General features: G+C 42.0%; 1 protein-coding gene across 1 annotated transcript; it reads right to left on the reverse strand.

The window, feature by feature from the left end:
- Positions 1–371: 371 nt before the first annotated feature.
- emilin2a (elastin microfibril interfacer 2a) lies at positions 372–18,179 on the reverse strand. Its single transcript, XM_069157736.1, has 9 exons — positions 17,908–18,179; positions 17,191–17,316; positions 14,342–14,532; positions 12,261–14,216; positions 4,792–5,142; positions 3,084–3,137; positions 2,584–2,643; positions 2,317–2,457; positions 372–1,149 (listed from the first exon to the last, which is right to left on the reverse strand). Exons 1-9 carry the CDS (start codon positions 18,051–18,053, stop codon positions 806–808), a joined length of 3,369 nt encoding a protein of 1,122 aa, XP_069013837.1. The 5' UTR covers positions 18,054–18,179; the 3' UTR covers positions 372–805.
- Positions 18,180–72,089: the final 53,910 nt, after the last annotated feature.

Here is a 72,089-nt window from a genome sequence, read left to right on the forward strand (position 1 = left end):
CAAATCCTTCAGGAAGTTTCTGTTGGTTTTTAATGAATATCCCAAACATTTATAAAAAATAAAAAAAAAAATCAACTTTGAATAGAGTTGTTCTCTTTTTAAAGGTTCCTACAGTTTGCCTGTGGAAAAACTTATACCTCTCATGAGTGATGAGAAGGGAAATGTATTTTTCATCCACACCCACTTTATGGAACAACCCAAATGTTTTTTTTTTTTTTTTTCCTTCTAACCTCGTCTTTGTCTGTGCAGTCTCTGAAGCCGTCCAAGTTTGTACCATTATTATTAAAACCTTGTTTTCCGCATCGATCTCTTAACGAAAGATTATTAATCGTCAATGTGAGAGTAGCTGTACACAGTAACAGGAAGTGAGCTCATGTTTAAAGGTGATTTATTGGTTTATTGCTTAACAAACAATATATTCCTCTGATAGCTGGTCATACTGTATATAATAAGTCTTTGAAATGGTGTTCCTAAAATACAAAAATGACATTTTATGAGTTTTAATGTTAATTTACAAATACTTCTACACGAGACATTCACAATAGATACAAAACTTCCAACTTGATAATCAAATATATTAGATACAAATCCTGCTACTCGCGTTCAGGGATCTTTGGCAAATGGCTTACAAATAGCATTATAACAACTTCTTAACTGAATTTATATTCTTCGCACAGCGGCGCTGCATGTTCAATAGCTGTATCACAGCAAATCGGTGAAAAACGTGGTTTCTTCAACATTTCCTCCAGTCCAACTCTCTGGGAACAAATTAGTCCTCGCTGCTTCCGGCCAGCTGAGCGCCGTCTTATGTTTTGGCCTGCGGCGCGTACAGGAAGACGGCGCTGTAGGAGGAGAGGATCTCCCTGGCCTCGGTGGTGGCCAGCTGGCCTCCGGTCCTCACCAGACCCACGCGGTCCCCTTTCCTCAGAGGCAGGATCAGGCCGAAGGACACCGTGCCCCCGCAGCCGCACTCGCGCCGACCGGCCGCCGCGGCCCCGCGCCGACCCGCCGCCGCGGGCCCCGCCGAGCTCTGCAGCCGCTGCACGCTGCGGTTGGACACCGACAGGACGGCCTCGATCCGGTCGCCCGGCTTTGCAACCAACAGACCCGAGACCAGGTAGCGGCCGTCCTGTGGTACGGTGAAGACCCCTGCGGGTGAGAAAGGAGACGCTTCAGTCTGGGTTTGAGCAGATTCATTCAATTCAATTCAACTTTATTTATGCAGCGCCGAATCGTAACGTGGGTTATTTTCATGGCACTTAACACATTGAAGTCCTTAACAGCAAGACGTTACAATATTATACAGCGAAACCCAACCATTCAACGATTAGTATTAGTGGCTGTATAGAGTCACGAGTCTACTTCTGTTTGTTTGTAAAGCCAACAATGAATTCATCCTACTGACAGGTTTTTGACTGCAGCCGAAGTCTGATGTATCTTATTTCTCTGTGCTACAGAACTCCACTGCTGCCCAAATAAGCACTAACGCACACAAGTTGAACGAACCGTTGCACTGGGTGAACATGGGCACTGTAAATTATTTAGTTGTCTGACTTGACATCTGACACGATCCTGCCTCAATTACTCACTAGAGCGCACATTATGTATTAATCCACAAGCGAGTTTCTCTTTGTACAAAGTGCAGCACATTGCCCAGCCTTTTAATAATATACTGTGTATATATTATATATGAGTTAATGAGACCGAGATTTTAAACTCTGTATTTGTTCATATTTAAAACTTTAAACTTGCAATAACTGACTTTTTTTTTTTGTTGGTTTTTTTGGCCTCTTGGTGGCAAGTAAAAACAGACTGAACACAAAACTGACATCTCACCGCCGTCTATGTCAAGACCGGAAAATTGCCTAATTCCAGCACGCACGCAACAGACACAGTGCAATATTAGCTTTAATTTGAGACCAATATTCTCTGGCTTTTTTAGCTCCGTTTTGGTCTCTACCAGCTCCGAATGAAAAGTTCTCAGGGCTTTGAGTTAATCGATTGTCTGCTGAGGTCAGCAGCTCGTAGCTGACTGTGCGTGTAACGTCTGTTGTTGGGCCTTGTTGCCGGAAGAGCTTCCTGTTCCCGGTGTAGCGTAAATTCAAAACGATGTGCTAAAAGAAACAGAAACGCTTCAGAGTCCTGAGGAGTTTAAAAAAAAAAAAAAAAAAAAAAAAAAAGGTATTGACTAGTGAAGCTTTAAATCCCATTTGCACGATACAGTAGAAACACAACATCGCACCCGTGTATTTTCCACGTACCGCAGTGCCCACAACGAGTATTTAACTCCCGTTTTGGTTGCGTGTGAAGGTATACCTGTGTGGGGGTTGTAGTGTCCCCCGTCGTTGACCAGGACTCTGTTAAAACGGATGGTGCCGAAATCCCCAGAGAAAGACTGCTGCGTGAGGCCGGCGGAGAAGGAGAAGGGATCTGCGAAGACGCCGTTGTCCACTGAAACTGGACCGAGAAGCACACGCGTCACTCATTCGGCAGTTCGAGTCCTCATATTGGAGCGAATTACAATTTTGTCCTTGCGAAATGCTGAGAGAGACTTGAGGGGTTGTTTTCCAGGAGGGTGTTTACCTGGCGAGTCCGCGGGAGCTTGGTGCATCAGGTCCCAGGGCACCTTCGCTACTGCGGGAGCTACAAGGTACAATTAGTACAAACCACGTCAATTCGTCATGTAATGTTACTGTTGCGGCTGTAAGCCGACAGGGTAATATCTTTATATTCATTAATGTCTCATTGAGCGGGGTTTTTTTTATTTTTATTTCAGTGACTATAGCTGTGATCTGCTTAAGTAATGCCTTTTTTATTCATCACGTCCAATTGTAAAATTAGCCCGACGACCCGGGATAAAACTTTCCAGAGAACGCCCGCAGACCAGCTTAAAATCCCTTCCACAACCCGCCCACGCTTCCTTAAGCCAAACACATCCAGTTCCCACTCCCTCACACTCCCGGGCTACAAATTATTCACAGCTTTTCCAATTATTATTTTTTTTTTTTTTTAACACTGCTGTAGTAGAATAGCAAAGCCTGCAGATGCACGCAAGGTAACTTGATAATGAGGTGCTCCAGTACCTCTGCGGCTGGCTGATTGAGGCTTGAAGGATGCCGGCTGCAGCGGAGGATAGCCTGCAAAAGGAGAAACACAAACACATGATGTTTCATCATCATCTGAAGAGAAGTGCCGGAGACGACAGTTTGGTTTTCCATCTGCGCGCTTTGGCCAAACACTTGAGAGTCTCCCAGAAGAGGTGTAAATTAAAAGCATTTTTAAATCCAGAGTCCATCGTTTTGGTTTTTGCATGTGGCTTTTTTTTTTTTGGAATCAGGTTGAATTTAATTGAGCTGCTTCAGTTTAGTAGAATCGGGCGCGCACGGCCTCATCCGAGCCTTGTAAGAGCCCGTTTTATTACAAAATTGTATCCAACTGCCGTAAAATTACAATAAAAACCAAACAATTGTTAGAATTCCTGTATAAAAAAAAAAAAAAAGATGCAAGAAAGAATATTAACTGAAACCAAAGCCGGAAAATATGGATAAATTAAGAGAACAGCAGATCGTTGATCACAGAGTTGATCGTTTTTAATATAGTTTTGATTCTTGGGTCAAGATTTTCGATTATTCTCCCACACTGTCAGTGAGCAGCAACAGAATAACCGACGTAGGCCGTTCTCTCTTCCTTTGCTGCCAAAAAAAACCCCGTGGCGGTTAGAACAAAGCCTTCGTGTAGTTATTGATATCTCATTTAATCTCCCTTTGTGCCCTCCAGTTAATTCAATCCACAACTATCTAAATCTGTTTTCGGTTGTCTCTCCCGTCAAATTGGATTTGGCCTCCACTGAAAGCCTTTTGTTCTAGAAATCGTAAACGTGCATCACGAAACAAAACAAAAAAAAGACTGAAACGGGCGGACACTCGCTTCTGAAATTTTGTCGACGTCTGACGTGACCGTGGACTGGCAGCTCTGTTAAAATGAAGATACTTGCAGTGCATATGTTACGTCACACGTGTGGTGAATGCCGGCTCGTCACCGCAGCGACGACAGGTTCCAGTTTCAGCAGACTCAGTGGTAACAACTTTATGTTTAAAAAAAAAAAAAAAAAGGCACTTCAGCCAGTAACGCAGTTCCTCTTCTCTCGTACATACCGCAAGGTAACTACAGTGTGTAGTTCAGTGGCACCAAGTATTCATACTGTAATTTTCATTTAATGGCTTCCTGAATCTGCTTCGGGGCTGGAAATCCATGTGGGGGTTTTTTTTTGGGGGGGGGGGGGTTAAAACTAAAAAGAGACTTAATGCAGATATTTGGTGTTCGTACCTATTTAGAGAACCACTTGCAGCCATGACTGTAGACAAATGCTGCAAACACGGATGTTGCTGCAAAGAAGCTCCAATTTCAGACCCGTCTTCAACCTGACAGCTCAGAAGATTTATACAAACGCTACAGTTTCACGGTGGCCGCCCGAGATTAACGCCACCAATTCGGTACCTGACAAAATATGAAATATGGTCACAATCCCCCCCCCCCTTCTGTTCCTGAGTTATTGCATCGCGTTGGCAAAAATGGGACGATGTGAGGCAACTGTGACCTTTGACCTGCAAAATCTAATCACGTCATCCTTGGGACCAAGTGACCTTTTGTGCCAAATTTGAATGAATTCCCTGAAGGTGTTCCTGAGATATCATGCTCACGAGCCGGAGCCCGACGGACAGATGGACAGATTGATTGACCATCATCATCATCATCATCACCATCATCACCATCGCCATCGGCATCACTCACCTGGTGCTCCAGCAAACCCTTTGACAGGCCTGCTTCTCAGTGAGTCCTCAGAGTCTCTTCGTACAGTCACCCTGCGGATGTACCCCGGAGGTCCGGCCTCTCCGGTCTCCACCACGGGCCTGGTAGGGATCCGAGGCAGAGGGGGCGGGGCCGGCTGATGGGGGCTGGAGGGCTGGCTCGGCGGACTGATCTTGATCGTGTGCGTGTTGGGCTGTGCCGACTGCCTGGGGTTGTACGGCTGCCTGGGGCTGGACGGCGGCGGAGGGATAATGAGAGGGATGTGGATTTGTTGGATTCTGGTTCTGCGTGTATCTGGCAAAGAAGCTGGCCTCTCTGGTTGCAAGGTCATTCCTGGGAAAGTGAAAGAAAAGGAAAGACGAGACCGTAAATGCCCAATTTACTTTCTAACTGGGCATCATCATCAAACATAAAACATTTCTGGTCACAACAATTCTTTACAATCAACTTCAAAGTTTTGGAAAATGCAAGCATACATTACTTCTTTTTTTTTATTACTTTTTGCTTGTAAATGCCACTCTAGCGCATTCAGACCAAACCTCCTTCTTCTCTTTACAAGTTTTCATTTAACAACTTGTTTTCTGATGACGGGCCAAATTAGACTTGGTTTGTACTACGCGTCCCAGCTTTTTTTGTTGGTTTTTTTTTGTATTTATTTCTTTTTTTAAACCATTATTGCCCTTCGGAAAAGCAAAGTGGACCCTCGGAGTGAGTTTTAGGCAACGAGAACCATCCGAACGGAAACCACTTGGCCGCTAGCCAGACACCCTGAGAGCACAGACGTTACCTGGCCCTCTGAGGGGGGCGCGTACAGACGCTGCGAGAGTGTCCCGGGGACAAATAACAAAAGTAATTACAGTACCTGCTTTGTGTCAGCCCCGTCTCACAACCAGGTGTCGCACAGATTTAGGTCACACCGCATTTAAGATTGGGTGGAGGGCTTTGTTCAGTAAATGGCTTGTTTGATGCTTTATGTATCTGTAGTGTGGTTTAAAGCTTGTGTGTGTGTGTGTGGGGGGGGGGGGGGGGGATACCAACTTATTCCAAATGAATGGATGGTTTAGAATGGGTACGGGCAGAAAAAGCTCTGCTATTTCAAGAAGTTTTCAAATAATACAGACAACAAAGATTCTGCAGGGAGATCAAAGACACGAACTATAATACACTGAATTTCGAAAAAGATTTCTCTAAACACATGTGAATGTTAAATCTCAGCAAAGCAAATAATACCAAAAGCTTCAACACGTGGTAGATATGAAGGTCTGATCAGGGTAACGGTGAGAGATGTTGCTTATAAAGGCTGCTTTGTGCCTCTGTATGACTCATCATTGCATTTCACTGGTCAGCTGTCATAATCGGCCGTGGATGCTGATGCAAGAAGAAAACAGCTGATAGCAGAGGAGCTCATTTAAGCGCTCCACGTGAAGCAACAATGCTCTATTGAAAACCAGGCTAACAGTACCCAGCATGCTCGCTGCTTCGTGAGGCCGAGCTGAAGCAAAAACTGACGGTTTGAGCTCGATGCTAATGTCAGCATGCCAACATGCGCCCGTGCACATATCAACATGCCGCCGTTTAGCTGATCATGTTTACCTTCTTCATTGTCTGAGTTTTTAGCGCATTACCATCCTTCTTTCTGCTAATTAGATCCAATTACAACTTCAAATGAATGTTAACCTGAAAGTCATTTGGAACGCAGTCGTTAGCGCAGACGTGTCTGTCCCCCCAGGGCCATAAAAACATGATTAGTTTGCACTTTACAAGAAAAAGTCATGGATACTTTAAAGTTCCCTCCAGACAGGTTCAATGACAAACAAGTACTCTACTTTGACTAATGATTTGTATCTGATATTATTTTTTCCATAAATAAAAGCTCAATTACCTGTTGATAGATTCTTATGTCACCCACGCCTCATCTGTCGTTTAAAAATCAGGAACCTATGCATATGTAAATATTTCTAAGTTTGAAAGTTTAACCGATGGTTACTTACCCACTGACACAGACGGCACCCGTGTTGTGTCATGTTTTGTTGTAATATTTTGTCAAAGTAAGATTCCCAACCAGCATTCACACTTAAATCCACAGGCCTTTGAAATAAGCTTTAGTTTTGTGCAACCAAAATAATAATTTATAATGACTGTAAATAATGATTCATGAAAGCTGTCGGTTCTGCCAGAGCCAGAAAAAAAAATGTATTCAGTTAAATTATAACTGTTAATTCAACTGTACATTCAGTCAGTGATCGGAAGTACCTGAAAGCAACTGTGTTACATTAGTCTGCCTGTTGCTCTAGATTATGAAAGTAATTAGCCACTCTGTTCTCATCGAATAAAACATCATCAACCGTCAACAAAATTCTTCCTTCTGCCTGCAAGTGATACCACAAGCTACTCAGAAGCCACATGTATAATCAAAAACAAATTAAACCCAGCAATCATTGAGATAATCAGAAATCTCTTCTTCATTTCCTCCCAATGCCTCCTTCAGGACGCCGGTTGGCTGAGTGCATATTTCCCATGAGCTCTCAGTCTGCGTCTCACCAAGGGGGGCAACCGCAAAGTCGAAGAAAAAAAAAAAAAAACACACAGAATGGCGCAGATGTTTCACACGCGTGCCGCTGCAACCGAGAGCATCACCAGAACCAGATGTTAATGCTCACGGGCAGATCGAGACGCTGCAGAAGAGAGGGCGACTTTAGTCACTCACGCTTCCACAGAATTAGGTGACAGCGTGAGTGCTCAGAAAGTGTGGAGGAATATCGCAGCAGACGGGCTCGATCGCGCGAAGGAAAATGGTGTCGGGGGGGTGGGGGGGGCAGCGAGCAGGGTGTGGCGGTTACATACAATAATGCACCGCTCACAGTCTGACATACATTTTTTTTTTTTTCTTTTACTCTTTTCTCGAGGTGCACATGGACACAATTTCATCCTCCACCCCATTTTCCTCCAGTGATCTTAATAATGGGGAGGCTCAAACTGTGCAATGCATGGCAGACCTCTGGGACTCCCATTGTGCGTATGGGTCTCCGCTGAAGACTTCCAGATGGGTTCCCGGGTCAGCGATGGAAACACCTCACCTCGCAGCTTCAGATATCTCACCAGGGAAACAGTCAAAGCGCCCCTCAAAATTCTGGTGGTGACTGAATATACACAGTGTGTGTGTGTGTGTGTGTGTGTGTGTGTGTGTGTGTGTGTGTGTGTGTGTGTGCGTGTGTGTGTGTGTGTGGTGGTGTCTAATACAATTTTCCATTCTTCTACGACAGACACCCTTTGACTTCAAAAAGCCTTTCATGTCTTGTTTTTTCTTGGATTTCCTCATCACAGTGGACATTTAATCTTACTCACTGTCTCCAATATAAAGTCAGAATGATCAATTGCAACGCATTGATCCATGAAATCAAAGCCTTTATTCTATCCCTGCATTAAAACCACTTCTCCTTTTTCTGAAGGTCTCGCATGTCGATAGACACTTACAGGACAGGGTGGAGGGAGAGGAGAAAGAAAAGCCCTCCGGCGTTCTTGGAAGGACAAGCAGAAAGAAGAAAAAAAAAAAGTGGACAGAAGGAGGAGAGCGATAAGGGAGTAAAGCGAGAGCAATTCGGAGATAAGAGTGAGATAAAGAAATGACAGGGATGTGATTGGATCTGGACTGGGATCGTCTCCAAAAAAAAAAAATAAGGGAGTAGGAAAAAAAAAAAGATTGAGAATCGGTTGAGAAAATTCAGCACGAGAAGGTTCGATTAGTCACCATATGAATGAGGAACAGCATGCTCTTTGAAAACAGGAACATTTTTCCATATCTCTACATTTCCTCTGTTAAACTAATTCGCAACCATTAAGATATTAAAATCTCTGGCGTAATTTCAAAATAACTTTGGCAGATCCGTGTAAGATTTCTAAATGATGCAACAGAGCCATTTGAGCTCAACCCCGACTCCCCGCCGGAGAGGAAAAAAACGGCAAAGGAACAAACACAAGTCGGAGCTCTGCAGCAGCTGTGGGCGAAGCAGTGCCAACACTTTGCAACTAAAGTCACACGCTTCCACTCAGCAGTCACACTGAGTAAGGGCGAAGCTATTGCAGTTCATCTTCCAGTTATGTTTTTACAACACCTCATCTGTTCACAGCCTCCTCAGGGTCCTCGCATGACTGCGTGGGGAATATGAGCTCCAACACAGTGAGGAAACATTTCAGTAGGGCTCTCAACCACCGCCACACCCACCGAGCTGGAATTTTTTTTCGGTGGATATTTTATCTCTATTTAGACTATTTCTCCCTTTTCCAAATGTGAAGAAAGCACTAAAATGTTGAGCCACACAGCCCGACTCCCTCTCTTGTGGGATTTAGGAAATGGACATGAAGTAAGAGAAAAGGAGATTTACCCTTAAAGGAAACGTTTAAAACTTTATTGAATTCACTTTTTTTTTATGCTGAGATTTAAATGGGATGATTGACAACGCTCTCGTGTCAACGATAAATAGGAAGCTACCGCCAGCATTTTGCCAAGTTAACTCAGAACAAAGACCAGAAACAGCTTCAGACGAAGTCGGCCGAGCAGCACCTCCAAAGGTCACCGCTTGACACGTTGTATGTTGTTTGTTAAGTCAGTGTAAAAATGACTGTTCGGTGACAATTCAGCCTTTTTACAGAGGGGGTTATGTGCCAAATTATTTCTTGGCCAGAGCCAGTTACCAGGCAACAAGTGGAGCAACCAGGAAGTAGCTGTTGATTTGTCTTACAGCTTTAAAGACGGGTTTTGTTACAGACGACGAGCTGCTCCCCCATCTTCGCAGCCTTTGAGCTGATTTAAATTAGCGGAGTGTAGTTTCGCATTTGCATTTGAGTATAATATTTTTTTTCCCGGTCCTGCAGCTGTACGTGCAGCTCTGTTTGAGTCAACGCTGGGCAGCAGTGCAGGATGAACCAGGTGGTCAGAGTGAGTGTTTGTTGTCGTTCCCAACAGCCCCACTGGAAGGTGGAGTACGAAGCTGGCCATCGGATGGGGGAGAACCGATATCATTTTATCAGTCTTTCCAGAGAGACACTGATTGAGTTGCACTGGCTGACATGAGTTCCACACGTGAAAATTGACCCGCGTAGTTGAGCAACTAATGAAAAGTTTGAGCTAACAAGAGTCGTAGTTTGCAGTGCCCCTTCTCCTCTCTAACCCCCGTTAACGACGTGCAGCGATGGTGAACTTTGGATCGTCTGTCCCCAGATATAGTTACAGAGAATAGTTGACACCGACACCCCCTATCTGATGTTGGAAAGGTGTGGGCGGAGGGAGGGCCTCTGACGCTATCCGACCTTACAACATAAAGTTGGGCGGGGGCGTAAATCCTGCTTAATGTTCCGTGTAAGGTCACGAAATCAAATATCGCTGTTTGGAAATAACAGCCCATATTTGGCAAACAAAATGCCTCCTAGTTTTCCATCACTCCACACCGCAACCATTCATCCATCTGCCCTTCTTCTTCTACTCAGCTCCCTATCACACCATTGTTTTGGACCGTGGTGCAAGAAAGGGCGGCACCGGCGATGGGGCCCCAGTCATGACATCACAGCTGAGGGTAGTTGAGGCATCTGGTCCTGGGTGTGGAGCCCTGCGTCTCCCCTCTCCATCAAAACCGGCTTCCAGCAGTGAGTCAGGGCCCGTAATGAGGACCAGACTCCACACATCAGGCTGAGGTCACCCTATGGGAATCTCTGGTGGCCGGTGTGTGTACATGTGTAAGGAGAAAGGCAGGAGGGAGGGAGGTGTGTTGTGTGTTGTGTGTGTGTGTGTGTGTGTGTGTGTGTGTGTGTGTGTGTGTGTGCGTACTGAGACACTGGGAACTGTGGTTGAGGTCTGCAGTTCTGTGGTAATGAGTCCAAAAAAAAAAAGCTTTGTCATGGTGACAGACCTCACCACTCAGCGTGTTCATAAAGTGACTGGGGGGAAGATGGAAGCAGGCTTGGGTGTTCTGACATTTACATAAGGCAGCAGCGTAGCACAAAACAGTGCGTGTGGATCACCGCAGCAGTTGGGTAGGGCTGTAAAAAATTGAAGATTCTCTTTACCTGTCTCGTTCTCTGCATAAAAAACTGGGGAGTTCGTGGGACAACACGGATCTAAGTCACAGGAAGTGTCCAGTGCGGGCCTCCGCCTCTCGGTGCCGGGACATATTGAATGACATACTCGAGGCGAGCACGGGAGGCCCTGTGAACTCGTGTCCTCCCTCTCCGGGAAATACCCTGTGGCCATTCATGGGATATGATCCTTCCTTCCCAGCCTCCGTTTAAACCAAGCAAGCAGATTGCATTCTATTGAGGATTATCTTCAGGAAAAGTTTGTGTTTGCACAGATGTTAATCACACTCCATAAACTCATATGTTGGAAGTTAAGGAGGAAGCCACAAAAAGATTATCTGTGTTTAGTCAGGATTTTTTTTAATTTTTTTTACCCGACTTCTTTTGGCTAATTCCGGGGCTTGACTGCACCAATGTGGGATTCCACCAGACATTGTGTAACAAATAGGCGTTAAAGCTGCAAAATTGTGCCGCAATCTGAATCTAACTACTGCCGCCCTGTCACGATGAAGCAAAGCCTGCGAACCGCTTCAGGCAGTCAACTTGTAACTGCTAGCATCGTTTTTTTTCACCACAAGACACTGTACATCAAGCACACCGTTTTCATCGTGGTGTTGCATTTATGCAATCAGTCTCACTCTTTTGCTGCCATACGACAGCCGCTTGCTGCTGTTATTAATTTAATAAGCACTTCCTCCGAGCCAGAATTCACCTTCAGGTTCTGAAGGCGCCAATCAAAGAGAGTTTCAGATGGTCAAACGGCGTCCGTGTGACCCTTTTGGGGGACCGTGTCTATCTTTAATCTGACATTTAGGAGTAACTCAACTGGTGTGCAGAGACTAGAAAGTTGTTAAAGTTTGTACTTTTTCATTCTTTACACAGCTACTTCTGTCATATTTTGTAAAACGAGTACAACACTGAGTGCCTTCCAGGAAAGACTTTCCAAAAGTAGTGTAGTGGGCACTGATATTCCCATCTGAGTGACTATTTGCTTCTTGCCACTCTATGATGCCAAACGTTTCAGCCCACCTTGGTTTGTTTCCATTCTGAAAAGCTATAAAAGCTTTTTCCACGTCATGTCTTCATGTGACACAATCTACGAGCACACACGTATGTTACGCAGCCGTTATTGTCGCTTCCCATTTCATGCCGTGTTGAGCTTCCTTTTGAGGAGTGACCATGTTCGAGTGTGATACCCCAAATTTCAAAGCTCTACATACTATCCATTCCTAATCCATCCCGCCCATGTTTACTGGCGAAATATAAAGCTTTTGATGTTGATTCCAAAGTGATGTCCTCTGGTTGCCTTCGTTAATATCAGTGGGAGCCTAAAAGGTCAGTCAATGATATCATCGAACTATCACCAAAAAACGCCAACTCACCTGGTTCTTTAGCAACGACGTCTTTCAAAACGTGTTTGGCCATCGCCGACAGCTGTGCCTGGAATCTCTGCAAGGAGTTCTGCAGCGCGATGATGTCCGCGCTGTGATTCCCACAGGTGACATTCATTCTGTCGACGCAGTTCCGCAGGCCACCGACATGCCTCTCCAGCCCGTCCTTCAGGTCTCTGATGTTGGCAGAAACCCCATCTAACCTCCCACACACCTTTTCAAGTCTGGACACACGTCCGTCCACAGCGGAGATTCCGTCAGAAACACCTTGTGTGTTGTGTTTGCATTGACTCAGTTCAGACGACACCTGGTGACTAAGCGCATCAAGCCTGTTCCTCAGCTCCTCCACCTGACGGTCGGTGGCGTCGGGTGAAGCCCCGCTGTTCCGCGCTGGACTTCCAGCTCCGCTCTGCTCTGCATGGCAGCATGTTGAGTTTATTCTTTGCACATCCTGGTTGTATTTGCTCAGGGAGTCACTGAGGCCATTAACAGCACCAGCCAGGCCGAGCACATTATCTTGAAGATTAATGAGTCCCTTCTGGAAATCCTCCATCGTCTTCACACGTCTCTCGTTTCCGGATGTCTGCCTATTAACAAGGTCCTCCAGTTGGCTGAGCTTGTCCGTGTTGGAGCTGACATCCGTGTGAAGAACATCCAAGTCGTTCCTGTACCGCTTCAGGTCCTTGAAAAAGTTCTCCAGACCATTCGGTCCAGGCGCAGAACTTTCGGCACCTTCAGAAATCCCAGAGCCTGAACATCCTGCCGAGCACAACTCTCCAATGGCATTAACCTTATCATCCAAACCCCGGAGGAGGAACTTGTTGTTGTTGACTTGTGCCTTGATGGCATCAACAGAGTTACGAAACATCCCTGGGAAGGAGTTGTTGCTCATTTCGACCAGCATGTTTGTAAACTGGTCCTCCATGGTGTTCAAACGTTCATCGAAAAGCTGTCGAAGTGCTACCACTTCGTCTGTGATTGTACGGGTAAGCTTCTCTTCGATGTAGAAACAGTGAGCCTCTGCATTTTGTTCCGTGATATTTACACGCGCCTCCAGCTCCTCAATCAATAGGCCAAAATCATTGACTTCTGGAGGTGCAGAAAGGTGTGCCAGCTCATTGTCAATACGGACATTCAGGATGCGGTGAGCCTCTGCAATACGGTCAATCTCCCGCCACAGGTCTTTGTGGTCACCGTGGTCCTTTTCCTCTTTGGTTGGGTCTGTCTCCCTTTGAGTTTGGACAGGTCCGTCTGCGGCTGCCATGTCTAGACGCAGTGCCCGGATCTCCTTTCTCAGATTAGCCTCCTTGGCATCCACCAGCTTGGTCAACTGGACCAAACCTTGGTCATAGCTGTCTTCACAGGTCTTCTGCACCGTCTGGATCTTCTCATTGCATGAGCTCTGTAGTTTGGCCGTCTGTTCCTCCACATTCTGGTCCAGATCCTTCTTCAGCTTCTCATACTTTCCATCAATGTAAGTTTGAATAACATCAAACTCCGCTATGGGTGGAGTCTGAGACTGGGAAGCATCCATCAGGACACGTATCTGCCCCTCATGACTTGTTGAGATCCCTCTTAAGTCTTCCAGAGCTTCGTCTTTGTTCTTCAGTGCATTGCTGATATCATCCAGACGAGCTTCTATTTTTTCTAGTGCCTCCCCAGCAATCCCACCTCTGGTCGCCTGGTGGCCATCCAGCACAGCCGGGTTCTCCTCTGTACCTCCGGCCGTGTCGCTGTCTGGCGGGCGCATGTTGTTCAGAAGTGTCACCAGCATCTTCTTTGTGTCATCCTGCAGGTCTGTGCGGAGGTTGGCAGTTAACCCTGCCAAAGCAGACTGGAGATCCAGGACTGTCTGTGACAGGCGCTGAACTTCACCTTCCAGAAGAAGCACCTTATCTGTCCCGCCATGCCTCGTCTCATGGTGCGCTGTCTCTCTGCGTTCTGGCCCTGTGATTATGGAACAAGTTATTAATTCTTATAAAACAACACAAACAAATAGTTTTGGCTTTCTTGTCTAATTTAGTATAAACTGATAAAAACCCTAAAGGTGGAAGAGAAAATGGTTTTCTTACTTTGCGTGTGTCTGGTTGTATGTCCTGGACTCGGTGGGAGGTAAGGCTGTGTTTCCTGCACTGTTTGTCGATCCGGGGCCGGTTTTAAATCTTTACAGTTTGGACCTTGGTAACCAGGACAGCATCTCCACTCTAACTCTGTGACTGTCTTGTAGGCAATCTTGTATGTGGGTCGAAACCGAGCTCGGTATCTGTAACAGAGAGCAGAATAATCAATAAGATTTGTGTCTGAAAATCTCCAACAAACATAAATATGAAGAGGGAACATCAGACTTTATCTCAGATTAAACCCAGGCTATTTGTGAAGTGTTGTCAGTGTTATGGTAGAACTACACTGCTATTCCAAAAACAAGAAACAGTTAAAGTAATATACATTTTTCTTATGAGGTGTTGACCCCTGTAATCACCAAAATGTCTTTTGTTTTTTGGACATGGCCATTTTCGAGCTCCTTCACCATTCCCCAGCACACGCAAATGCCTAAGTTCTAGCCAAAGGAAACATTTCCCAAAGAAACAATGGATGACATCACTTCCCCGAAGGCAGGGGTCATGTCATCTGGAACATCTGGAAAGTTGGTGTCTGAAACAATCATCTTTGTCCATTTCCCAACTATCACTGATAACACTGAAGCTCGACGAGCAGAAAAAAAGACAAGTAAAAACCAGTGGGAGAGCAACACTTTCCATCTGTAATCAACAATGTGTACTTCCATCTCAACCTAACATAAGCTAATACGAGATCAACGCTTTATTTCATAATTTGAGGAGTCTGTTGTCACTGGCAGCTCAGCTTTACACAGAAACTTGGAAATGTGCTCGGATGACCTAAGAACGATCAGCTTCCAGGAATCGTTTCCACAGCACAGGGGCTCTTGTGCGTCTGTTGGTGTAAACAGATCACAAAGCTAAACCACAGACAGCATGTGTTTAGATCTAACAATGATTCACAAAGCAAAATATATTAAATTGCAACACATCTTCCAGTGCAGAATTATAACTGTTACTCACCAATTACTGGTACAGATGCCCCTATACAACATAATGCTTTGTTTCAAAGATTTTGGGTTTGGATACGGGCTCTAATCAAATTGTTTCTTTGACATGATTTATTACTACGTAAGAATTAGAAAGAGGGAAATGAAATAGTTGTGGTAAGAAGTGTCCATACTGTAAAAAATACATTAATATTTTGCTTACAAGCTTGCATTTTTAACGATGACAATGAATCCCATGCTCTATCTCAAATGTTTATCTGCATTAATTTAGCATAGAAATGAATGCAGCTCCCGAAGACGGCTTGAACAAGATTCCGAATGATGTGATTTCCAACTGAATTAATGGCAAAGTCTATAATTTTTCCATGATAATTATGAACGCTGCAACAGGACATTGAGTTAGTGAAGGCTAAATACTTGCTAATGACCAATAATCAACCATGAATTATCTGTTTACGTATGATAACACATCTGAACACTAGAGAAAACTACATGAACAAATATGCACATGTAGAAAGATCTGTTGAGGAGGTGTCATTTTGAAATGAAAGTCAACCCTTGATTCTGGAGTACATGTTAGAAAAGTGTGAAATCACAAAATCAAAATGAAACTGGTCTAAATGTCAGTAAACATTCAGAGTACATGAGTCATAAACGTTTTCATTGATTCCCATTGTGCCATTCCTAATCTTGGACGGTTGGCAGTCCAATTAAGCTAATTTACAGTATAAACTCATACTTCTGATCAATTCTGGGCCCAATTCTAAGAGTTCAGTCTGGTATCACACCAAAGCATGTAATACACCCATCAGTCCACAGGATATCGTGTTAGTGTCACAATTTGCCTCACCTGGGTGTAGAAAGTAAGGTGCCTTAGGTTTAGGTCCCAAAAAGCCCATAGTTAGGTTTAATAGATCAGGGTTTATGTTAAGTGAGACTGTCGCATTTTGGTAAGGGTTAGGCACAAAAAGTACTTGATTAGGTTCAGGAAAAAAAAAATCTGTGTTTGGGTTCAAAGAATTTTGCCGAAGGAATGTTCCGTAAGTCATGTAAGTTAAATACGTTAACGTCAAGTAAAAAGAAATCCACATCATTTTTTGCTTTCTCGTGGACTTGGAACATTGGTCTCCTACATGAAAGTCCTGTTTTTGTTCCGCTGGTTATACACATCTGTACTTTTTACGCCGAGGAGAAGCAAAACGTGACACTGACATGTTACCCTCTAGTGGACAGACTGGTGAATTACAAGCTTTGGCGCGATACCAGGCTGGAGAGTTATACTGGCGACCTGACCAGGATGTACGCTAACTCACCTTTCAAAGCCCTGATGGTCGGCTTCAGTAAAACGTAATTCAATGACTATGCGTTCTGGATTTGGCCAAAAATCTTTCACACATTCGGAAAACACACATTTGTTTTGCTTCTTAACATGCTTATGAAAATGGCAGTATGAAATATTTTTATACATTCAACATGTTGCCTTCTGTTGGAAGCAGTGCAGATACTTGACAGACAGTTCATGTGTGTAAAGGGGAGTTTAGTATTGGCGTTTGCTGGTAACAGATGATTTGATCATCATTTTGTGTAACTACCATATGAACTAGTAAGTTAGTAAATTCTAGTCTTCATTAGTTTTAGGCTACAGTTCCTGTTTAACCCTTTGCCTTTTTCAGTGGGTTTTTAAACTTCCTGGATAAAGCTGTGCTTTTTGGTGCTGCCAACAGATTTTCACAGCCACTGTGGATATTTCTGCCTCCAGCTCTCTCTGTCATAAAAAAACATTTTGTATCCAGTCTGTCTCATACATCTAAACATGCACTCTCAACCCCTTCTCCCTGCTCCCCGGATGCTCACGTCACTTGTTGCTGGCAGTCGGGCTGGTATGCTGGGCAGGGGGCCACCACGGGCTCCTGGAAGCTCTCCACACTCCCCTGCACGGGGCAGCTCACGGTCTTGTGCACCACATAGGCGCACCAGTTCCTGAGGAGGGAAGCAGAAATAAACAAGAGCCTCGAGATATGTACCAAGAATACAAATTACTTTATAGGAGCGTTGTGCGAATAGGTGGAGTTGGTAGTTTGGCAATACAAATATCATAATTAGTTCCACATGCTTTCCCGAACTTTCCTGAAAGGCTGCGTCATTTCATTGAGATTTTTCCTCATTTTTTCCACAAGTCTGTTTTAATTTATCAGGAAACTTTTGGAAAACGCTCTCATGGTTTCTTGTTGATGAGAGATTGGAGTAATCAGTGACATTCCGGCGTTTATCTGGATCTTATCACCTTTTGGCAACACTGGCAAACTCGAGCCAAATTTAGCCACATGCTGATAAAGGTAAAGTGAACGTTAACGTCCTACAAATGACCATAAGAGGCTAAATCCTCACCGATCCGAGGTCCGTCTGGTCAATGAGAAGTTTGGAACTCATCGGATTTTTATTGCCAGCTGCGCAACGAAATCGCACAGCTTTCCAGCTTTTGGAAAAGTGTAAAACCTGCTTTTCAAGACTATCTCAAAGGCTGCAAAGTTTAAATAGTTCGCCTTAGAAGTATAAAAGCCCGTTACGTACCTGTTTCTGTCTCTGTGTACCACTCCAGTGTGTGCAGACCCATGGAATAAGCCATAAGAGGAGGGAGACCCGTAAGTGAATTGAAAGTTTAAAATCAGTGTGAGAACTGTCCACCGCCAGTCCATCTCTCCATGCCTGTAGTTCATACTTCACAAACACCTTAAAATAAATACTTCTAGCACAAAAAAGGAGGACTTGTTATTATCATGCGCGGCTTTCCCAAACACTAAAGTTACATTGCTCCTGTGACTGACCCAACTCCAGTAAATGAAGTTTGGGGAAGTCCACATTCACTGCAACTCCCTTGGAATGACGTTTAGGGCCCACACCCTCCTCCAAAAAAAAAAAGGGGGGGGGGGGAGAGAAACACTCCAACCTTAAAAAACATGTTTATAGCAAAACAGCTTGTGGTAAAGTTTGTCTTTCATTAAATTATTCTTTTAAGCCCTTGAAAATATTGAGTGATTAATTAATGTGAGAGACTCAGGGGATGCTGCCATAATGAAGTCAGTCACCAGCCAATAGTTCACACCTCACTGATGAATAACAGGGTAATGTCCTTTGATTTCAGCAGCTAGAGTTTAAAGAGGTGTGTATAGTGGAGGCGTTGACGATATTCATGGCCAGGGATAACAGTAGTCATTTACATTTCGTCTGCCCCTTCGGCAAACAGGGATATGGGGAAATATCTTTTATATTTTTTTTCAGCCAAACTGAGCAATTTGCTGATTTCTTAATGTGGATGGAGACAGAAAGTGGAACATTAGTCACACAAACAGTTTCAGTTCACAGCACTTGAGGCAAGAATTCACTGTCAGTGCTTTAGCACTGTGTGAAAGTGTGAGAGCAGGAGAGTTTCCATGCACACAGGGATGCTGTGAAAATTATTTTTGTGAAATGACCTTAAGTAGTTATCCCCTTGTTTCCCAGGGTGATGTCGCTGGGTAAAAAAAAAAAAAAAAAAAAAAAAAAAAATATATATATATATATATATATACATATATAGTGTTGTATATCTTTTTTTTTTCCTGATCAGACAGATGCTGTCAGTTAACACAAAACTGATAATGGCAGGGGGAAAAGAAAAATAGAAGGGGCTGGAGGAGGGGTGAAAATGACCAGGGAGGATTGAGAGTTAAATGAAGACAGAGTGAGAATGCAAAGCACCAGATGTGCTGTAATGATTTAGATGGATGCTGTGCAGCATTGTGGGAGGAAGACATGTTGAACACAAATGGATACGCACACGCACGCGAGTAACATGGCTTTCTCATCTCAAAGAAGCTTTTATCACTGAACAAGCTTTTTTCATGTGAACTGCTGTCAGGCCAGAGATAGCCCTTCCCAAAATAAGACTGCACTGTTTCATCAGGCAGCCTGCAGATCGACCAAAGGAAACATGCTGGAATATGTTATGTAAGTGGATGATGTCTGCAGGGATTTGATCTTCAAATGTTTTATCAATCAAGATGAACTAGCATCATAATATGCCACATAACAATCCTTTAATGCGGTTATTTAATTTTGTTATCCATTTCCTTTCTTATATTTATACATAATCTAACATTCATCAAACTTCCACACCCAGGCTATTCATAGATGAAAAATTATGTTGATAATGGGCTTTATGCGAGTCAGATTTGTGACAGTTTATGGTTGTTTCTGTCCTCTCCAGAAGAGGGCAGCACAGCAGCAGTAAAAACAGCAAGAACTCCTTGTAGTCATGGAGATTCCTTTCTAAAAGTGTTGGAGTGAGGACTAGACATTTCATTACTGAGGCAGTTTGAGTGCTGCATTTCCAGTCCCCATCACCTTCCTGTGCTATTCTCATGTCAGTAACCTGTGTCATGGACTCTGTCTTGCACCATCCTTTATTTATTCCTGTGCTGGGATCATTTGATCTCTCAGATCACTCCCTTTCTGTCTGACAACCATTGACATTATACATCTCGTTGTCAACAGGTGATAATTCAGTTTCACAACTTCAGACTCTGTTTTCACTGCTCTAATTGGAGGTGGATTACAGTACCTACTCTTTATTGTAATTTTGGCATGATGGCATTATGCAGCCTGACACCTGTGTGATCTACTCAAGTTAAAAATAGTCAGTTACTTCATATATGGCCTGGCATTCCTGTGGAGCAGGTTGTAGGTTATGATGAGTCATGACTGAAGGAAAATACCAAGCCATATCTTTCATTAAAGAAAAAAAACAACAACAACAACATGATTTTACCCATGCAGGGGACATTTCGGCGTTCCACCTCACTCGGATCGATTCCTTCTTTTTCGACTTTGCAGAAGTTGTAAGGCTGGTTGAAATTGGGACAGCCTGTGTTGAACCCCTCCTTTGCGGCATACAATGTATTTGTCATTGAGACATGCATTTTGCAAAGCCACCCCTCACCACAACTCCTTCTGAATCCTTTAAATTCGCCGTGCTCCTACTGAAGCTGTGACCTTGATCTTTCCCTTAACTTAAAATAAATGTGTTGGTGCACCTGGGGGTGGGGTGGGGTGGGCAGCAACTGAGGCAACACAAAGCAGGTTTTTTTTTTCTTCTCTTTGAAAGGAGCAGATCTGTGGTGTATAGAAGAGCCATTACACCACATATGTCCTGAAACACATTCATTGGCTCAAATTAAATCCAGAACTGACCGTCTGGAGGTGAGCGGTGGATTTTGTGAGCGTTGTGGCTTTTTAACACTAAACATTGCCTTGTAAAAAAAGAAAAGAAACAATGCCGGCTTTTTGTATCACCTTGGGGAGAGTGAGCCGAGCTGCAGAGATCACTTTTATTTGGCAATCAACAGCCTTGCACCACGCACATTACACCAAGATACTGCTCCACGTCCACCGGGTGACTCAGTGGGAGAGCCGAGGCCTGCACACACTGCCTACACATAGGTGCTTTTCAAAGTGGGGGTCGAGGGGCGACCAAAAGGGTGCCGTGATTTATCTATTGCCTCAATTTCTCTCCTTTAGCTGCACACAGTCAACAGAGAATATGAGACACAGTGTTTTGACCACATATTTTACTTTATTCACTCACGTCAGGGCAGTTTGGAGCTGAAAAATTGTCTTAATCTGAAGCCCTAGATGTGGAGAGGCTTGGAGTATTTGTTCATGTGAGAAAGCAAACCATTGTATATGAACACACATGCAAACCATTGCATATGAACACATAAACACATTTTATAGCACAGTGAAGCAGTCGAGGGCTCCTTGTCTCATTGCTGGCTCTTACACCCACTCTCAGAGGCTTTTTCAAATATGTGTTGAGTTTGACGGAAGCAGGAATTATGATACCTCGGAGGATCGACTCTACCTGGTGGCCTTCTGCCATTATTTCAGATTTATCCCTCCTGTCTCCTCATCTCTCACCTCTCCTACATGTTGCTTCACAGAGAAAAAGACTCCACGAACTGACTGGTATCGCTGTCACTTTGTAATTCAACCTTTCCATTATATGTGACATTAGGGTTTGTGGGGGCTTAGCCCGATTTATCTTCTCAGGTTATTGACTGGCATAACACTGTGAACGGCCTCCTCCGGATCAGGTTGTAGGTTGTATTTTGCTTGTTTTGCTGAGGTAAAAAAAAAAGAATAATGAGTATGATTCACTGCTGTGCCATGATCAGAGCACAAGATTTAGAGAAAGTTCAAACAAATGTTATGGCCAAAGACAGATGTGGAAATGGATTTGGAGACAAAGGAAGAGACATAGCTGATTATTGTGGATGTAGACAAATAACACACACACACACACACACACACACACACACACACACACACACACACACACACAAAGTGCCCCCCCCCCCCCCTCTTCAGTGTCACACACATGCGCATAGACATGGATCTGTGCATGCAGACACACAAAGCAGATTAGGAAAGCTGATTGATTGGTTGTAAAATGTTAATATAGCTATAAGCCGCCCTCATGAATTGTTAATTCAGGCCTTGACATACTCCTCACCTAAAATGTTAATGAGGTGAAATTGCACCATGGCTGAGAGGCCTCTGTGAGCCACTGAGCAAATACAACAGATGAGCTGAATCCACAAGACCCCCATGTTCTATAATAAGAAACGCTGAAGGCACCTGAGATGGGTCGTACCCATTCGGTCATAGAGTAATTAAATTAATGAATGGCAGCGGGTGAATTAACCGCTGTGATAGTGAAAGTGAGTGATGAATATGAAGTATTTTTACCCCTCACCCAGCCTATATCTGTACACTCCTGTCCAAACTGACTCATCAGAGATCGGAGGAGTATTTAGCATGAATTTAGTATTTAGAAAATAGAGATAAGAAGTTTTATTTGGATTATGGATTACAATAAGAGTCTGAAATGATGGCTACAGAGAGGAAGGACCTCCCGGTGTTCAGTGGTGAACCTTCAAGGCTATTTCTGAAGCTACTGACTGCGTTTGGTGATCATGTTCATCACATAAAGTTAACAACTATTTCCATGCATTTGTTAATAAAGCTTTTGACAATTTTGATTATGAAATTTAATGGCAAATAAACAGCTCAGGTGTAGCTGATAACATTAACGATGACTGTGTTGGTGTGGCAGTGAGCCATACAGATACAGCACTCAGTTAATTGTTAATTAGATACACCTGTGTTTGATTTGTCATTTAATGATATTGTATCTAAAATTCTCTCCTATAAAAATAATAAGTTCTGAATATAAAAGGAGTGAAGTAGCCTAACTATTCCCTTCAAATTTCATTAGTGAACTAAAAAGTACAGCCTGGAGCCTCAATTTAATGCAATTTTTGAGTAAATTTACTTTATTATTTTTCATCGCTGCTCAATAAAGTAATATCTATTTGAACAAGTAAACCTGCAACCTTGTTCAAACAAATGGAGACATATCCTGTGTCCCTATTCCAGAAATACTAAATGTATACTGAATTACTGATCTGGTCAACCAGACCTAAGGTCCCTGGGTGCCCCGTAGCCACGGCCCCCATTCACAGTACAGTGACTGCATATTTGGTTGTAAAAGTAAATCTAACAACTACGAGAAGACTCCAAATGACCAAAAAAAAAAGATGCAACCCACCCACACAGAGACACAAAACAAAATCTGTCTTTGTGTATGAGATTAGGGAGTTTGGGGATGCCTGTCTGTGCCCAGGGGTCTGTTGTCTCATAATACTGATGTGTATAGACCTACAATATATTCATGTTCACAGTAAGCTGTTTTTTTTTTGCAGATACGTTTGCAAGAAATAAAAAAGGCCTGCTGTTTTCGGAGTAATTTACCAAATAAAAGTAAAGTAGTAAAATATTTAACGTTGTATTCATTCGTGTGCAAGTACTACGAGTGCATATTTACAAAACCCCGGTGCATTTTCACAAAGTCCAGCATCCTCTAGCACGGGTACTGACTTCAGTGTGCACTAGTCGCACTATTTATTGCGACTACTACTCGCTGACATACTTAAATTTGCACGAGATTGAAGCCTGAAATTGGGATCGAGAAGCACCCCAAGCAGGTTGTAACAGACCGACTGCGCCTCTGCATGAAACACTCGGGAGCTTTTCATTTTCAAAGGAGGGCTTTTTAAAGTTAAACCGCACAGGAAGTCGCGGCGTTCACTGTCCACCTATCTGACTTCGGGTCGGTGCCAGGCTTTCCTGTTCAGAGGCCCGCAGCGGTCCGCCCCCCCCCCCCCCCCCCCAAAACCACCGAAAAGGCGGACTGTTTTAAAATGTCCGACCCCCCCTCCCCCCCCTTGCTGTGCACCCCGCCGCCCCGGCAGCTTACCCTGCTGTAAACTTTTGCAGCTGACAAACGCTTTTACCGTTCATAGCTTTTTTTTTTTTTTTCGTAAATTCAACCTCGCTGCTTCAGGGCGTCTTTGTGGAGGAACAACCGTGTGGACGAACATGAACCCGGAGGAAACGGGCGTACATCGACCAAGTCTTTCCGAAGGACCCGCTGGGATTTCCTGCCTCGCTTCACCTGGCTGAGGTAAGGTGTTTGCTTGTTTATGGCAAACGTGCCCGTTGTGAGTGGATGCGATGAGGGTTTCCGGGCTTTGCCGGTTTTACAGGAACGTGTTTCTGCCTTTTTTGTTGTTGTTGTTGTTGTTGTTGTTGTAGTTTCGGGGTGAAAGTTTTGGTGTCTGCGAGTTTCTAATTTCACGCTTATCTGGCGCTGCTATCCGGATATACTGCATTAGCATCAGCTAATTGTGAACTCCTATTTCGGACTGGCTGACCTTATATTTCTGTTGTTTGTCCCCTGGCATGTAGATCTTTATGCTTTTTAAAAAAAATTTTTTTAATTTTTTTATACATTTTATTCGCATGGTGTTGAAACACACACACTCAGTTGCCAATTTATTAGGTACACCTAGTTTGAATTACAGCAGTCTGATACAGCGGTCAAGCGATGAATGTTGTCCTCATCGAGGTAATAGTTGTTCTGCAGAGATTTTGATTGAACTGAGACATTTCTGCTCTTAAATTTACCCTCATTTATAGAAATTAGGTGGGCCAAATAATGGAAACAGCTGTCAGTACAATGCATACACCGCACAGTATAATCCAGTTCAAAACAGCCCCACAAACTTGATCATACAATTGATTTAAAAACCCTCACCGGGAACTGAAGGAGGATTTGAATCTTGTTTTTGGTAAATACATTTGCGTACAGTTTTAGTAGAAGACAAGTATTTTGGCTTTACGAAATATAAACGTGATTGTTTTCAATGATTTTTTTTTTTTTTTTACATAATATTGACTTCATTCCAAACTGTGATGGCTTTTTTCACTTTCCAGATAAAATCACGACAATCCCTCCAGGCGCTTGACATTCAGCTCGGAAATACAGGGATATTTTCAGTCAAAGAAATGGGATTATGTGACCGCTTTGTGCTACAATTACAGCTTCAACTGCTGAGCTCTCGCTCACTCTGCTTCACTGGCAAACATTAAGCCCACATCATGTACTGATGGTCAACTGCTGCTTATCAGTTCGGCATATCAAGAGCGTGTGGGCCACCGGCCATGAATTTGCGATCTTGTGACGTGTAAGTGAATAATCGTCTGCGCACTGGCTGAAATGTCTTTGCCTGCTGACCACGTGGATTTCTGGGTTTCGATTCATCCACTTTTTCCTCTGCAGTAGCTTAAGGTGCTTTGTCGGGGATTGGCCATGTGATGGCAGCTGAAGGCAGCAGACAAGACAGACAGAAGGTCGGCACACTGTGATGGCTCCCTGTAAATTGAACCGAAGCATCGTTTCATTTTAACACAGCCTGCTTCATCGGGTATTGTCAAGTAAACGCCACAGAGCAGAACAAATAATACAGGAAACATAAATACACCCACGACGCACATAGTATGTCAACGCTTACGCGGTCAAATGACAGATTTTGGCTCCCGGGAGAGACGTGGGATATCCAAAAAGGAAAACGGTTGCTATCAAAATTAGTTTTTGTTTTTTTTAATCTAGTACATGTAAAAGTTTTTGGAATATTTATGCTCTTCAGCTCGTTTGGCACAGTGGCTGCTGCCCACTCAAAGAAAGTGTTCCTTGGATAATAGTCCCACTGTGCTCTGAGATGGAGAGGAGTGGCCACAGACGCTGATGTGCACCAATGACATGGTGGATTTCACATATTGGTTGGCACGGGGCCTCGATTGTGATGTGGTTTTGGGTTTACTCCTCTATCTGGGCTGTGCTCATGCTGGTGATGGCTCGTGGAGAGTGACGAGGTCAGAGCGTGGAAATAAAAACTTTGTGGATGTTTCAAGGTTCGTGGATAGAACTGGATTTAGAAATCTCTCCTTTTTTTTTTTTTTTTGCCTTCCAAGACTGGAAGTGCTGTAATTTAATTCTGAAAACATTGAAAAATGATTTTATTTGTCAGTAATTTTTGTACAAAGTGTTTTTTAAATTTTTTTTTTTTTAGATACATTTGCATACAGGTTTTCTAGGTCCTCTATCGGGAAGTTGTGTAACTGCAGATAGGGTCGTCAGTCATAAAATCTTAGTTGACGAATAATTGTCATACAAACGATTGCGATTACTAATTTATTAGTTGTTTTCTGTTCTTTGTATGCGACTGTTATAGTATAATAGTTCAGTTTAATGATACACCTTTTGAAGAGGAAGAGGCATTTACTCGCTGTGGTCTTTGGCTTTGCAAAAATCCAAGATGTTTATGTCAATAGATGCTCATCGAAATGCTGCCGGTTGAATATCGGACGTCAACGCCTCGAGATAAACAGTTGGTGGCGCTAATTCTTTATTCGTGCTTTTAACATAGCAGAAGAAGGGGAGTAAATGAAATGATGTCTTTTAAGAGTGGACCAGTAAAACCTCAAATGGTGTAAAATGAAGTGGGTATTTTATGCAGGTGAATGGAAACGATTCCTACAATTATGCAAAAACGATGACAATTATGCTTTCATAATTGCGATCAGGCGATTACTGTATGTAATAATCGTGACGGGTCTAATTTCCGATTTGACGCGAAGATGTTGAGATTGGGGCTCTGTGGGCGCCACACTACCTCTTACAGGACTCTTTGTTCTACTTGTCGCTGAAGTTGGTTCTTAATGACGGCGTGTTTTGTGGTTGTTGTCAGGTGCTGCTGAATGAAATTGGGAAACTGATCCATCGCTATCCCATATTACGTGGTTGATATGATATTCTGTGGGACTCACCCGGGGCCCCACGATACAATATAACAGTTTTAAACATTTTGCAATATGTCGAGTATTGCAATAACATAGTTGCGATCGTGCAATTTTAGCTCAGTTTTTAGTCTGACCATGTGATAGTCAAGCACATGTCTGTCCAACACCATCATAAAAACCTTCCCTAAATGTTCCACGCACCTGAAAAATGTATCTGTCTATTTTTATGATGAAATATTGATACTTGGGGTTCGTTTATCGATACAATATTGCCACGCAAAATCTCACGATACTATCATTCTCTTTTGATTTTTTATTTCCCCCCTCCGCCTCTACTAAGGAGGGATCCCAGGCCCATCATTGACAGAAGTAATAACCGCAGCAGTCGATAACTATATTATACGCCCCAGGAGATTACTGTAGTAAGACACCTATCATAACCCCCTTTTTTTAATTTATTTATTTATTTTTTATTGGAAACAACCTTGCTATAGATTGAAACTTGCCATAAGAAGAGTAAACATAGCAGGGTATTGCTCAACCACGCCAAGCGGAGCAATGATGATGTTTGCTTCGGCTCAGTTGAGCAGGTTCATCTTTTCACAAAGACCTTTTCGAGGCTCTCTCCTCGTGTACCGCCTCTCAGACATCCCTTGAACATCTCAAGGAGTTTTTGGCCTTTCATATTTTATCCTATTTGCTCTCTACCTTTTGATCCCCTTTCATTTTCAATATTTCTTTCTCTTTCTTTTTACTCCTTTGTCAGGCTGTCACCGCGCTTGCGCTTTAACGTAATTTAGTCAAGGACTAGTCAGATTCAGACGTAAGTGATGTAACCGTCTTTCAGATTTTGTCCCTTTGTCCTGCGGAGGGAACAAACACTTCTCCATCTGTGCTTTGTATAAAAGTGTGAATAAAGAGGTAACCCTGAGCCTCGGCTTGAATGCCACAGCATTTCCAAATATCTGACGCACTCTCTCTCTCTCTCTCTCTCAAGTTTGGTTTCGCCTCGAACTTCGGCAGAGTGTGAATTTGTTCCGCGCAGACGTTGCCATTTAGGACGGAGTTTTAATGTAAAGTAAAAAAAAATGGTTGATTTAATTTATAAAAACAAGTTTGTCGTCCTCTGTGATGAGTCAGTAGAGTGTTGATCTGGAACTTTTAATGCTGCAGTATGACTCAGAGTGATGTAAATGTTTTGTGCCGAGCGTATAAGCGGGTGGGGCTGGAAGCGATGACGTCGGCGTGACATCAGAAGCGCCCTACGCAGTTAAAATGACCCGCTTTGTCTGTCCCCCACTCCTTTTTTTTTTTTTTTACTGTACATATTCCCTCAGTGTCCCCTCTCTTCCTCCCACATGCAAACCCCCCCCTCTCCCCTCCCTTACCCCCATCCCACCACCACTGCGTGCGGTATGTCACTCTTCGCCAAAGCACCCAGCAGAGATTCAAACAAAAGTAGTCATCACTTTCAAAAAGCCCAAGACTCCTTTGTTCTCCAGCGAGACACGGAGCGATGAGAAGAAGAGGACAGAAAATGCAGATCACCGGTGGGCTCTGATCCGTATTGGTGTGAATGTAATTGATTTCCCGCTGTGTGGAATCTGTCTTTCAGAATCACGGAGCAAACGCTGACTGAACAGTTGAAAGGGCAGAGACGATCTGGGCTTTATTTCCCAGTTTTGTCTGCAGATCCTCTTGAATCGCGCAGGCAAAGTATATCACACGCAGGGCCTTCATACGGCGAACACGGCTTCATCACTGCCGTTTCTTTGGTAAAACTATATGCAAATTAGCTTTATTTAATGTCAAGCGGGACAGATGGCACTTCATAATTAAATAAGGAACTCGGGGGGGGGGGGGAAACAACAGAATTGATAAAATACAAAACAACAATAGAAAACGACGTTAAAATGGAAATACAGAATAACTAAAAACATGGGAGACTTTCCGAGTGCGTTACGTATTCTGTGCTGGTTCTTATTGTTTTCATGAAATCGTGACAACCTCACACTCTTGAGTCTGACTTTGACAACAGCGCTTGCAGTCTCCCACCTACTTGGCTTTTATTTATTACAAAGTTACTGCCAGGGAAATGGAAGCACAGCATTTTGAAACAGTAGTACGAGCTCGCTCAGCACTGTGTTGCAAAATTTGGCCTGCATAAGGACGTGTTGTTTTTCCGTCAGGGTTTCCTGCAGGTTAATGTGTTCGATACAAAATCGTGTTCTCATTTGAATCTGTCTCGACTCAGCTGCTGGTAATACAGTCTCTCATCCTCCTAAATCCTTTTGGAAAGATAACGAAGCATAAATTGCTTTGCTCCAACTCAAATACTGGCACGTTTGTTACCGTGGTCTGCGCTCTTGTATGGCCTAAAAGAAAAACAATGCCCAATACCCGAAAAACTCCAAAGGTTATATACGACTATAAATGTCCAATTGGGTATATCCCGAACCAATTTATCACCTCGAGCTCAGTGGTACGCAACGCTAACATGCTTGAAATAAGGCTTGTTTTATTCATGACTTCACAACTGAGATGTATTTTGAAGACTTTTTCTATTTGATGAGTTTTTAGACGAGTCCTCTGAACAAACTTAAGTTCTCCGTCCAAAGGAAGTTTCAGAAACTTATCCGACACATTAACTGTTCAATCAAATTTGACTTCTAATCAAAAGCGTCGGCTGTTTTTGTTTTCAAAGAAAAATCACCGGTTGGCCAGTGAGCTCCCCCTTGAAAGTAGATCCCTGTGCATTGAGCTAGAATATAATTTTCTACCTCAGAGTGGAAAATGAGCATTACTCATTAATCGAAACCAGCAAATCACAAGTTATGAGAGTACGATCCAGGTAGAAAATGCTGCAAGTTCGCTTTATTGCTAAGACACGAGTTCAGCACACCTCACCTGTTGTTGGTGTCGGTGCTCTGCGGTGTCTCCGAGTTGCGCCTCCGCCAGGACTCTGGCTGCCAGAAACCCCCTCAGAGTGCAGCCGCCGCTGGCAGTAAAGGCTCATCTGCAACACTGGAGACAGTGATTAGAGAGAGGGAATCAATAATACATGGTAAGGGACGGCTAATGTACCGCAGGGACGGTCAGACAGACAGTGACGTCTCTGATACCCGGCCCCCCCCCCCCGTCTCATATCCGCCGGTTTTCGACACAGCCAGAGCGAGCGCACGAAGTATGAAAAGCAACAGGGGAAATAAAAGCTGGGAAAGAGAAAGGTTAGACAAATAGAGGTAAAAGAGCTTAAAAGTAGAGCGAAAGAACACACCGGGGCGCCCCTCGGAGTAAAGCAGAAAGCAACTCCAGAGTAAACGGGGCTGAAGTGTAAAAAGCGCCCGTCTGATTGCGCTAATAACCTCCTCAAATCCTCAACTGTCATCATCATCATCATCGCGAAGGAGCATCTTTTATTTACTGCAGAGGGAGAAAACCGAACGGCAGCGGGCGTCGCGAAGCCCCCCCCCCCCCCGTGTTCGAGAGAGGGCCCTTTATCCCCGTGCTGACATGATGTTTCAAAAATCGATACGGGGCTGTGAAACGGGCCGAAATGAAATAAGTGTGCAAGCTATCCGGGAAATAAGATTGGGCGGGCGGGCAGGCAGAAGCATGCCACCGGTCCCCGGGGACAGATGCTCGCCGAGCGCTCTCTCATCCAGAGGGATTGGGGGTTAATGTCTCCTTTGCATTAGCACACTACCGTCACATCAGCCAGCTGACCTCCACTCCAGAAATACTAGATATACACACACACGCACGCGCACACAGACCGGGAAGATGAACAATAGAAGTACGAGAGAATGGTGATCTAATTAATGAGTGATTGGAACAACTGCATGCAGTATCCCCCCCCCTCCCCCCCCCCCACCCCCACCACCTCTCCACCTCATTCCCAGCACTGCTCATCATTACGTAGAAATGCACAAACATAGTTTACAGACTCGGACACAAGGACACCGGTCCGCTGGCGAGGGGCCGACGTTCCCGACGCAGCTTCCGTCTGAGTAAAAACCTCATTACCGAAGTGACACTCTCCGGGAGCGCGCCTCGTGCGCCGCCACGCCACAGGTGGCTCGTTACTGCTGGCTTAAACCTTCGACATCGGGGGACCAGCCTCCGTTCGCCCCCCTCCCCCCCCCCAATTCGGTGACGCTGCCTGTGACCTCCTGCTCATCACGACAAGAGTCGCCGCACAGCGACGACTGTTCAAGAAAAACACGTGTTGATTTCTGATATTGCGCGCCTCCGGAAGCAGCATTCGTATCTGCATTGTGTTGCAGACGATACAGACACGGCATCGAGCGGCACGCCGAGGTCGGAGCTGTCTTTGTCGAGATGATAGCAAAAGCGTTGCCAGGGAGACACGGGTGAAGTCACTGAATTCTTTTTGACTCTTAGCCTCGACTCAGTTACCGCTAATGTGAAGCTCATGAGACACGAAAAGATGATTTTTTTTTTGTTTTTTTTGTTTTTTTTGTTCAGGGGTCTATTGAGTAAGCGTGAGTCAAGATCAGAGCATTTGTCTTTTATTATTTAGTGAGTTCAGCCTGTCAATGCCACCGGGACCAGTGGGAGTATTTGAGAGCGGTGTCCGACTGTATGGAGAAGCAGCGCCTCAACAAGTTGTTTTAATATTGAAGCAGCATCTATAAATGAATTTCATTAACATTATTGAATAATCATTAGATCTATAACATGTAATATAATAGTGTCTTCAAACATTCATAACGACAATTAAAAAGGAGTAAATCTTCATCCTTTAGAAGGTGGAATCAGTAAATGTTTCACATTTTTTGTTTCATACTGGTAAATGTTTTCCTCCTTAAGCTTCAATTTTCCCTCCTCTTCCCTTTTAAGGAAGTTTAATCATGGAAAGAGTCACCCTGGCTTATTTAGTGCGGATTTACAGGTTGCGTTTTCCAGTTGAAACGGTTTAGATTCTGGACGAACGAAAGATTTCTTTTTTTTTTTTTTAATAGAATCTTTACGCGTGGCGCCTCTTTCCTTTTCTCCAGGAACTGTCACACAGCAGCTGAATGCCAGTCGTTTCCGGGAGAGCGCCCGTTTGAAATTCGACAGGTTTCCATGTTGGAAATTTGTCCCAGAAAACTACTTGTGAGTTGATAAGCGTGGGGTCGAGGCCGCTGAGCATTGTTAAAGACAAATAGTTTGTGGAATGCCAGAGTCGAGTGCTTAACAGGGTTGTCACAATCATTTACATTTTAAGTGATGATAAATTGTCATACAAATGAGATGAGTTGGACATCCAACGGGGGAAAACAATGTGGTAGCTGTGATGGAAATATTAAAAGTTTCTGTTCTTGTCAGTCAGCTGTTTCTATACAGATGAATGCAAATGATTCTACAAATTATGCCCGATAATTGGGATCAGCGATTTAAAAAAGAAAAAAAAAAATTGTAATAGGCCTTCGGCTTGATTGACAAAAATGAATGAATTACGCAGGATGTTATATTGTTCAGAGTCGCTAATGACACCCAGAGATTTGGAAATATTGTCTCCATTACAGAGTTTGTCCACCAGAGAGCACTAACAAGTTTTGGGACGATTACAATATTAACTAAATGGATGAATTTTCTGTTGGGTCAGTTAAATAACTGACTAATTATTTTAACACCATGTAAAACGGTTTTGAAGGTTGTGGGGAAGTAGGTGCGACAGGCCTGAACATAACACTCTTACTTAAAGTGATTATGGCTTGTGAGTAACACTGTAGGAATCATGTGAGGTTGTCACAAGCTGGCTGACTGGCACCTTGTCAAACTGTCGTTCGCCCTCTTCCTCACCATGTGCCCTCTTTGCTGACTGTCATGATTCATCTCCCAGGAGGAGGCGGCTAAACTGTAAAGAGACATTTGTCTATGGTGTAGAGGACTCCCTCTGAACAGCCTCTGCTGAGCCTGTGATGACATTTTCATTTGACCCATAGCCAACATAGCCCCGTTATGAGAATCCATCAAAAAAAAAAAAGCAATCTCCTAAAATAGAAAGGGATTTCAATTTGAGGACACCTATATTGATATGCAAAATATGTGCCCCCCCCCCCAAAAAAAAAAGGCCTTTCAGTGAGACGAGTCCAATACAGTGGGAGTCATGTGATGATGCATGGGATTGGTTTGTTCAGCATGTACCAGAATAAAATTATGCTAATGGTATGGACTGAGAAGGGAAATGTTGAAAAGAAGAAAAAAAAATATGAATCCGATATTCAGTTTTATTGAAGATGTGCATGAAATTGATTTTTTTCCTCAGGGTGTTTCAAAAGTAAATCAATTGGATATTTACCATAATGGCTCCATAAGAAACCACAGTGCAGCTTCAGGTCCATAAAGCTGTGAAGAAGTAGGTATCGGTAGAAATAAGTGCTACTCAGCCTGTGATCTGAATGAGATGCATTTTTTTTCCCATAATCTTTAGCTGCTAGTTTTCATATCAACAAATATAAGAAGAAGTTATTTCTATTGGCTTGTCGATCTTAAGTTCGAAAAGGCTGACTTGGAAGCAGTACTTTTGGTTCATTCTCAAATGTTGTGACAGGGATGTCTTTAGGAGAATATGTCAGGAAATATTATTACTCAAGTCTCGTATTGCTCTGACGTCTTTAGAGTTTGACCCGATCCGTTTTCCTTCTCTGGTCTGATCTCTGAAGCTGGTGAGGTCCATGTACTTTAGTTGGACTTTTCTGTGCCGTTGTAAAATTCAATTCAGTTTTCTATAATTAAATTTTTTCATTTGTGAGATGAAATATAATTCATATAACATATATATTATTTCCTGAATTATATTTCATCTCACAAATGAAATATATATATATATATATATATAGGGGATCCAAGCGCCCGGCCTAAACTCAGCTCGCCCCTCGACTTGCCTGATTTCAAGGATATAAACGTACTTTGAGCATCATCACCTTTTAATGGGAAGGTCTTTGTGCTCATGTGCACAGACATGTACAGATTGTTGAAAGAGATTGCTAGCTACTGTCCATACGCTGCATCTTGGCCTGGAGCCTTTGCGTTGGCTAGCCTCTTTTTTGGCGTTGAGGGATTCGCCTGCGGAATACCTGATGAGCACTTGCCGGTATAGCTGCTGGCATCAGAATAGATTACAAACAACCTCCAGATTGGTGTTCAGTACGCGCTGCGCATAACGCTCGCTGCCTATTAAACAAGGAGTTCTTCAAATGAAATGTTTAATGAAATGTTTTTGCTTAAATGTTTTACCAGCTAATGTATAACCTGAACTGTTCAAATATGTCCTTCCCCTTATTTGCGGTTCCTTGGAAAAGTATATGGTTCCTCCTTATTCCCTTTACAATACATTTTTTTAGGACTTTCTGATCATTTCAGATTTTTCCTTCTTGGATATAAAATAACTTGAAGGTTTGACTGGACAAACTGATTTAATTTCAGACAATTTATTTGTGAATGAATAAACAATAAAGACAGGAAAGTCTCTCTTCTGGAGCTGATTAAACCCCCAAAACTCATCTCTTTGCATCAAAATTACATATTTAGAAGTTTTTTTTTTTTTTTTTAGTAGTTTCTTTAGTTTAAGTTTATTTCTTGTAGGGACCATGTACAGAATATATAAATCTCAAAATGAGAGGAAATGCTCTCTACCAGATTTAACTACTGCCTAATTTCCATCTGCAGTCGCTAATAAGGTGAGAGAAAACAATATTACATTCCACAACAATACAACATTCTACTTCACATTGACTAACAGCCCACCAACACTCCCCCCCGCAGGCGTGCACAGTCACATACCCACACAACAACCTTCATTGTGTGAGCTCAGGTCTATGAATATGCAAATAAGCCCCGCCTCTATCTCCACCCACCCCTCTGCTGCTTGCCTGCAACTCAAGCCTGCAGCTCCATGATATGGTTGACAGGATTGGTTCCTTTGTTATGTGATGTACGTAACTCGGGCTGTCTGAATCTGTATTTAAGGCGGTGTCAGTGAAACACTAGTCCTGAAACTGAAATGCTCAGCCTTGGCGTTGACTCGTTATTTTACCCATGATATGTCTTTTAATGCATAAAAAAAAAAACACCACATGGACACGTTGGCAAAGTTTAAAAACTTGATTTTATTCAATTTTTGAAAATGTCCACACAATCTTTAGAAATCACTCATATCTGCATTACCTACTCATTTAAATGTGTCATCTGAACCTCACAGTTACTGCTGTGAGCATCAGAACTAATTAAGACTATTCTCACATGTCCAACACAAAGGCAGCAGTTTGCGTAGTTCAGAGCACAACAGGTGGTTGTACAGCTATTATAAAATAATATCAAGACAGATTATAACTATTCATTTGAACCATTGGAAAGGAAACAATCAGTTACAGAGTAAGTAAAAGGAAAAAAAAAGAACGCAAGGTAATTTTCGTTTAATTTTCCTCCACGAGTGGAACCAGATGAAAACATGACACGCTCTACTGTCATCGGAAAGGTTTCATTTCATTTTCTCTTGAGCCTCGGATGAAATCTACCTTATTGCTGCTTCTCTCCTCCCCCACACCCGGCGTAATGAGAGAATATTTCCCCAGAGTGTGAAAGCAGATCCAGGCTGTACTTTTAGAAACTTTATTAAACCAACCTCACTAATTATTTCCGTGTTTGCCGTCTTTCTGATGAGCTATGATCCGTTCAATAAGGCTGGTATTTGTTAATGTAAAATACATTTTCTGCCGAGTTCTGTTTGTGATCACTGATGTGTTTTTGGGTTTCGCACCGCTGCCAAACAATAGTTTCATATTTTCCAACAGGCTTGATTATAGGTCGTAGAGGAGTGAGCAGTGAGTTAGGTATTTGGCACAACAATACCTCTGACTGAGAGGGATTATATTTTCATCCAAAAGTCTGACAAGACTCCAGCAATCTTTTATTGAATTGCATAGTTAGCTTGTGATCAAACATGTGGGTGGGAGATTGCATTCCCGAGGTGACATTTATCTATTTGTTTTTACAACAAAGTTATCACTTGCTTTTACCAAGAACTTCAACCCTCAGCCTGAAGAGATGCCTCCGATTCCCTCACAAGTAGATTAGCTGCTGTGCAACACTTGAAGAATGGAGAAGCAGGTGATAGGAAGACTGTCAGTTTTGTTTTTTTGAGTTATTGGTGACATTATTCAACTATTTCATCTCTTCCTTGTGACTTCTTTTTTTTGTCAGGTACCTAGATGCATTGTACACAATATGACACTCTGAGTTTGTGGCACTGACCCCTTTAATTTAGTGAGGCAATATATGAAAGCAGTTGTTCCTTATGCAAAATAGGGCTTTTTTTTTTTTAAATTATTTTTTTTATTTATTTATTTTTTTACTGGGCAATGTCTCAGCCTTAGTGAAAGGTTAAGGAGCTCGGACATCAGGAGGGAACTCCCTCGCGCCGAAAGAAGTCAGCTGAGGTTGTTCAGGCATCTGATCAGGGCACCTCCCTCTGGAGGTTTTCCGGGCACGCCCAATTGGAAGGAGACCCGCTGGAGGGATTATAGATCCCAGCTGGCCTGGGAACGCATCGGGATACCCCAGGATGAGCTTGAAAATGTTGAAGGGGAGAGGGAAGTCTGGGCCAACTTGCTTGGCCTGCTGCCACAACGACCCGATCCCGGATAAGAGAAAGAAAATGGATGGATGGATGGACTGGGCAATGCAAGTGCTTGAAATTGTCACGATTCACACTTGGAAGAGACTTGAAAGAGTCTCCATGTTGCAGTGGCAGTCGAAGGGAACGATTCATGTGAAGTTTTTCACGACTGTAAAAGTTTGCTTTTTATACATTTAAATGGGCAGTGTATCCTCCTGAGATCTAAACCACGGGAGAGATGCTGCGGAGGCAGTAAATCTGCCTTTGAAAATAGTTTAAAAACAAGAAAAAAAAGTTCATTAAAAATGTCCATGCGAAGCAGCAGTGGTCCTCTCAGACCAAAGCAAAGATCCAGGATAAACCAACACTTAATGTTGGTGTAAATGACTTGATCTGTCATGATGACCCAGCTCCTGGCCTGGGTTTCACACCAATTCCTTGGGAAAGTAAGGGTGAGGTGGTCGAAGCTACCATCGTCCTTTCCTTTTCGGCAGAGCGCTCACTGCCACTAGATGTACATTTATGGCCTTTTCAGAGAGTTTCTCTGCGTACATACATGTAAACTAGACCTCGAGTCTCGCCTATTGTTTCAGAGTTCAAAGGGGGCCAGGATAATTGGCTTTTACAGAACCTAAATTTGAGCGGTTCAGAGCCCCAAAGGTGAAAGACGTGATGTGAAATCGCTTACGCAGCCATAATTAGTTAATCATCCTTATTTCTTGTTCACAGTAGAGAAGCTGGATAAGCTAGGCCAACGTTCTTTGCTTGAACCTCAACTTTGCATTTTGTTCCACTCACGAAAACACGGCACACAGACCGCAAAGCAAATCCCATTCAGTCATAAAACAACATCCATCAAGCTGTCACTCCAGGGATGGTTGAGGAGCTGCAGCAGATCCACAAAACAACACTGAGCTGATCCAACAAAACACAGCGACACTCCAAAAAAAAAAACCCCACCGAGGTTGCTGTTACCTGAGAAAACGGAGACAACTTTTACGTGTCTGCGTTATTATGTGACCTGAATCAAGAGTTTGTTTCTTGATCAGAATTTTGAATTAAGTCCAGGATTATTTATATTTTACCGTGACCAATAACAAGATTCAACTTTCATAAAATTTTGAATTCAAGTAGTTAGACCAGAAATATCACCTGACGTGCTCGTTGTCAGAAGATTGAAGAAGTGCTTGTCATCATACTTCTGTCCTGGATATTTGGGATAAGAGGGTCCTTATCATAGGTACTTTTATCAGCTGTTTATTTCATTGATCTAATTTTCCGACTGAGCAAACAACTAGTAGGCCAGTAGGTTACATTTATAGTGACCTCTAGTAGATGTAGAAATTCTGATGGGAGCAAAGGGAAAAAGTCAGGTGACGGAGTATAAAGAGAGACAAAGTCTACGTAGGGAGGCGGTTGGGGGGGGGGGGATTCAAACATAAAACTTTCAGTTTGCAGAACGCTGTTCATGTCCCGTCTGTTAACTTGCGTAATTGCGTATTTAACTTAGCCTCTACAAGTAAGTTACTTGCGTAACGCACTTATTTTAACCCAAACCTTGATCGTTTCCTAAACCTAACCAAACCTGCAATCATATCGCAACCTTAACCATGTGTTTGTTATTGTCACCATGACAATGAAATTAACCACACCTGCATAAAAGGAAATGATTGAAATTAGCGTATGAGAATTTAATTTGAGTTTTTAGGCAGGTGAGCACGATGAACTTCATTTTAAGTGGCGTTAAATGCATCAAATATCAGCACTTCCAAGGGGCTAATTTTGACCAGAAGATAATGTAACATAAAGAAAAGAGTACTTCCTCAGCAGAACATTCTATACTATATAACCTGACTCGTAAGTAACCGAATTACATGATAAAACTTAATGTATTCATAAAGTGCCTGCCATGATGACATCTCAGGGCTCCAGAGATCTGACAAGGAAACCCATCCACCCATACTTATTTTCTCATTAGGAAATGTTGCAACGACTGCGTCAACAAACTCGATTCGCACTTACTCTGAACTCCCCCTAGCGCCAACCCGCTGTTACCAAGGTAACCCCCAGGAGCCGTCGGAGCGTAATACGCCATCAAAGGCGACAAAACTGAACAGTGTGCTGAAGGCCTTGAAGTCAATCACACGACAGACTGTAGAGTTTGAGGCTCGTAACGTCAAAAAGCTGCGCATGCGGAAAGTTCAGGCGCGACCTGTCCTGACATCGGTGTGGATATTCGGCTGCAGGAAGGCGACACAGCTGGTAAGCTCATGTGAAACGAAGGCTGGGAACGTCGGTGATGCATTAGCCGAGGGAAATGAGGCCCTGAAATAATGTATGGAGATAATTATTTCCTCCATTCTTCCGGTGTGTCCCCTTCACTGGTCCTGTGCGTCCCGGTCTGCCTGCGTGTGCGTGTGCGTGTGCGTGTGCGCGCTGCTGCTTCACTGTAAAGCTTTAGCTCACAGGGTTAGCGTTTTACTGTAGCTATATTGAATTCCAAACGTGAAAATGATCTAAATGTACGCCCTCCAGAAATAAAGAAAAGACAAGAAAACACAACAATAGATTAATTGACTGCAGCCTGTGACATGCAAGGTGTTGCTGGAAGGGATGAACCGCTGCTGCAGCTCCCTTCAGCTGCTTGAAGTCTTTGTGCACTCGTAAACCTTGTTTCCTGCCACAGCAGGCAGCTCGGAGCTAAAGAGAGCGTTTAACATTTGAACCGATGGCCAGAGAGAGACGTTACTTTTAATTAATGCTAAGGTTGCCTTCTGTCGGCTGAACGTATAAATAGACTGTTTGTCAGCGCTGGTATGGTAATAATGTATCGGAGATGTGTTTACAGCAACTTTCAGTGCTCTCATGTTACCCAAAACATCAGTGAATGTCCCTTTTAAAGAAAGACATTTCACAAACGCACTAATCAGTGAAATAACAGCATCGAATGATCAAACCATTTAAAAAATTTTTTTTTTTAATAATTAAAATTATCATCGGTTTGTTTTAAAAATGTATAACAATAAAGAATTGATAAAAAAAAACCAAAAAAAAAAACCTATATATCGTTATGATAAGTAATCACTTTTTAAGTTTGCTAACCACCACCCATTCCAGCACGATGATATCACTTTCCATTGAATGGCAGTGGCTCACAAAGCGGTTTAAAACCGCAGCAAACGTCAAAACCACCTCTCTCATTGTGTCTAAACAAATCTTGAAGTCTTGAAAGGTGACGGCCCGAGGCTGAGGAATGATGATGGGCTTTTCGCGTGACATGGCAGCACTATGAATATTTCCACCAGCGTGGGGGTTGAAGGGTCATCCATCTTTCGGTGGAGACGGAAAGACAAATAGGCTGACACTCTCCTGTGACTGGCTGTCATACATCCATCTCATCATTATTGAGCTGCTGGGGACCGGCACCCCATCAACCCATGTCACACTGACAGCATTTTCACTCAGCTGTGGCACTCAGGATAAGACGCAACGACATTAGATGAGAGGCTCTTCACGGTGTGTTCAGAATCCTAACGGGAAGGTAGAAGTTTCTCTCTCGGGTTCGGGCTAAAAGCGTTGCTGTAGGTTTTGATGATGGAATTTGGCTTTTGGGGTAGTGAGAAGAGGCCTTGTTAAATGATTACATTTCACTTTAAATTTCTCATCAATTTGTCAGATGAATCAACAATCATTTACCTGTTGCGTGAAAAAAAAAAAAAACAAATCAGTTGCCAATGAAACCCTCTAAAATATGTGAATTTGTTTCCCTTTTTCATGTCATGGTATGCGACTTGAAGTGATTAGATGATTGATCGAGTCATTCGACAAAAAGAAAATGGGAAATTAATTGATTTTCATGGCAAAAATACAAGAACAAAGATACCACTAATTTCATTTTCTCTAATGTGAAGATTACAAGCATTGTAATTACATTAACGTGGGTTCCTTTAAACTTGGATGTTTTCAGACAGACTATTTAATATACTAACAGATTAACCGAGAAAATATATGAATCAATGATAAGAAATAGCTGTTAGTTGCAGCCTTGATTGTGTACCTTTGCATTGAGCAGTTCAAATTGCTGTATTGCTGCGAGGTGCTTGTAGAAATAAATGAGACATCTGAAGGCGTCACATTGGGGTCGTGGACCCCTTTTTTTTTTTTTTTTTCCTTCAATATATTCTGATGTTTAAAGCATCAAACAATGTATTAATTGAGTCATCCGTTATATCACCCTAAACGAGAATTTTGATGATATAAGCTTGGGCCTTGGGAATTTGTGAGCCTTCCTTTTTAAGCATTTTATTACCAAAAAGAAATCAACACATTATTCAGAAAGGAAAATTAGGTTTCATTAAAGTCTTCTCTTTTTAGCCTTCTGTGTAATTGTTGTTCAGAGTGCGTATAGAAAACCCCTCAGGACTTCTGTGATACTCCCCAAACCCCTGACCCAGGAGGAGGACAAGCCCAGAATAAACCGGGGCTGTGAGGGTCGATCCAACCAATCGGCCCATCAGTGGGCATATCCTGCCGTCACGGTCTGTATTGTTTCTGGTTGGCTGCCCGGTGTAATCACCAGGTGCAAAGAAATCTCATTATCCCGGGTCCTGATCTCGGTGTACTGGGCTGAATAGCAACTATGGTCAGCCGGTGTGTTAAAGCTTTGACCCCCGGCATTAATTGGGCGTGACTTGTTGGGCGTCTGCACTGGGAGACGGTGAGGGGATTTGTTTTTCACAGAGAGGGTTTCTCTTCCCCTCCGGCAGCTGGCGGGCAGCGTGGCAGAGCACCAGGAGACGGAGGGGTCGGAGTTCACGGCTGCAGTGCACTGGCTGTATCTTCTTTAGTTTGGATACCCGATCTGCGCAGCTGTGAGCCTCCGGTATTGAAGCACAAATACTGATGGGTAGCATTTAGGGCTATAAATGAAATGCATATCTATTCTTCAGTAAGACGAACCCTGACTTTTAAAGGCCAATAAAATGCATTAAAGCCATAAAAGGCAATAACAATCCTTAGCTATTAAGCAGGGGCCTTTGGTGGGTAGAGCCAAACACTGAAATGACTGTCCTGTGGGCTTCACGTGGCTGTGTGTGTGTGCGTGTGTGTGTGTGTGTGTGTGCTGTGTGTGTGTGTGCGTGCGCGCGCGCATGTGCACATCTACAGCAAAGCCTAAAGAGCAGACGCGGTCGGCCCTCGAGATTAAAGTGTAATAAAGGAGGATGAACGCGTCCGGAAAGCTCCAGAATGTGTTCCAGACACCGCCTTACTGGAAATCAATCCGCTCAGTCAGGCCCCCTGCGTACTTAGTTTAAGTGAAGTGGGAGGGGGGGGGGGTGATGGCAGGAGAGAAGGAGCCAAGTAAAGGAACAGGCAGAAAGGAGAGAAAGGAAGAAGTCGGAGGGGCCGGAGGAAAATGAGTGGAAAGGCTAAGTGAGAGGGCCGATTTGAAAGCGTTATGGGTAGCTGGATTAGCGGGCTACCTCTCAGCACTTCGGTCTGAGTGGAAGTCCGTGTGAGCCGAAGGGACGAGAAAAGCAAGGAGGCTGCAGCTTGGTCGCGTTTTTTTTTTTTTTTTTTTTTTTAACAACACTCATTGGCTGATGCTGAGATTCATTGAACGGCCAGGTTCAAAGCACCAACATCTCAGCTAGTTTAAGAGCGCGCACACAGAGGTGAGCCCACTTGGCCAGAGCCAAACAAAAAGCGACGAGGATGGAAAAAAGATCGTATTTTTCAGTTTTCGTTTAATCTTCCAGTGAAAGTTTCTTTTACTCTCTTATGAGTGCTTGTTGCGGCGGGGTTAAGAGAACCAAAGGTCAACACTCGGATCTGTAGTGCCGAGGCGTGAAGATTGACACTGTAAAGATGTGATTGTAGAATTTACACTATATAACTACCTGAAAAGCTGTTATAAAATTGATGTGAAGTACATTGCAGTATACCTTTTATAAGGATTTGTTTTATATAAATTACAGCACATTGTATGATTTTACAGAATAACAAACATTTCTGTTTGTTGCAGGTGTTGCAACACCCTGAACTTGATCAGTTTTACAATACGTACCTTTTCGGAACCTAAGGTGACTTTTCTTTTTCTGAACATCTCCAAAAACCAAGGCCCGAAATAGAAATGGACAACGGAAAGATGACATTAATTAGAATTTTTCAGCCTAATCCTCACACCCGTCAGCCGCTGAAGGCAGAGGAACGTCGTCATCTTTTGCACATAACTTTTACCCAGAGCCATTCAAAGTCCATTCATTGCCTGAGGAGACTAGAGACCTTGAGGCAGACTGAAGTTGTTCTTCCCATGAACCCTCCTACTTCTTTGGCTGACCAGCTTCGCAATAAACCCAGCCTGTGGTAACAAAACGGCAACGAAACACCCGAAATCACAAAATCGCATGGAAAAGATACTTCATGAAAAAACTGCGCTCACAGCTGATCTACAAAAGAGTAAAATCCTGTAGTTTGTGCAAGATAAGCTATTACATTTTTTTTTAACACATCAAAAGACTAATTGGGACCGCCATCCATAAATAATGGGAGTGTGTCGTTAGTAATTATTAGACGCTGAAAATGTTGATTACCCGACAAAATACACTTTTTCATATAATACTCGGGACCTCTGCTAAATTCGGTGTCCCGTTTCACCCAGTGGAACTTAAATTTATTAAATCAGCAGTACTGAAAATGTGTGACGTCTGTTGTTTAAGGCACATGACCATTATCTGGGAACATTACATTCATTCACTTGTTATGGAGCTAAAATTGATGCCAAATTATGTTTAAGGTTCGTAAAATTTGACTGTAGAAGTTACGGCAGTTTGTCGGCGAGGAGAGTAAAATTTGCTCTGGCTTCAAATCAGAACAATGATCATTGTTCTCTTTGGAGAATTACACACTTGACAGTGGCCACACCGTCGCTGTGACGAGTAAAGTTCCCACACCGAACGCAAAGTGATGGAACACGGAGAAGAAGGTGTGGGTGCTCATCCAACACTAGAAATGTGCTGTGAAGGTGTCAACACACACACACACACACACACACACACACACACACACACACACACACACACACACACACACACACACACACAAACCGCACAGGCACGCGTTAAGAGTAAGCGGCGTCTTATTTCGGAAACTTTTATCGATGTGCGTTAATCACCAGGAAGAAATAAAGTGACAGAGTTGTCTTGGTGACATTGGTGTGCAGACATATTGACAACTTTCAGAGTTTCTCACTGCATACTGATAGCTCGAATATTTAACAAGGACAACCGCAAAGGACGAATGCTTGAAGAGCAGACACACCGCCCTGCACACAAGGGCTGGAACTTATTTTCTATTCTAAATGTTGTTGTTTTTTTAAACCACTGATCAGTTCACTTTTGGAAGAATAAGGGCATTTCAACAATGTCAACAAATCTCATGAATGTCATTGGGAATTAATTTGACTGTCTGTGGCAATCAGCCTTTAAGCCCATTGAATCCAACCTAGGATGTAAATGTAAAAAAAACAAAAAAAACCGGGTTCCAGAATATAGATTTTTATATAGTTTACTAAATCATGTCCTACCTTCCTATACGTCATAGAACATTTTATTAATGGAGGAGTAAATATTGAATGGGTTGAGACTTATTTTCACCTGTGGAGGAAAACACACTTGTTGCACTAGTGATGCTTTACGGCAGCAGGGCGACATATGTGGGACAAATTTGAAATAAACGACAGTCGCCATGATCATTGTGATAAATGAACATATGAGCAAGTGCTGAGTTAAATGTTTATTTTGGTCTGATGACTTCAAATTGCTTGTTTTGTCTGTCCAACAAGCCAAAAGCCAGAGATATTCCATTTACAATAATATAAATCAAAGCAAAACAACAACAACTTACATTTAAGAGGCTATAACCAGTAAATGACTCAAGTAATTGTTGTCAAGTCATTTCAGCTGCATGAATAGATTTAGTTTTAACCATGTTTATATATCTTGTATAGGAACCAGCATCTTTCATACACCCCAACAGAATTATTTCCACAATGCAATATGAGCAGTAATATCTTCTTTTTATGGTCTTATAAGATTCTCAATAACAAAGCAGCTCCCTTGTTTTGACTCTGTGTTCTACAAATACTGAGCCTCAACCAAATAAAGGTGTATGTGCCGTTTTTTAATTAAATTTTGTGAGGCTGCTTCCCTACAATTTTATGGTCCCTAATGGATGATGAAATGTCAATCTTGGCATTATGACAAATCACAGTAATCAGATCAATTGCCTTACAAGAACATTTCCACCCAAGACACCTCGGCCTTCATGCCATTTTGAAGTCTATTGCCATTTGGGGGCCCTCCAGAGTATACGCCTATATGAACTAAATGGTGATGGCGAAAAGTTGATATTTTGAGTGTCAGGTGTGTCATTGTTTTGTGGTAGGCAGTAAATATAGATGCACGGTGGAAATATTAATATTGATAATAATAATTAAAAAAAAAAAAAAGACGGCAAGAAAATTCAGAAGGTATAGTGGAAGGGTAATGATGTGTGTGTGCGTGTGTGCATGTGTTAGAAATACAGTGATCGAAGATTTTCACATGCACCAAACTGTTGCTTGTCATTTGGCCAGGGCCACATAGAGCGCCTGGAAAAGAAATGATCCATGTCTCCGTCTGAATAGAAGACCTCATGTTGTCAAGTCAATACTTTGCTATTGAAATGGCAGACAAAGACTTCCCTGTACGGCAAGACAGCTTGACCTTCAACAAGTCGCAACTGTCTCACCACACTGTAAACAGCTCCGTCTGTCTGCAAACATATTCTAGATGCAACAAAGGCCTTGGCTGTTCATTCAAGTGAAGTGTCCAAACTGATTTCTCTGTTGAGCCATGTTTCATTTGGGCATGCCTCCCAACACCTCATGCACACATTTTGCAGTCTCGCCATGCTTCTTTTTATTTATTGCTTCTTTGACAGGAGGAAGTGTGTCGAGAAACAACAGCAGCATTTCATAAATAATAATAATAATATGTATACATGTATGTCTGTAAGGATACATATATATATATATATATGTGTGTGTGTGTGTGTATATATAGAGATACTGATAATTATCTAGCTCTGTCTTCCTATCTGAGAATTTGCTTGTGGTTGTGGGTGGCATGTGACGGTGCATGCAGAGACTCGTGTAGTTTACACTTGTTACGTTACTATCAGTGCTAGTAAAGCGAATAACATTGATTTTAATAGACAGACATCGACCCACTTCTCGCAATAGCAGAACGAACATGTTCAGGAGGAGCCGAATGAGGTGACATTCTTCTCTTGGTAATAGACCTCTGATCGTTTGGTTCTCCTAATTGGATAAAAACACGAAACACATTTTTTAATTGCTTGCCTAATATACGTGGCCGGCTCGCCTCCATGTGTGGAGAAACGCAGAAATGTCTATCCATCGACTGATCTTTTTAGTTATAGATATATCTACGTATAGACATAAAGATTTTTATTTTTTTTCTGTTACACTTGCCAATGCACAGGATTGCAGTATGCAGCAAGAGGACGGCACATGAACTCTCACACTATCCTCCAGGAAAGACGGTTGAAAGAACACGCTCCTACCTTCAGTGATGTGGTGTCTTACAAACACTCCAGTATCTGTAGCCCATCTCTATACAGTAATCCCTTAAGTACACTGCACCACCACCACCCCCAGCTAGTTCAGTAACGCGTTCAAGTCATTTCTAAAGGAACACCAGAAAACAATAATCTCAGTGACCCGTGGCCTGTATTTTATCTGGTGGTTCAAATTTGAGGCTCCCCTTGGCCTGAGTTTAGGCACCTGAAGAAATGCGATGATTCGCTTGAGGCGAAAGCTCGGGGAGAAGCCCGTGGCAAGGCTGAGACTTCAAACACCACTATAGAGAGAAGCACAGGAGTCAGTCAGTCATCACTCCCCCAGGACACCACACTGCTGGAATCGGCGCCAACATATAGCTGTTTTCCCGTGACTCCTGATTATTATTGCATGAAGAAATCCAGGAATAAGTAATTTGCTTATCCAAGGTTTGATTTTTTTATTTATTTTTTTTCTCACAAAAATGTCCATAAAATTCCCCCTCAGCAGCTGTAGTGCTTACGTCAAATGCGACAATATTTAGCATGGCTAGAATTTGAACAGCAGCTTAAAGGATTTAAAACATTTCAAGATGAACCTGAGAACAGGGCAAATAAGAGTGTGATTGTAGGTGAGGCAGAGGATTGCTAAGGGAAAACCACTGCGATCTGACGCCCTGCCATGGCCTCTGCCAGTCCACCCTCGTGTAGATAGGTAGCCACAAATGAGCTCATTTAAAATGAGGCTGTTGCTGCGGCAAGGCCAAAAGTCAGACAGCCAGCTCTGACAGGTGTCAAGGTTCCCGATCGCATCCTCATGGAGGGCCCTGTACTGCACTCTTTTTTTTTTTTTACCTTCAAGTGCCGTTAGTTACACCGAGGGGTATGGTTTTAGTCCGGGGAATAGAAGAGTTCTTTTATCAGTTACATATACACACACTGTGGGAATGGGGATTTTATAATGCACATAATAAAGGCATGATCAGAATTCATACCACACATTTAAAGAACATTTGTTGGCATAACAGATGGCTATTTCTGCATGATAATTTCATGGGTAAAATCCACTTTGTGACTCTAACGAGACATTGATGATTGACTTGATTGTACCTGGAACTTCATAAGGTTCTGGTTAAAAAATAGACGGTCAAATAAACATTGTATTGGTCTATCTAGGTTTGTAAATATTGTAAATATCTTGAAATTTCTGTGAATAAAATGATATGAATTTGTGTTTGATGACTATTTTCCAGAGCTCCGCAGGTGTCATGGAGAAAAAAAGATTTATATTTTATGTTCTTGATTTTTGCATTATTTTTACCTTTATGCCATTAGTCTTGTTTTCTGTGATCACCGGGTTTCATAGAGATTCACTTGTGATCATGGACTGAGGTATATGGATGTACAACCAAGTTTTGTTATTTTTTAAAAAATATTTCCTTAAAACATTTTACAGAATAACTGTATTGATGAAAAAAAACAAAACTACAAAAGGTCATACTTTTGGCCATTCAGTACATTTAAAAATCAGCTACAGGGTTTTGTACGGCATAAATTATTGTCGTGTTCTTCAGACCTTCTGCTGACTGAATGTGAAACTCTGTATGGAGGAAGAACAGATAATATAGACCTTGAAGACCTCCTGTATAATAACAACTTGGAGAAGAATAGATTATTTCATATGTGACTTCTATTAATATTTCATTTACATCTACATAACATCTTGCAGTTAGACATAACTCGCACGACAACACTTTATCAGACATCAGTGTTGCTCAGTGCAATTAAACTCATCTCACTTTCTCCCCCTCCTGACATGCACTGTCAATATCATTAGACAGTAATCCCTTACCCATTTGCTTTACACTGGCCACAAGTCACAAATAATGGGACAATAATTTGATTCATGGAATATTAAAAAAAAAAAAAATCTGGATTTTAGAGCTGGAGGTCAGTATAAACATTTCACAAATTGTCAGGTGTAACACTGTGAGGAGGACCTTAAAAAACGATAAGAATATTTCCTCCAAACTGTGCATTTGTCTCCAAGACATGCCAAGCAAGCACACACTGTGTGTGTGTGTGTGTGTGTGTGTGTGTGTGTGTGTGTGTGTGTGTGTGTGTGTGTGTGTGTGTGTGTGTGTGTGTGTGTGTGTTCTCTTTTGCTCCCCTGCTGATTGTGTGGGTGATGGATGGCGGTTGTGCATAGTGCTTGTTATGTCACACAGACACACACTCACACAGACAGTGTTTGGCTTGCAGTTTCAGCAGCCAGCTATATTACACATACAGACACAACCAGGATGACAATGCCCTGTAATGCAATAACGCTGTGTCACACTCTGTCCTCGGCATATTCCCGCTAATCTGGACTTTAACTGCCTCCTTGCATGTTGACGTGTTGCTAATGAGACAAGCCTGTCTTGCTTTAAACAAGAAAACGTCTCAGCAGGGTATATTAGACATAAAGTTATACGTATGAAGACTGTTTTCCCCTCTTTGTTACGGGCATGTCACCTCTCTGATGCTACCTTTTGAGCTGTTGCGAATGCCTGATTTAGTTTTCTTGTGGTGTGCACATTATAAGTGCAGAGCACATTGAGAAACAGTAGGTGGTGCTAATTGTCTACTTGTGGATGCCATTACAGAAGAATGTTAATTATGACAACAGGAGTCAACTTAAATTAATTAACACTATTTCAAAAACGGGATAGAAAACATGATGACATTTAGGTTTGTAGCCTGGATTAATTGGAGGAAAATTACATTCTCCTTATCGGTCCACACAGATCTTGTGTTTTAGTCACCCGTTACTAATCGTCCCAACAGTGAAGTTGAAGCTTCATGCACAATATGAATTATTCACTGATTTATGTGCATGTAAAAACCTTTCTGCAGTATCTCAACCTTTTTTATTGAACCTTTTTTTTTAATGCACAAAATAGAAATGCTTGATGACTTGGACAGGAGACATCAGTAACATGAGAGACAGATGAAACGAGCCCAGTGAGAGTTTGTTTTGAATGGCAGTGACTAGCCTGGACATCTTTTAAAGACTTGCTCTCTTTGACATCAAAGAAGTGTTTTTTTTTTTTTTTTTTTTAAAGAGCTTCATGGTTTCAACTGAAGTGATTTCCGAGATATCGTGGTCTGAGTAAATCATTCTCAACTTTACGTTTCTAAAATGTGGCAGAGATGTGCCATCGTATCATTCATTATGATATCAGTGTAATTTTTTTTCATTTAAAAAGAACAAAACAATAACAACAACAACCTCATATCACTCCTCATACTCCCTTATTATACAAATGAAAAAAAAATGTGAGAGTGAGAAGATAATAAGAGCACCTATTAAATGATGACACCTGTATGATAAAAACACCCCCCAAAAAATTGCATTTATATGTGGTTAACTTTTATGAATTACATTTTATTTTTTATGATTAAAATCTCTGCTTTTTTTGTTTTGACAGACTTAATGGACATAAACCAAATATAACTCAGTCGTATACCTTTAGGTTCAACTCATTCATCAACATAATGCAATGTGATGTCAAAATGAATCTCTCCACTGCAGTGTTGGATTGTCGATCTGGAGATGTTTCATTTCCCATCCAAGATGGATGATCAGTCCCAAAGCCATTTAAACACCATGCAGCCACACGAGAGCCACTAAGGTCATACGTGAGCCGCGAAGGTCACACTCTAGTCCTGAGAGAGGTTGGTGGGAATTGGTGTGAAACCATCAGTCAGGATGAAATTGGCCATATTACATAGCTTCTATTCTACAACAATACTCTAGTGAATAGTTTAATTTTGAGTTGAAGGATTCATTTCTTATTTAAAGAATAATCTAAATATCTTCTTCTCATTCTTGATGAAAATTAAACTTCTGGTATAGTAATGATTTCTTCCAGTCCAAAAAGTAGGTGTACATACGCTGGATTGGGTTCGTGATGGGAATATTTCCGCATTGAGGAGCCTGATGTCTGTTTTCACACCTGACCATACTGGCATGTTCTTGTCGTGTGTGCGTGCCTGAGTTTATGCATTTATAAATGTGGCTGGGTATCTTTTGATAGAGTGACTGGAAATAGAAGCTGACCTTAACAATGTGATGGATGAATGGGTTGGATGTAGAATACTAAAGCTGCCAGCGTCAGGCACCAGCCCCTGTTGGCTTATAGCTTAAGGTCACCACGTAGTGACAGAAATGGGAATGGGGAGAGAGAGAAGAAGAAGAAGAAAAAAAAAAGACAATTCATCTCACTGTGGCCTGAACCTTCGATCCCTCATCACAACTCTGTCTCGGTCTTCCTGTGTTTTTGCGCAGCTAGACATGTCACGGAGAATTAGGCAAACTCACTCGCCAGTAATTGGTTTCTGGGGAAAGGTTTTTCGTATGACATTAGGAAAAGGCTGGCTTCCTTCTCTTGTTAATTGAGTCAGTGGTTAAAGTCAAAGCACATGGCAGAGTTGTTCCTCCACCGAACAATGGTATTAAGAGGATCTGCGCTCAAAAAGTTTCTGCTTCACTTTGTCAGGTCATTGAAAACCTGTCCAGTCTGCCACCACGTTCTGTGAGGATTTGTATGTATCATTACGAAGAAAGATTAAAGGATAATGTGTTGCTGTACCTCCTGATGTGATTGCAGCCGATTTGCTCAGAATGATGTTGAGCCGTTTTTTCCTCGGCTGATGGGTCTGCTGGGTATACAACAGCTTGCAGCTGTTTAAACTTTTATATTTCCAATGCATTTTTGATGCCACGAATCTCCCGGTTTTTGACAGGGAAGAGAAAAGAGAATGCTCCCACTAATATGTTTGTACAAATATGTCCATCGTGAAGTCATTATGAGGAGCAAGTTTGCCGATATTCACAAAATAGAACGTTTATCACAGACGGATCCTAATTGCTTCTGTTAGTGTCCGTTTGTTAGAGTTGAGCGGTTTAAGGAAAAGAGGCGACCTGTTCGGTTTTCTAGTCATGATTTGGGGGCATGTTCGTATTGTTCGGTTCATTTTGAATAGGTCACGAGGCCTGAGGCAGAAATTTTTAATTGCTATTAGGATATCAGGCTTTATTTTGCAAGGCTTTTGCACCAATAACCACGTAAAACATCTGCCGGCAACTCTTTCTCCTTAGCAGCATTTAAACAGCCTCTCAACGGAGATTCAGATGGGGCAAAATCCATAAGTAAAACATTGCAACACAAGCCCAATGCGGTCATTGGGGATGCAGATTTTCAGCACATGATAAAGGGCTTGAGCCACGCTATAATATCCCCTCCTGCCGACACTTCAACAGTTGCCTGCTGTGGCTGAAAACAAAGTAAAACGACCAAAATGGTGACGTTACTAAGCGATGACTTTATACTCGCTGTAAGCTCTGTAGGCTGAGAGAAGCCGCAGATATAAGATTCACTGCAGGTCACGGACGAACGTCCCCTTTGCATTATCACATTGACATTGTTAGAAAAATGTCAGTTACAAATTTGTGTCACTTCAGCGGAAACGAAATGTGCAGTTACCAAGGTCCGTTCAGGTAGCACACCGATTTGGGCGTCCTCACTGCGCATTAAGGATCCATTCAACCCGCCATCTAACAGACCACAGTTCAGTCCACATCGGTCTTAAGTTGAAGTGCTGCTGGTTTGGCCCAATAAAAGACAACTGGCCGACAAGACTTAATACTCATCAGCAGAGTAGGTAGTTTGTCAGAGCTGTCCATGGAAGATTTATGTGGCCCTTGAGGTATTGTTAGGTTCAGGAAACCGTTTCGGACTTTGGGAATACACACACATACACACACACACACACACACACACACACACACACACGGAGGTGCACACCAGTACAATCCATAAAAAAAATATCATACCTCTTTCTTCTCTAGTATGCTTAATTTGCTAAATATTTCGTGACGGGTTTAGGTAACAAACACAACTTGTTAAAGGAATTATTTGATTAATTGATAAATTGGTCATATTAAATAATTAAGTCCTCCGCTGTGGCAACTGTAAATATTTGCTGTATTTGTTTAGTCTTCCATTAAACAAAAAAAACCTCATTATATTTCAGCTCTGGACTTTCAAACAAAACAAACAATCTAAAAAAAAATGGGCTATGGGGAAAATGTTGGAGGCATTCTTTACTAACTTTTCTGACATTTAAAGACCAAAATAAATACGGCATTTAATAATGAACAAAATAATTTCAGGATATGAACAATTTGACAGCCTATTCATTTTTGTTTTATATGAAGTTAACTCCCACTTGCTAACCTTAAATTTTGTGTAGATCCAAATGCCTGTCTTAGAGGTGCTTAGATAAATATGACATATTTCATCCTTTGCATATTGGCTTTTGGAGTCTAGAACTGATCACTTCAATACAAAATATCTCCATCGTTCACAAGCGCTGCACCTGCACTTACTGCCGCTGTTCCACATCTTTCTGCTGCTGTTTAGCATCTCCAGTACGTACTGCATCTATGCCTCCGGTGCCATATGAAAGTAGTTCTGTCATGTTTTACGAATTTTACTTGGTACCAAAGTATCTGTTCCCATGACATCCCTAGTTGTAGCCCCTTTGTTAATTCATTTTATGTTTTTAACGGCGCGGGTAGAAGGCAGAACAAACTGCTAGTCTGATGTTGAAATCATTTTGGTTCATGCTCAGTGATACTTAACAACACTGAACACTAAATATAAATAGAAGCTGTTGAAAGCAGGTTGATGAAATGACTGGAAATAACAGTTTTTCCCAGAGGGGACTGGTTCCATCTGGGAATGTTTGTGAGGGATCACTCTGTCGCTGTCTGTAATTCCTGCTGGTTCATCTGTCTACTGTTTTCCAATTTTGTTATCTTTTTTTTATAAGTTTATAGAGAGCCCATTCGGGGTTCATACTGTTCATATTTTTTATTGTACACATTTTTTTGGGGAAAAAAAACAAGAGAAGATGAGATGTTGTACTTGTAGAGAACGAGTAGTGACAAGCTTTTGCACAAGGACAACTTTTTTTTTTTTTGAAAGTTTGTGTGAGTGGGTACACCTGTAGGTGTATAATAAGGTGTTGCTTTGACACCATGAAGTCATGTGTCTTCACACATGTTCCCAGCAGGATCAAGTTCCAGATTGTGAAAAGATCCAAAAAAAAACCAACCTGTTGTGTTGTACCCGCTTCTCTCTTTCACTGCTACTTTATTTGCTACAATCATCAGACATAGTCATCCTCAACATCTGGGAAACGGTACAGCCACAGTCATCCCTGAGCTCATCACTGTAAAACAGGCATTGACCACATTCATCATACCACCATCTCATTTACCGCCGGTGGAGAAGATTGAGAGCATTGAGCAGCAGTTCCCAGAGATGCAGCCGTAATGCCTTTCGATAACCAGTCAGACTAGAAAAGTAAGAGACAGATGAGGGAATGATGGGTGGGTAAGTCCTCAGAATGGAGGGATGGCTGGTGATACATAGTGATTTAAAAGGATTTACGGGCTCTTATTCTGTTATGGGTGGCCTGGTGTGACGTGAATGGTACAGGAGGAGACGTGGGCTGGTGAGATCGGCATCACCTCAGTGAAATATGAACTCTTAGGGCACTGTGAAATAAATATGTGATATTAGAAAATGAAATCACTCCCCAGCAGCGGATCTTTTTAAAAGTGTGATGGCGCTGCTCTTTTCCAGGAAAAGGAGGCCGTATTACTGTGGATGTTATCCGGCTTCAGGCCGACAACAGCATCAACGGGATGTCTTCGCACAGTGACACGTTCCTTTCACAGAGTGACCATGACCTGTGTTACCATCTTTTTTGTTGTTGTTCTATGTGCATTTATGTGAAAGGTTATTTCACTCAATAGATTTGCCTTCCAAGAGGAAATGACGTGAGGCTGGAGAGACGGCGTGTGAGATGCTTCACTTCCTATTAGAAGTAGAATAGTGAAAGCTGGCATCGTTATCAAACCATGTTGCATACAGGGTCAACTAATTTTCGGAGGTTATTATGACAGTATTCTAATTATTAAAGGCTGCGGCGGGATCGGTGAAGCGTGACTTGCATCTTTCGCGGTAGCCTTATTTTTGACGGCCCCATTTTAATATCTGTAGTGCTGTTACCACTCCTGTATCTTCTCTGATGACGATGATCATGTTGATGTCAGTGGCGACAGTCAAGCTAGCGTAGAGTATAGTGTCGCTAGAGTACAATATGTTTTGATGATTACGGGTAGAGGTTGCATACACATTGACTCTGCAGTTTAAGTTTTTATTGCTCCATCTGAGACTCCGAATCTGAATTTGTCAGAACCAGCAAGGCAGCTGAATGTTTAGTTCATTTATTTCAACACAGTATATTGTATTTTAGCCTGATATTAGCTACGTCAAATCTACTAACAGATTATTGACAGCCAGGACTTAAAAGGATTTGCACCCTCCAGTGTGTTTGTGTGCATTTGAAAGAGAAGATGGAAGACGCACGCAACTCGGAAAGTCTGTAACACAAAACCTAAAGCATGCAATGTGTTGCCTTTTCACATCCACGACTCCTGACCAGGGCTGGAAGAGCTTCAGTGTCTTTACTCCTGCCTGCCTTGTAGCTGGTAACTAGCTTTTACTGTCTGCACCAACTCTGCAGTGATGAGGAGAGAAAGAGACCCCTTCATAACGTTGCATGAACCGGGCGTTGGCAGTGGACACGGTGAAGAACATTTAAGATATCTGTTATACTGAAACTTGGGTTTATGTGGCGTGATGACAGAAACTTAGTCACCGCTGTCAGCGTGCGCTTCGCAGCGGCTGCGGCTACGCGCTGCTAATGTTACTTCTCACACTCTCAAGTCGTGAAGATGGAAATCTGCAGACTCGGGACACCTGTCTGTTTGCTTTTTGTCATCTCTTTCACGTGTGGGAGAGAAGAGAATTAGGCCATCGAAAGGTCTTTAATCAGCAAGGAAGTCATGTGCAATGATTATCCACTTTCTCAGTAGATGTGCGATGGCTGCAGCATTACTCTCATTCCTCTTCCCACTACTGTGCAGAGTGATAGCTGCGTGTGAAAAGCCACAGCCCGTGGTGTTGAGAACACACATGAACTCAAATGGTGAACTGACAGGCATTTCCCAGAACCTCTCTCTCTCTGTGTGTATGTGTGTGTGTGTGTGTATTTGTATGTGTGTGTGTCTCTCCAAATGGTGGATGTGTGGGTGGCAGCTGGATAATAAGTGTGCGTTCACGTGCCTCCCTGCGAGCACGCATCGCTGTGGTCGGCTGTGTGTTGTACTAAGTGGGATCCGTTTCAGTGTTGACGGTAAAGCTGGGTTTCATGTAGCAGCTCTCGAATGCTGCCAGTCCATCCATGAAACTGGTAGCAAACAGTAGACATGGTGTGATGATAAACATGAATAATAAACAGGGTTTTTTGCAGAGGCAGTGTTGTGAGAGGTGCAGAGGGAGCGAGAAAGCCGCGCATCTAGTGATTTGTATGTGGGCAAGGACCATCCTCTGAAGGTGAACAAGCTGCCGTGCGATAGCTTTGCTTTTTAATCAAGGTGCGTACAGCGTCGGCAGGAGATTTATTGCTGAATTGCTTTCGATCAGAAAGCGGCATAGTCTGACTGCCAAGGGGCAACAGAGACACACTAAGAAGTGTTCTGCACTGTTTTTCAAACACTTAATTCAGATTAATTCTTCTTTACAGAGATGTTTGCTATAACTGAGAACCAGTACCTGAATGGAAAATATAAAACTGCACTTCTATTTCAATTTCATTTCATTTCATTGACGATAAAGTATTTCTTCTGAGGCAACAGATCAGGAATTCACATGATAATTTATGTAACACTTAGTTATTGGAACTACAATCTTTGCCAAGTGAAAGCAGTTAAAGGGCTCTCAGCTGCGACTGCAATATAAGTAAATAGTTTATCTCTCTTTCCCTCCTCATCAGTGAAATCTCTTGGCTACCAAACTGAAAATTATTGTTTTGTTTTGGAAGATTGAGATCTGCTAAGTAGTTTGCAAGAGCCATTAAAGTACCATTTCCTTTACCAGAATCCCTCTGAGTCATTTTCAACCACTGGTTGCTTGATGTTTTTGTGTTGTAGTCGTATAGAGAGAATAAAGTGCTGTTTTTGGTGTTGAGGAAGGCAGGGAATTTTCCTTTGTGTGAAACACGACGCTTCAAACAAAGTTAAGACATTGTTGAAGGTGTGTGTGTATATATGTGTGTATATCTATATCTATATATAGATATACATACATATACAGTTTTAGTAAAGTGGATCCAAATAGTTTAAGTTAAAAAAAAAAAATAAAAAAAAACACGACATACAAGTTGTTGCTTATACTACCTATCCTTCAACTAGACCACAGTGCCAGTATCGCCAACATGTGGTGTTCATGCTGCTACACAACAATTTTAATTCATTAAATAAATGTTAAATCAGAAGCATCAGATTTATAAGAATTTTTCAACCCATTTTTGCTCTGTTCATCATTTTACTAATCATAACTGGGGATACACAAGTTGGCACTTCCTTGTTGCCTCTTTGTGGTTCAGAATATTGCCACTAGAGCTCACTCTTAAGCAGAACAATACACTGGGTGAGTGTAATCTTATTTTTTACAGTCTTTAGAACAGTACTACTGCCTGTCTCCTTTACATATCTGCTTCCAGAGAAGCCTTTATAATTTTGGCAACGTGATTCCTCCCTACTATATTTAGATCCATTTAATAGCACTCCTGCTGCTTAATGTACCTTAATGTAGGTTTAGTGCTTTGTAACCCTTTACAGCCCGCGGTAGACTGCAGTATTATCCTCCCTTAGTGGAATCCATTGGATTTGTTTTGCTAACCTTTTCCTGAAAGGTTGAATCTCCCCCAAAAGTTGTTTTCTTTGTCGTCTTTACAAAGCAAATCCAAGACGCCTTAGTCACGTCCCTCCCAAAGACTTACTAAGCCTCTTAAGTGTAATTCTTAGCAATGCACTGAGCATAGAAAATCCTTGTTTTCTCAATCCAGCCAGGCTAACGATGCAGCTCCAAAACAATCAATATACGAAAAGTATTGCATCACTATGCTGATACTCACCAGCCACCAGGAGCATGCTGCTGCTCTTTGTGTGTACAGGTGTATGTTTATGTATTCAGGTGCCGTCTTTGGAGTTGGACAGGAACACCCAGGGAAACAGAACAAAGACAAGCAATCCCAGACACTCCTGAGCCAGAAAGAGCCACTCTGCCACGAAAGTAATATGACAAGTGTTCACTTTTGCTGTCACAAGACCCAGGGAAGCGATCCCTTGTTACAAAGGCAATGACAAGTTCAGGCAACAAAGGACAGGTAAATTGACAAGACAGTGGATAGGGAATGAGTTGAAAGCGGTTTATAGAGTTAGAGAACACCCTGGGGAAAGTGTGGGTAGCAGGGAAGGAAGAGCGTGAGAGATAGACTTAGAGAAGAGTAATAATGAAGAATGAGAGCGAGTGGGAGGGAGCTGTCAAAGTAGAAGGAAAGTGATCAAGTAGGTGTGCGGGTCCAGGGGAGGTTGTGCAAGGATGGGACAAGGTTGGTGAGGAAAGAGGCGAGGAGCGACTGTTTTAATAACTTCAACTTACTACAGGTCAATTGAGATGAGATCTCCCCAAACACCTAGGGTGCCTTCACAAAAGTCCTGCACATCACATTGAATAACTCACCATGAAATACCAGTGAAAGCTGCTAAGGCAGACATATGAACCAACATATGGATCTGCCCACCTCACCGAGGGCAGGCGTAACGCTCATCAAAGAGGAGCAGAGAAGAAATCGATACCAAACAGTGGCAAAGCAACTTTATTAGTTCTCGTTAGACCAGGTTAATGAATCCCACTGCAGTGACAAAATGCATTGGTATGGGACTGGGCATGGATCAACCCCCCCCACACACACACACACACCTCCCCATCCCCCCCTTCCTTCAACCTTTCTATAATTCCACCTAAAGTGTTTTTCATCTCTTCATCCACGTTGACTGCCACAGCCGCCACAGTGTTGTAATTCTCCTGGGTGAGTATCTCTCCGTGTTGGACATTGGCTTTCACGCACAATTATTTTCCACTATGAGCTGTCAATCACAAGACGAAAATATTGTCGCCAAGATCAGTAGATATGTCCTGACTCTATAAAAGGAAATGACTGAAACAGAAATACAATTTGTAGAAACGGCAAATGGAAGAATTTTTAAAGACATGGCGACTATTTACCTGTTGCTGTTGTCGAGAAACCACGTGGTTTTCCCAGGTGAACGGACACCTTTACTCAGGGGTGAAACCAGTGTCTTAATTAGCAGCCTCCAAGAGCTCTGTGGTGTGGTGATTTTACGGTAATGTTGCACTGCAGGAAGCCAGAAACAACCTCGACTGTTGGGTGGTGGGGTCAGGCTCAAACATGCAGAAAGAGGCACGCCAGAGATACCCAACCCCCTCCCCTGTTCCCATATCATGACTATTTCGTCAACTCACCTTTTAATTAAAGATGACAAGAGAGACTTTACTTCTGCCAGCACACTATCACCTTGAAATCTGTTCAGTGGGCCAGATCGTGATGAGCCCTGCTGGCAGAATCAGTCACCGCGTTTCAGACTTGTTTTCAGAATCGCAGTTGGGGAGTAACATTATTTTCATAAAACAGAAAAAAAAAAAAAATACTAGAAATGGCCCATGCTTGCTGTTGTGTATGTATTTTGTTTGTGTAGTACAACATGAAAAGAATATAATATGACCTTTCATGCTGCTTCATCCCATCTGCTCCTGCCAGTCAGCATGGAGTTTGTAGGTATTAACTTCTTATTTTTCTCATTTGTAATTTCTCATTTTAATATTATAATTAAATTCAGCACAGAGAGGACAATATTCGAACTAGGTACCGCTTACAATGAGAAATAAAAAATAAAAAGTAACGACACTTCTAAAAAGAAACACTGTATCAAGGCATGACTCAAAACAGCTGCGCACTATTTGGGCTTCCATTGGAAAACAAGTGTCGAGAGCTACATTTGGCGACTAGTTTAGACTCCTTTTGTTTGGTATTTAGGAGTCTGGATATGTTAATTTGAATTGTACCAGATATTCAGTACAACATCAATAGATTTTGAGACACTGAAGTCCTCCAAAACTATGGAGTACTTTAAAACTTAATGAAAACATTCAATTATAATGATACTCTTCGATAATCCTGTGAGGTTTCTCTGGTTTTCTTTGTCTCACGTTGAATATCTTTGGCTTGTGGACTGTGGACTAGACAAAAAAAGCTATCTGAACATGTCACTTGAGTCTTCATTGATTGAAGTTTATAACGCGGTAACTTGTAGGTAATCGACACTTAAATAGAGGTAAAGACGATTTGACGTTTGATGTTTATCAAAGTACAGACAAGAGTACCCAAAATATGAGAATGGAAACACACTGCAGTGCCACTCTTGATTTAGTGACCTGACAATGTTCAGCTGGCAGCAGTGTTCCTCCCAACCGTGTTCCATTACTGAGACCGAACCTTCCATCTTACGAAGTGCATAATTACAGTGTTCATGAGCATTAAATTATGTGCCTCATTCAGTGTTAAGTTTGTATAGCTTGTGCGAACAGCTTGTAATGATATCCAGCACCAACTCCGGAAGACAGGTTTAACTTGCACACTGTCATATTGCTGAGGTTCCGTAGTAGATTTCTGTAACATTAGTGAGATCATAATCATCATCATGACAAGCGCTTGTGGTAAAATGATCACACCTTTACACAAAAACACCTAATGCATTCAACTGCACTAACTCTACATGCGTTTTATCAACACAGTAATTTATTCATACAGTATTACTTGGATGTATATGGGTGTAAGTCTTGCCGTGCTCAGAAAATGATAACCCAATGATAAAACAGAATTCCCGGGACCGTAGTGAGTGACCAACCCAGTATCACGGCAAAGCGTGAAATGGACACGCCGGTCCACTACAGCAAAATGTGAGATAGCCACGCTTTGGCCTGTCTAGGCGTTACAGTCACATGTTTTGAAAGCGGGTAACTTACTCGCATGTAAATGTTATGTGACGCGGGATCACTTGACCAAGGTCCCGCAACAGAGGCAACAGAGGCCATTTTGTGTGTGAACCATTTTGCGGTAAATCACATGGCTCTACGCATGCAGTAGCTTTCATTTTCGTCCACTACAGGAAAACATGTAATGCCTAGAAAGGCAAAAGCGTGGCGATTTCACATGTTGCTGTAGTAGACCGGCGGGTCTATTTCACGTTTTGCCGTAATATCGGGATGGAGTGACACTGGTCAAGCAAAACACTGCTCGTCACTAGTGCTTGGTCGAACTAGGATAAGGACCCAGAGGCTGAATGGAACCAGGGGTACGGGAGGGAAAATATTAGGATATAGCTGGAGCTGGTTTGGAGCAGGTAGGCAGTGCTGATGGGGGGAATGGCTGGGAAAAGGAGGCTGGTGGCCGGCGTGAGCTGCATGGAAGCACCATGCATTAGCTAAATGCTAACGTAAGCATGGTCACGTACTTATATTTAGCAGGTTTCATGTTTAATGTTCAGCATCTAAGTTTGGCATGTTGGTATGCTGAGATCTGCTAATGTTAATGCAAAGTACAGCAGGAGCTGATGGGATTGCTGTTAGTTTTTCAAGTATGCAGTTGGGAATGAAAGTATGGAAATATGAATTGATATTTTTAACCTAATAATTGTGAAAGATGAGAACTTAATGGGTCACCAACAAAAGCACAGTGGAGGGAAATTTTTATACGATATTTCATGACAACACATCCCATAGATTTTGATATATTTCAGTCTAGTAGACCAATTCGTAGAGCAACAACTCGACCGTCATTGCCAACCATTGAGTCATGCGATGAACATGGCTGAAAATATTAATCAGTTTTGAATCAATATCTTATTTTTTATTTTTTTTGCTCTGTAGCTTAAATTAATAAAAAGCTTTACATTATTTATTTTAGAAAACTGGAGTTTTTTAAACAGTAAAAGTGTACAAGTTTAAAGAAGAAACCACAAATAGAACTTAAATTATGAAGTAGTCCAAATAAGGAAAGTTTGAATGTTGACCATTGTGTAAAAAGGCCACGTACATGTCTGTGTATGTTTTTATAGTAACGTATAGAAGTGTGCTGTACTTAGATCTACAAAGTGACACTTTTCCTTGGTTTATGCTTTTGTAAACGGAACAAGGACATCCAGTTTTCAGAGGAATCAGGTGGCATGTGTGTAGGAGTTTGTTTGGTCTTGTTGTCAAGAGAAAAAGGAGTGAAGTTAAGAAGGTATCATTATTCAAAGCACATTGTTGTTATTTTTTTTGTAATAGCATAACCACATAGCGTATTCCGTGTATTGACCTGTGTTCATCCATGAGTGGCAGAGCTAAGAAAAGAGAGGAGGCACTGACTGATCCACTGCAGGGATGGCATGGATGATCAAAGGAGTGTGGATATCGTGCTGATTTAATGAAACTGTAAACTGGCTGGCCAAGTTAAACCACTTTTGTTATTTTTCCTTTTTGTTTACCCTCATTAATAGAATATCCTCCAACAGTATTTTAGATTAAAAATACCTCTTCTACACCACACCTTTAAAAAGCTTAAAAACACATTGCCACAACTTTAGCAAGCGTCGCAATTAGATTTAGTCTGGACTGGTGTTATCAGTTCTGTTCACTGGTCTGGAGACACAGGTCTTGTATTTTTTATTTGTTCAAACATTGTGTTTTTAATAATATATAATATTAATAAGCCATGTGCTCATCAGGTGTCTCCCCACACGTCCATCCAGATCTTTTCGGACTGTTTCTGGTTCTATTTTACCACAAGTATGTAAACTCCATCAGGGAATATTGCTGTATAGCTCATGGCATAATTATCCCTAACTGCCAAAGCCTCTTTATTTATCATCTACTAAATATTCCTTCAAAATTTTGCATCCTAAAATGTTTAATCTATTGAAGTTCAAGCAACCCAAGAACCTCAAGTGGTTTGTCAGTGTTGACAAGATGTCGACAGGTTTTTAATAATTACATGGAGACACAGAAGGACTGCACCAAATATGGTGGTAGTAAAAAGCTTATTGAAACTATAGGGTACAATTTTGTTCACACCCCTTGAACCCTGCCGATGTTCCTGGCACAAAACCTGTGAACGGTAGCTCATGCTTGCCTGTGTGTCTGGATACATGGTAAAATAACCTTCCCTTATGCCATCCATCCAACTCTCTCAGCTTCAGCCCAAAGACACCGTAAAGTTTCTTCACTGTTTTTAGAAAACAGTTGGAAGTAATGAATATGAGGGTGAATCAAAAGGTTTTGATACGGAACCTGTTGCACACAGAGTGCAGCATCGTGACGTTCATGGAGCATGTTACGTCACTTGATCAAAATCAGCACCTAAGTTGAACACGTTTTTGTGACCCCTGGCATGTGCGCATTTGCGAATTCAACATGGACCTGCAACTTGAGCAGAGAGCGCACATTCAACTTTTTGTCAAAGTCTTGAGGAATAGAGAGAAGTTGGAACCAAATCCGACAGGTCGGGGGATTGGAAGTGATGATTAAAACGGCTTGGCATCAGTGTCGATGTAGATGGAACAAGGTGCGGGACAAATACAGAGACTTAATAAATATCACTAAGTGGCAAAATGACAAGTATTCAAATATGTTATAGAGTTATGATTAAACTGAACCTCAGCTTGCTATAGATACCCCCCCCCCCCTCGGAAGGCAGATTAATGCTTTACTCAAGGGATGTCCTGATGTGCGATAGGTTCTTGAACTGCTAACCGGTCCAGGGTATAACCTTCCTCTCACCTAGTGCATGCCGGTACTGTCTCAATCCATCCTGTGGCTATGGATTAAGTATTGGCATAGAGAATAAATGGTAAAATGGAGCTCTGTGCCTTTTCAAAAATTTGTATTAGTTTGGAATCCTCTTGTGAAAGAGAGGTTGAATCTTTTATGGGAACCCAGGAGAGGTCAAAAATATTTGGGCCTTGTGTCATACATGGACCAACAAAATTTGTTTCCTCTGGGTATGAAATAAAATGATCAACATTAGAGTATGGTGGAACTTTCTCTAAAATGTCACCTTGAAACTTTTTAAATATTACCTTTGATTAAAAGCCTCGTGTTGTGACCTCGCCAGAACCAGTTCTCCTCTAGCGTACCACTTTCTTTTCAATGTTCTACTCAGTAAAATGTGTGTATGTCTGTGAACTGTACTTTTTTTTTTACAAATGTATTTGTGCTACAGGCTTTGCAGACACTATAGAGAATATTTTTACGACTTTATGATTTGGTCCTTAGTATTCATTGCCATCGAGGTGATGCTATTAACTAAAAGTCACATCTTACCGCATCAATTCACTGAATCAAACAAAGAAGGATGTGGGTGAGGACTACAATTCATCCAAGCGTTTCAAAAGGGTTGTAATCATCCTTGGCTGTGATTTTCACTAATGTCATTACAGTTTAGGAAACATCTGAATGCCACAGTGCTAAAGAATGGCATGTCCTTGGCGTTGCCTGACAACCACAGGTGCTTTGTCCTCATTGAATTACTATTCTTTTCAATGGAAAGGCTTGCTTTTTTATGGCTCACTCAGCCAAAGGCGCCTAGGCATGCAGGTCTGACTAAACAAAAATGTATGCTGTGAAAGTTTTATAGCTAGGCATTGGTGAATTATTCATCTGTTTTGTTATGATACATTTAATGCCACATAGGGTGCACGTCAAATTTATTTGAATATAATAGGTTTTGCTTTTAAAAGCATAGTTACGTCTATAGTAAAAATAAAAATGTGTTTCAAACTGTAATACTGGCCTTGCAAAAGGTTGAAAACAATCACTTGAGTGTGTAGCACAGCAACGCTTTCACTTCTAATCAATCCTGAGTGGGGTCTACATTTAAGAAACACGGATTGTTTTTTAGAGGAGACAAGCAGGGAGTGCAAGTGGTTACAGACGGGCTTGATTTGTTGCTAATTTGTTCTTATAAATGAGGTTGTCTAAAAAAAAGTACCCACATCTACTGACAAAGTCATCAGGTTGGTAACAGTGGTCTCAAGCTTTCACAGAAGTAATCAAGTGTAAAATTGCACAGGTGGCAGCTTTAATAAATTACAAATGACTGTAACATTTATTCACATGGCTGAGCTCCACCAATCCAGCTGAATAAGCTTATTTTATGTGAACAACAAATTGATACTCAACACACATACTCCTTTATTTGACAGAGAACTAATAAATCATTAATCAACTTGAGAAGCGGTTGCAATCTATATGCTTGACGGTTGAATACGTCTGTCATGCAATTAGAAAAATGACACCTGTGCAACACTTGACATAACACAAAGGATTGGGGCTAAATATATATCAGTATGGCTGATACCTATCGGTTAAACAATTCCTTAATCAGCCCCGATACCAATCTTTGTGATTGTCTTGGAACATCCCTAAATGTATTGGTTGCTTTCGTTGTTGAGTTTTTGTCCTTTGATAGAAAAATCTGAGTCACCTTGACTTTAAACTGCTACTCATTCCAATCAATATTACAGAACAACCTGTGAGATAACTTAAATAGTGATTGTCATGATGACAAGCTTCTTGTACTGTAGATCTCTCCTATTATCAGCAATCTGACCTCCCCCTATAAACACCTTTCTATTTTCAGGCTTAGCCCACTCACAGTCTTGGCAACGAACTGAAGCAGAGGCTATGAGATATCACATATCGCATCATTTGAGTCTACTGTGACACCGACACACTGCTGCACCATTCAGCGATGAACAGGGGCTGTATGGATCAGAATTTTCTCAAAGAGAGAGTAGGAGTCCTCCCCAAAAGAACCAGCAGCATTGGAGTTAGAGTCATGTTGAGGCATTCCAGTCAGACATTGGACTTTTGCCCTTAAAATGAATGATCCTACCAATAATCCTTTTCTCATACACTTTGGAAAACTTCTTTGTTGTGTTATTTCATGTTGGATACAGATCTGAAAGATTTATGAGCACGTTACATAGGATGCTTTGCAGCGGTTGTTTGAGACTCCCTCCTGGTCTTCTCTCCTTTTGACCTTTCTGTCTGCAGGGATGCAGAATATCAGGCAAACACACAACACTCGGTCGTGATGACATGTTGTAAAATAATTGCAAATATCATACTTTAACCTGGCATTGATATTAAAACTGAAGCTGAATTCATTTCTTGTTGTTAGGCGTTGCCCACCGCGGCATCAGTGCACTCTCTGCGTCTTTGAATGAACTAGAGAAAGGATGTGTGTAGTTGGTGATAAAACGTATTGTATTCTCTTCTAGCTTACTGCTCAGCAAGCGTCTCCCAGGAGGAATCTCACCTTGCCTGCTTGCAAACTTCTAAACCCGGCTGGAATGTGTATGGCGTCACATGGATTTGTTTCCATGGCGTTCGATTGCCCCAAGTGGCTATGTTTCTATGGTTTTTGATTTCCCTGTGTGAGTCTGCTCCTGCAGATTGCCACTAGTGAACTTTAACTTGTCTCCGCTGTGTTTAGCAATATCACATGGTGCACTAAGATAAACTTGAATCTGAAGTTTTGTTACATTTTCATGGAATATTGTTAAAACAATATCAATTTGGATTTTCTTCAGATTTTTTATTTCCAGGCAAAATGTCTGTTACCAAAGGATATAGTGAGATGCATTAACATTGGATCATAAAATCTTTCTAAGAACAACCTCTTGACTGAGATTTTCCTCTTGAATCCTAAATAAATGTTTGCCTAAAAGTTCTTGTCTGCTCTATTGGATGTTTCAAAAATAAGGGAGAAAAACAAAAAGGTTATGATCACAGCTACATAAATTTACTCTGATAGTCAGACTAGATACAAATTATTGGTTTTAAAGTTGTGCCTTTAACTGGCAACAGGCATGTAAATATCTTAGTGTGCAGATTAAAAAAAAAAGTCATACATACTCAAGGTAATTTCTAAATATGTTGAAATTTAAAGCTGCTACAATCAGTATTTTTGTATGAGCAGTGGATGAAATGACAATGCTTAATGTGAAAGGACCTGTTTACACTGACAAAGAAGTACCTCCTAACTCTGCAGATTCAGAGACTTCATAATTTTAGCATCTTTATTTTGGTTTTGCGGCCCACGACTTCACTGTTTTGGTTCACTCTCACCGCTGTCATTAGTGTCATTTCCAGATGAAAGTAGCAAGCAGCTGCTTTCTGCAAAAAAAAAAAAAAGAGCTTGAAAAACCCATTAAAAAACAAACATCCCCCTCAGGAGTTGATAGAGAGCAAAACAAAAGTAAAAGGGAGAGAATATTGCGCTCACTTTTGTCAGATGGGCAGAAACATGACTTAGAAAAGGAATGATAATGTTCTTCATAACAGATGGATATGTAAATAAGCAAATGTATACAGCTTGTTTCCTCTTCCTCCTCAAATATCCACAAATTTGTTAATGCAGGTTTAAATAATTTAATCTTGCGTATCAGATTTTGTCTCGAACTTAATTTTTTCATTATTTCCGACATTTTGTAAACGCAACTATTTATTGATTGATTAATGTAGTCAACACGTTAATTTGTAGGTAAAACTAAAAGGGAACTTGAAGAGCGCCAACCTCAACCAACGGCCTATATATCACTCATCTAAGATACGCAAATCTGCTATTGCAACCACTATGTATGTCTGAGTACTTTTCCAAAAACATTAAAAGAATGACGTTCAAATATTCTTGCACCTAGCTGAATCCTTACATCTTAGCTGGTGTATTGGTTCTACTTCTCTGCTGTGAGATTACTGTCCCCAAAGGCTCTCTTACGGTGCTTTACTGTGTAAAGTTTGAGCAAAGACGTGTGGATTGTGCTACCGAGTCATCATTTCTTTAAGAATGGCCTATGTTTTTTCACCCAATCTCGCAATGTTAATGAATGTGAAACATTATTCGTGGATCTGCCCCGTGATCCGGACCCGCTCCAAAATGTAATGGTTTCAGCCTTAGCCCATTTTTTTTTTTTTTTTTTTTGGTCTGGCTGGATTGAGATTTTTAATGCTGGTTTGTGGCTGTAGGTTGTTTTTTTCTGCTGAATAGCAGCAACATTGCTGATGAAATGTCTCTGTCAGAACAGTGAATATTTGATAACAAAGGAAGCTTCTTCAAAGATTCTAAGACAATACAAAAAGACTTTCAGGCAGATTTGTAATTCAAATTGGACCTTGAGGATATGTTTTATCCCGAGCATCCTGCGGTGAGAGTGCAAGGTAAACAACTAAAATTTGAATATCAACTTCATGACATCAAGTAGTGAAAGTTCTAATCCATGTGAGAGATTCTGTGTCCAATTCTATGAGGGTGCAAGAGGACGGATGTATTTTTGTATAGCCAACGTCTTTGTGCTCTGGTTGTTTTTGTTCTTTCATTACCGAAGTGGAGCAGTACCTTCTGCTTTTACCCCCACCCCAAATGGAGCTTCACTCCAACCCAATTACGCTGAAGCTTGTTTTGCTGCCGAATATGCTTCAAACCTCCGCCTTTGGTCCCAGGTTAGTTCACCCTCATGTTTTATTGATGTATTGTTGTTATTTGTTTTTCTTGCTGGTTCTCCCTGCGTCTGAGGCTAAGTGACGCACTCCCTACGCAACAAACCTCTCACACACAACAACAGCTCGCATACACTAGAGGGGACAGATGAGGGCACACTGGAGCGATAGACCCAGTAATCCCCCATGTTGCTGATTCAAATCTTGTTCATAAAATCTGTATGGAGGATAAAATGAGATGAGATGAAATACCAAAAAAATTACATCTCTATCTGTTGGATAAATTCAATATATTTTTAAAAGTTCTTAAATGGCTTTCCAGGTTGCACCCAGGCTAAACCTGCGTACTGAAGGTGAGGAGATTAATTAATTTAAATATTAAATAAAAGGTCAATAAAGAGAAATAACTTGACATTATAGTTATTTTAAAGCATCTCAGAAAACTGAAGAGTAGTGTCTCCTCTGATGAATCTCCAGAAACAATCTAAAGATCAGGGGTGACTGGGGAGGTGAAGAATTACACAGTAACTCCGAAAGTCAATCTGACAGATGACATTAATGCTATTCAAAGTTCACCGTCCAAAAACAGATTTTAGTTGTTGGCTGCGGGAAGAAACTTCATTGCACCGATATGGTGACGTATAGATTTTGTGAATGAGAGGAGCTTTTAGAGTGCGAGAAGATGGGAAATGCCTCAAAATGTAATTTAGTTGAAAATGAGCTGGAAACTGAATAAAGAGAGTGTGAGGGAGATTCACTCGCAGTAAAAATAGAAGGGGAAATGTGAAAGAATACATTTACCACACCGAACGTTCCCCAAAAGCTTCATTAGTAACACACTAGCTGACATTTCTTTTTCACTGTGGTTGATTCAGAGAAACAGCAGGTTTCCCCACACTTTTCCTCACAACTCTGCCACCTTTGTTCATGCACAGATTGTATCTCAGGCACATCTGACAGCTGGAGACGGTGCAAATGTGCAGAAAGTTACAGCTCTCAGTTGTGAGGTTTTGAAATGTTCTGGTATGAGGCACTCCTAAACATTCAGAAGTAGACAGCAGAAGATGTAAATCAGGTGACTGTATTTTTTTTTTTTTAGACTGCAGAGGTTTGCAGATTGTTTCACTATCAACAGTATCTCATACATGCAATTCAGACATAACTCCCTGATGCACAGTTGATACATCTCCTTAAAAAAATATTATCTGTCACATATAGAAAACTAATTTCAAGGCACAATATGGTTAGATTTTTTTGACACCATTCAAAAATGAACCAAAATCATCAATTAAATGTGAAGAAATAACAGTTTTAATATGTCAAAGACATCAATGTTGTGTTACAGAGATATCTACTGACGTTAGCATTAAGCCAGCTCGCCCAGGCTTATCTCGTAATACCACCCCGCACCTCAAGAGGCAATGGTGAGTCACTGTAGTGTCCAGTCTGCCCTCAGTCAAACATCTTCTCATGTCAATAAGGGAACCAGCTAAGATGTCTCTCGCAATTAGCTCAATTAGATCACACTGAGGACATTTCTGGTAGCAAACAAACCAGGCGTTGATGTCATAGACTGCGATACCGGGGGGGGGGGCTGCTAGAGGTTGGCTCCAAAAAGCCTCCGGCTCCATAGAGCACTAGCATTAGAGAAATAGTCTCATCAAGTTCTCAGTCAATAAAATGTCTCCACGACTTATCTCGGTTTTGCTCGTTAAAGTCGCTCCTTCTTATTAGTGTTCTGGCCATCCATCTGAAAATAATCCCGTCATTAAATCGATAATAAGCCTCAAAAAGATGTGTTTTTGGGGGCGTGTCGGTTTGATTGACAGGTCTGTGGTGCAGTCAGGTTACGGCTATCGGTGGGTGGGATGTAGTATCGCCGGGTTTCCAGTCAGATCGAGGCAGATCCCCCCCCCCCCGAGCTCGCCCAAATATGGTCACTTCCGACTCCAAAGCGCTCGGGACTAGCAAGATGGCGCCGACCAAAGCACAAACTCGAGTCTTCATTATAGCCGTTCACAAACCAATGGGTGACGTCACTGCTGGTGGCCGTTTGGTTGATATACTGTCAATATAGATGTGTTTAGTACTGAAAGGAGCAATCAGTCAGCTATGGAAAAAGTTTTTATACCAATTTTTTTGTTTCTTTTTATAAAAAGTTTTGTTTATCATTTTGTTGCTACCTAATTGTAAGTATTTGCTGTCTTTCACATTTAAGAAAATATTTCATTCAATTTAAATGAACCTTAAAATTATATTAAAACCTTATACAAATATAGCAACATCAGTGTAAATGAAACAAAAAAAAATGAGAAATGACATAAAAATGAAATAGACTTTCAAATGAAGTATATGTTATTGAGTTATTGTGTTTGCCAAAAAAAAGTACCGTCATGTTTTTTTTTTTTGCCATCATATGACTTTAGTCATATTGCCAGAGTACGTAATAATTCGCAGTTGCATCAGATTTTATGACATTGAATTTCACTGAAACCACATGTTGTGTATTTGTATTCAACCTTGGTGGGTTTAACCTCATCGTACAGGGGCTATTCCGGTGTTTGGCTGCAGCGTGCAGCCTCTGTGTTACAGTATGCTGAGCCAGGTTGTGACAGCGGAATGACAGAAAAAGCTAATTGGGCCAACAGATGTGTCAGCGCAGTGGTATGCTCGGTGGAGAAACGAACAGCGAACGGGTTGCAGCTTCTGCCAGCCTCTTACACCTGCAGTGCTAGACCGATAATGGGAACCACCAAACCACAAGTTAAATGCAGTTCAGTGAAGCTGAATAAACCTGCGGAGCTGTTGTTTGAGATCATCTCAAGATCCCCAGACACGTATATAAGGTCAAATTGACATTGGTCATTGGAGAGTATGCTATATGTGGAGCTGCTGATGGTATACAGAGGCATAAAATTCACCTCAGGGGTCTAGAGGTAAAAAAAAACAAAAACTTTTTTTTTTTTTTTTTTTTTAAAGTTCTCGTTTTTTTTGGAAAAGTTTCACAGTCTGCATGCGTTTGTGTCTACCCACTGAGCTGGGGATAAACACTTTTTTTTTTATGACTCATTTTGACTAGGACAGTTACATAAATGTTGTCAATTAAAATGTGATTTGCTGTTAGAGCAGTGTTACATCACGCTGTGGTTGCTAAACCACGCCCACTTCAGATAGAATCTGAGATTTTGTGTAATCCTTTCTCATCACTAAATCCCGCCCACATTTGTTTCACTCAGAAGTACGCCACATTACTGAGGGTACAGATATGCTTCTTCTTCGTTTTTTCTTTGTATTTAAGTGTGGACAGTTTTCATCCTAAAAACACACAGCGGGGTTTGTTGAATCTGTTCAGGGTAAACTGGAAAACTATACCGAGGCCACAGACCTCCGGTGGCCCCAAAGGCTCCAGGCACACAATTTGTCCACCGCTCTTTGGCAGTTGATAAATTACAAATTGTACCACTAAAGTACAGCATGTTGTGGTCTTTTAGTAGAGTTCTTGATCAAAAGTAGTTTTGCCACTTTGACAATCTTGTGCTACATTGGTTATCACCTTCACAAATTATCACAAACTACCAGACACAAAAAAAAGCTAAGATCAGTTATCTTAGTTATTATTTGAATAGTTTCAAAATCTAACTAATCGCAATGTAAAACGATAGGTTATACAAAGTTGTAATATGAGTCATACTTTTTGAATGTTATTGTTGTTGATAAATTAAAAAAAAAAATCAAATGGTTTGTTCAACAAGTAGTAATGAGTCACTACTGCCATAAGGTGGTGATGATGCACCTAAAAGCTGTTTGCCAACTGAACTGTTTGCAGAAAGAAGAAGAAGGACGCATTACTGCAGGCTTGGGTAAAACGTGTGTGGCTCTGTGAGATTAGATTTGAAGATACAAACAAAAGAAACATGAAAACACTGCTAAAACCAATCAAAAAGTTCTGTGAGGAACTAAAATTAGGTGCACTGCAAACTCTGTCAGGTAAAGCTAGCACACCATAAATCTACCATAGTCATTTGAGAGCGAAGCACTGAGCAGATGCTCCATTCACAGATCAACAGTTGATGGCTCGCTTTGTCACCGGACAAAGCAAGTTTGATAGATGTGCAGACCAAACAACGGCCTTCGCCTCAAAGATAATGGCCAAAAACGTGCTTCTCATCAGCTTTTCTGAAGTGTGAGGATTTTTTTTTTGAGGTTTGGTGGCATAATGTTCCATCCATCCATCCATCCATCCATCCATCCATCCATCATCTGCTTATCTGGGATCAGGTCGCGGTGGCAGCAGGCCAAGCAAGCTGACCCAGACTTCCCAAGGCTGAGCCCGGCCACCCTACGGAGGAAACAAATTTCGGCTGCTTGTAGCCGCGACCTCGTTCTTTCGGTCACGACCCAGAGCTCGTGACCATAAGTGAGGGTAGGAACGTAGATCGCCCGGCTCGGCTCCCTTTTCACCAACACGGTGCAGCGCCTGTTGTACTGCTGCTGCCGCACCGATCCGCATGTCCATCTCCCGCTCCGTCCTCCCCTCTTTTCGTGAACAAGACCCCCGAGGTACTTAAACTCCTTCGCTTGAGGCAGGCACTCCCTCCCCACCTGGACGGAGCGATCCACCGGTTTCCGGCAGAGAACCATGGACACGGATTTGGAGGTGCTAACCCTCATCCCCG

This window comes from Embiotoca jacksoni, unplaced genomic scaffold (genome assembly GCF_022577435.1).
Source record: "Embiotoca jacksoni isolate LCO1_2020_lvr unplaced genomic scaffold, fEmbJac1.0.p SCAF_22, whole genome shotgun sequence".
NCBI lineage: Eukaryota > Metazoa > Chordata > Actinopteri > Embiotocidae > Embiotoca > Embiotoca jacksoni.

Coding starts and splice junctions, on each gene's coding strand:
- emilin2a (XM_069157736.1), bottom strand. CDS start 18,053: ATGAACTACAGGCATGGAGAGATGGACTGGCGGTGGACAGTTCTCACA. Junction 14,217..14,341: donor TACAACCAGACACACGCAAA/GTAAGAAAACCA, acceptor CCATAATCACAG/GGCCAGAACGCAGAGAGACA. Junction 2,644..3,083: donor TCAATCAGCCAGCCGCAGAG/GTACTGGAGCAC, acceptor TGTACCTTGTAG/CTCCCGCAGTAGCGAAGGTG.